At 35.2% G+C, this 72089-nt stretch overlaps 1 protein-coding gene across 1 annotated transcript; it reads left to right on the forward strand.

Annotated features, from left to right (window-relative positions):
• The first annotated feature begins 55539 nt into the window (after nt 1–55539).
• On the forward strand, nt 55540–56575 carry LOC129877168 (ethylene-response factor C3-like). The gene has a single exon (XM_055952656.1). It carries the CDS (start codon nt 55603–55605, stop codon nt 56224–56226), a length of 624 nt encoding a protein of 207 aa, XP_055808631.1. The 5' UTR covers nt 55540–55602; the 3' UTR covers nt 56227–56575.
• Nucleotides 56576–72089: the final 15514 nt, after the last annotated feature.

A 72089-nucleotide genomic window follows, 5' to 3' on the forward strand; every position in this document is an offset into this window, starting at 1 on the left:
CCAACCAATAGGTGACCTACACTCCTGCCATACAAAGCCTCATACGGGGCCATTTGGATACAAGAATGGTAGCTATTATTATAAGCAAACTCAATAAGTGGCAAATGATCATCCCAGCTACCTTTGAAGTCAATAATACAGGCCCATAACATATCTTCTAGCGTCTGAATTGTACGTTCAGCCTGTCTGTCAGTCTGAGGGTAAAATACTGTACTAAGATTTATTTGTGTTCCCAATCCCTTTCGGAATGATCTCCAGAAACTAGCTGTAAATTGAGCCCCTCTGTCTGAGATAATAGATATAGGAATCCCATGAAGTCTTACTATATCCTTGATGTATAACCTCGCATAATCTTTAGCTGAATATATGGTTCTAACTGGAAGAAAATGGGCCGATTTTGTCAGTCTATCTATAATAACCCATATGGAATCATACTTTCATGGAGTGCGAGGTAAGCCTGTAATAAAATCTATATTAATTGCTTCCCATTTACAAGTCAGGATTTCTATCTCCAGTAATAGTCCGCTAGGATTCTGATGCTCAATCTTAACCTATTCGCAATTTAGGCACTGGGCTACGAACTCTGCTATATCCTTCTTCATGCCATTCCACCAGTATAAATATCTAAGGTCACGATACATCTTTGTTGACCCTGGATGAAAAGAATATCGGGCACAGTGTGCCTCTCCTATAACCTGTTGTTGTAGCCCGACAATCTCAGGTACACATAATCTTCCCTTATATCTTAGCACTCCGTCAGGTGTAAGCTTGAATGGGGTCTTTTCCTTCTGAAGGGTTGCTTCCCTACACTGTGCCAGAATAGGATCTTCATACTGACGTTGCTTTACCTCTTCCATGATAGAGGATTTAGAAACTCCTCGAATAAAAACTTCACCATTACTAGAATCCGCCAATCGAACTCCAAGGTTAGTTAACTGGCAAATCTCACGGACTATCTTTTCCCTTTTTGGTTGTACATCTTCTAAGCTACCCATGGATTTACGGCTAAGTGCATCTTCCACAATATTTGCTTTTCCCGGGTGGTATAGGATATCAACATCATAATCTTTCAGCAACTCTAGCTACCTTCTCTGACGCAAATTCAACTCTTTTTGTTTAAAGATGTATTGGAGACTTTTGTGATCCATATAGATATAAACATGTACACCATATAAATAATGCCTCCATATTTTCAAAGCATGAATTACTGCTGCTAACTCCAAATCATGAGTTGGATAGTTTCTTTCGTGCTTTCTTAGCTGCCGTGAGGCATATGCTATGACTCTACCATGTTGCATAAATACACAACCTAGCCCAACACCAGAAGCATCATAATAGATAACCTAGCCATCCGGTCCTTCAAGAAGCATTAGAACTAGGGCCGTGGTCAACTTGTCTTTCAGCAATTGAAAGTTTCTTTCACACGCATCGGTCCACTAGAACTTAGCTTCCTTTTGAGTTAGTTTGGTTAAAGGCGCTAAAATCAAAGCAAACTTTTCAACAAATTTCCTGTAATATTCGGCTAGCCCCAGAAAACTACGTACCTTCGGAGGTGTCGGAGGTCTAGGCCAAGTCTTTACGGCCTCAATTTTCTGTGCATCTACTTGGATACCATCAGCTCCAATAATATGCCTCAAGAATGCTACTAAAGTCAACCAGAATTCACATTTAGAGAACTTAGCATACAACTTCTGGTGCTGAAGCACCCTAAGTACCATTCTCAAATGATTAGCATGTTCCCTTTTTGATCGTGAATAGACCAGAATATCATCAATAAATACAATCACGAACAGGTCTAGGAATGGCTTGAACACTCAGTTTATTAGATCCATAAATACTGCTGGAGCATTAGTCTGTCCAAAAGACATCACCTTAAGCTCATAATGCCCGTATCGAAGTTAAACACTAATAAAACCTTTTTCTAATAAGTCTCGCAGTTGCTCCTTCAACTCTTTCAACTCCGTGGGTGCCATTCTATAAGGGGGAATAGAGATGGGCTGAGTATTTGGCAATACATCTATAGTGAACTCTATCTCCCGCTCAGGAGGAAGACCTGGAAGTTCATCTGGGAATACATCTGGAAATTCATTAACTACCGGAACTGATTGGATAGTCGGTACCTCTGCTTCCAAGTTATGGACATGAACCAGATGATAAATATAACCCTTTCTAACCATCTTCCTGGCCTTGAGGTATGAAATAAACTTACCCCTCGGCGATGCTGTATTGCCCCTCCATTCTAGGATTGGCTCTCCTAGGAACTGAAATCGAACTACTTTTTCTCCACAAACAATATTAGCATAACAATAGGCTAACCAATCCATGCCCATAGTAACATAATATTCTATCATATCTAACTCTATTAAATCGGCCTTGGTATGAAGACTATATATGATCACCAAATAATCTTTATATACTTGCTTGGCTATAACAGAATCTCCTACTGGTGTCGCTACCTCAAATGGTTCTATCAATTCAGGTTTTATTCCGATTCTATTAGCAACAAAGGGAGATATATATGATAAGGTGGAGCCTGGATCTATCAATGCATATACATCTAGAGAGAAGATCGATAGTATACCTATAACCACATTTGGTGACGCCTCTAGGTCCTGTCTATTAGCCAATGCATATATGCAATTTGAAGGACCGCTAGAACTGGAAGCTCCACCACGGACTCTTCCACGGCCTGCTGATGTATGAATACCCTGCCCCACAAGGCGCATTGCTATAGAAGAAGATGAACCAGCAACTGACCTAGTAGGCTGAGCTACACCACTTATAATACCCCTGAATGGATAATCCCTCATAATATGGCCTTGACGACCACAAGAAAAACAAGCATCAATAGCGAGATGGCACTCCCCAGAATGGGGCCTACCACATTGAGAACACTGAGGAAAAGGTGGCCTCGACTGAATCGAACCCCTGGGCATTTGTGAACCTGAAGCCCTAGAGCTTTGACCGATTCCTGAATACCTTATGCTATCAAATCTCTTACTTGTGTACTGAAGGGGTGCACTCCGGGCTGGCTGAGAAGGATAACTACTATACTGCTGAGGCTGTTCACCTCGAACCTCACTAAAATAACCCATTGATCTAGCTTTTTTGCGCTGGCCTCGATCATAATCTCTATCAGGCTGACGCCCTCTATGCCGATCCTCTACCCCTTGTGCATATGCCTTTATCCGAGCAATATCCATACCTGGCTAAGAAATAGTTACCATACAGTTATTAATCAAATAACGATCCAGCCCCATCACATAATGATGTACTCTATCAGTCATATTAGCTACAATAGTGGGTGCATGTCTTGCCAGCGAATCGAACTTAAGGCTATAATCTCTAACACTTTTGCCATTCTGCCTCAAATGTAAGAATCTATCTACTCTGGCTCGTCTCATCTCCGGAGGTAGAAAATGGATAAGGAAGGCCTCCTCAAACTCACCCCACACTGCTAGAGGAGCACCCTCACCCCTAGACAACTCCCGTGACTCATACCAATTAACAGCTACATCACGCAGTCGATAGGAAGCTAACTCAACAGACTCTTTCTCAGAGGCCTTAATTATCCACAACGTACGCTGCACCTGTCGGACAAACTCCTGCGAGTCATCCCCGGGCCTTGACCCATAAAACTTTGGGGGATTACAAGTCAAGAAATCACAAACCCTTAAGCTATCATGTCTATCAGCAAAATCAACTCCTAATCCATGCCTGTGAGCCTGCCCTTTCGCTATTCTAGTTAGTAACTGAACTGCATCTCTCATGGCCCTATTCTCTTCCCCTGGTTGGGGAGTTGGAGTTTCAGTATTAGTAGTTCATTTGAGGTAGTCACAGACCTTTCTTGACACCTATCTTTAGTGATTAAAGGCTTCATGGACAAATATAGAGTTTGAGTGAGTTAGTATTTTAGTTGATGTTTTTTTGAAAATTTTGTTTTTTGCCTATTATATTCAGATATTTCAAACAGATTCTCGCATATAAAGTCAAGATTCAAAGAAAACTTAACAAATATTTAGGAATACATAGAAATTGGATCAAATAACATTGTAGTCATTAGGTTACATGTAAGAATAGTACCTGTTATCACAACATCTGAAGTCTCAACCTTTGGTTTGCTCGAAAACATAGCATTGAGCCCTATCATCAGGATGGGCAGTCCTTTTACCCTGCTGCACCGCTCCTCTTCCAGTATTACCATTTTTTTGGCCTCCCTAATTACCTTCTCGCCCACCCTATAGACGTTGTCTATCATTATTTCCTCCTCCTGTTGGTACCACTACTTTAGTCTGGTGTTGAACCTGCTCAATTATTTGTCTGTGAGGTCATTCCCTTTTGAAATATCCTTGTTGCCCATAATTAATGCAACTGCGGTCTAATGAAGGCCTACCTATCGATGCATAAGAAGTCCCTTAACCACCTTAAGTCAAGGATTATTGAGAAACCCCTGAATAATCACCCATAGAAGCAGTCATAGCTGATTGAATCAGACAGAATGTATTTGCTAGCCAAAACCCCCAGAGTAGGAACTACTGTAATTACCCATATTCTTAGGACTCTTAGCCAATGCCTCGACTTGTGCACCCTATTGAACTTCCTCAATACTCTTAAAATGATCCGAGAACTCATTGAAACTTTTACCTGCAGAGTTCAAGGAAACAAACAATACCTGCAATTCAAAACTCAAACCTTTGACGAATAAGCGAATTCTCTCTTACTCAGTGTTCACCAGCTGCATAGTATAACAGGACAAGGCATGGACCTTAGATGTATAAGCAGCTACTATCATGATTCCCTATTTAAGAGCCATAGACTCATCATTTTCAAATTTCTCAAAGTACGAGGCATATAATTTTCCAAGAACAAAGCGTGGAATCGAGTCTAATTCAACGGAGGAAGAACTGATGGTACACTCCACAAAAGCTCTCCTCCGTTATTTTGCTTCACCCAGAAGCTAGAAAATCACGAACTCCACTCCATGTTGTTGCACAATGTCCAGCTTGTGCAGTTTGTACCCCCAGCCTATGTTGCTACCTCTGGCTTACACTACAACAAACATGTTTTATTGTGGTGACATACGTCTCTACAATAGGCCCAAAAGTCGTCAATAAAGGTCTATAGCAGCGATAATTGCTCCGTTGGTAGTAGTTTCATAACTAAAGGCTATTTATGACTACAAAAGAATGTCACCATAGTAAAAATTCATATGTGGCGACATAATTCGTCACAATTTATTAATAAATATGCCACAAAAAAATAATTTACAACACAAATATTCGCAAAGTCACCACTAAAATAAGACCTTTAGTAGCGACATACTTGTCAAAAAAACTTATAAACTAATTGTGGCAACTTTAATGTCTCTACTAAATATTGATATTGGTAGTGTCTCCTATTGCTACAAAAAAGTATAAACTATTAGAATCAGTTTTATCGCGAGTATATAATCAATAGTAATGACTTCTTCCGCCACAAAATCAACCAACTATGAGTGGCAACTTTATGTCGTTGCTACACATAATTAACTAGTAGCGACTTCTTCTGCCGCAAAATTCACTAACTATAAGTGGTAATTTTTTATAGTTGCAAAAGGTAGCATTCATGTCATTACTAAAGAACAATATTTAGTGTTTTAAATCAAAATCTCTAAAATTAATATATATATATATATATATATATATATATATATATATATATATATATATATATATATATATATATATAGCTATTAAAATATCTCATAGTATTTCATAAAATTAGAACAAAAGCATTTTTCGAGTCAAATATTATAAATACTTTCCGTACTAGAAATTCAACTACATAATAGCTTGTACTTCAGTTATCATTATATCTATATACATATGATAACAACAAAACAAAATTATTGTATGCATATATAAATGATCAAAAAGCAAAAACTTTCATTGCACGCCTCAAACTACTTCTTGATCGGGCCTTATTGCTTAAGAACCTTGTCCCTAAAAATAAAAAAACATACAATCACTTTCTAATTCTCATAATCCAATCAAATAACTCAAATGAAATTGGTACTTCAAAGTTATTTTCAGGGGATAAGAGAAGTGGAGATAAGACAATATTTTGAGTAATCTATTTTTTACTGAGATCTATCTTTTGGCATCAGGATATAAGTAAAATAAATTGTGTGATTTCTCATCTTTCATTGATAGCATAACTTCTAAAACATCTAGCTAATCATAAAAGTTAATATGTGTAGCCTTTACTTAATGATAGAATGAAGCGGTGGAGTTGTTGCAACAAAAGAAGTCATGATTTCAATTTATTTCTCGAAATTCCTAAGTGGGTACCTTACGCATTTCCTTGATTTACTTGAAACTTTTGAGCCAGACAGTAGTACCATGTCTGTTTGCTAGAATCTGTTGAAACTGATAAAGTCCCTTTAATATTAGAAATAATTTGAATATGCATATAGCTGGTCTTCTTTTTTATAGTATTGGGTAAACAGAACATCTTTTATAAAAAAGACAAGGGGATATTCTTATACAAAAATAGTAGTAGGCTTGGTTCATTAAGTTAATCATAAGATGTAAATCTTAAAGTTTATGTGCTTATTGCAACCCCATATATATGTCACTCAATTATGTAATTGTTGTATTCACAGTTTGGAGGTGCTCCAGGAAGGCTCTAATGCCCTACAAGATGCTTTGGTAAATGACCTACCAAATATGTAGAAATAAAACCCCACAACAGTCTCCTATTCTACCTCCAGTGTGTGTGACCATTGTGGCCCTGACTTATAGGGTTGTTCATCAGATATTTAAACTAGAGGTAGCTTCCACGAATATCACTAGGTCTATCTTATTTTTAGACACTATATATTTCATATCAATCCATATACTCACCTTTACGCCATCGTATGAAGTATCATCGCAATATTATAGATATCTGATAATATTAAAAATCAGAACCGAATTAATATATCTGAGTTTTTAAATTACATGTACCAGATACAAGAGGCTACTCCTTATATGTATAAATTAGAAGTGTCAAGTTCTTAAACTAGATATTGTCCTTGTTACAAATAGTGTGTTTGAAAGTCCTGTTGATTTGTACAAGGTATTTAGTCTCTTATTTTTCAAATTAGTTTAATTTGTTAAAGTATACAATTTCTTATTGGAGGAGAGTGTTCTTGCTAGGTTCTCTCTTATTTGGACTATCATGATCATAATACATATTTTGCTACTCCATCTTTGTTTTTGTAATTTGATCATTTTTTGTATTAAGGGATAATAATAGTATCTCTATTATGCTCGCTTGTAATTGTTTCTTCGTCAAGTAGAAGTTTACAAACTATTGTATGTTAAAAATGAAATATGAAAACAGTCCAATTTTCTCATAAATACAGGACAATAAATGAAATCAACTCAGCTATGGAAAAATTGAAAAAAAAACTAGCATGTAATAAGGCACTAGCCATCAAAGCAAATATGCCTGCATTTTCAAAAAAGATGATGAGAAAAATTGTTATAAATTAACTAACTTGACAATTAATAAAGGGAAGGAGAATAAGAGAATATAAAGAGAGTATAATTGATTTTCTTGTTTTTGTTTCTGTGTATTCATTCATGCCAAAAATATGGCAATTTATAGAATGAAAAGGAGTTAGAAAGATGAAGAAAAACTAGTGGCAGCATGCCCACTATGTAGAAAATGCCCATTATGTAGAAAATGCCCATTATATAGAAAATGACATCCATAACTTAACACTTCCCGTTGGATATCCACGTGTAATGAAAAATTCTAGTAAATGAATAAATATACATAGTTATCCTAAACATCTATAGATGTTGTGCCTCGTTAAAACCTTACTAAGAAATACCAGTAGGAAAAAGCCTAGTAAAGAAAAAAGAGTATACATATTTGGTAATACGCCTTGAGTGTTGCCTCATTAAAAACCTTACCAGGAAAATCCAATGGGACAAAACCTTGATTAAGAAAAAAAGAGTGCAACGCGTATTTTACTCCCCCTAATAAAAACTTCATTTGATATTTTGGAGACGATGAATTCCAACCTTATATCTTAGTTTCTCAAAAATTGATGTTGGTAATGCCTTTGTGAATAAATCTACAAGATTATCACTTGAACGAACTTGTTGTACATCAATATCTCCATTCTTCTGTAGATCATGTGTGAAGAATAATTTTGGTGAAATATGTTTCGTTCTGGCTCCTTTTATGAAGCCACCCTTCAATTGAGCTATACACGCGGCATTGTCTTCGAATATAATTGTGGATACTTTAACATCATTTTTCAGACCACATCTTTCTTTGATGAACTGTATCATCGATCTCAACCACACACATTCTCTACTTTCTTCATGAATTGCTATTATTTCAGCATGACTTGAAGAAGTAGCAATGATAGACTGCTTTGTAGATCACCATGATATAGCAGTTCCTCCATGTGTAAATAGATAGCCTGTCTGAGATCAAGCTTTATGTGGGTCTGATAAATAATCTGCATCTGCATAACCAATAAGGTTTGCGCAACCTTTGTTAGTATAAAACAAACCCATATCAATAGTACCCTTCAGGAATCGCAAAATATGTTTGATACCGTTCCAATGCCTTCGCGTTGGGGATGAACTATACCTTGCTAGCAAATTAACAGAGAATGTTATATCAGGCTTGGTTGCATTAGCAAGGTACATAAATGCACCAATAGCACTGAGATATGGTACTTCAGTACCAAGTATTTCTTCATCCTCTTCTGGAGGTCGAAATTAATCTTTTTCCACTTCAAGTGATCGAACAACCATTGGAGTACTTAATGGATGTGCTTTGTCCATGTAAAATCTTTTTAAGATTTTCTCAGTGTAGGAAGATTGGTAGACAAAAACTCCTTCTGGTAAATATTCAATTTGCAGACCTAGACAGTTTTGTCTTTCCAAGGTCTTTCATCTTAAATTCTTTCTTTAGATATTCAATCGCCTTTTGGACCTCTTTAGGGGTTCCAATGAGATTTATGTCATCAACATAAATGGTGAGTACAACAAACTCCGATTCCGTTTTCTTAATAAAAACACATGGACAAATAACATCATTTATATAGCCTTCATTTATTAAGTACTCACTAAGGCGATTATACCACATACGCCCTGATTGTTTCAGAACATATAATGATCTTTGCAATTTTATTGAGTACATTTCCCGAGACTTTTTACATGCTTTAGGCAATTTTAATCCTTATAGGATTTTTATGTAAATATCATTATCACGTGAACCATAAAGGTAAGTTGTAACAACATCCATTAGATGTATATCAAGATTTTTATGTACAGCTAAACTGATGAGATATCAAAAAGTAATTCCATCCATAACAGGTGAATATGTTTCTTCATAGTTGACTCCGAGTCTTTGAGAGAATCCTTGTGCAACAAGGCGTGCCTTGTATCTTACAATTTCATTTTTCTCATTTCGTTTTCGTACAAAAATCCATTTGTAACCAACTAGTTTTACACCTTCAGGGGTTTGGACTACTGGTCCAAAAACCTCACATTTAGCAAGTGAGTCTAATTCTGATTGAATTGCCTTTTGCCATTCTGGCCAATCACATCTACGTCGACATTCTTCGACGGATTTAGGCTCAAGACTTTCACTATCTTGCATGAGGTTAATTGCAACATTATATGCAAAAACATTATCCACCGTAATTTTTAATTGATCTAGATTTATCTCATCACCGGTAGAACTTATTGAAAGTTCTTCATTCACTTGAGTCTCGGACTCACTGATTTCTTCAGGAATATCAGGATTACTCAAATTTTGACCTCCTTTAAGAGGTTCTTGTTTAGTATCATCTTTATTATTTTTCACGCTTCTCTTTCTAGGATTTTTATCCTTTGAACCCAATGGTCTACCACGCTTCTGGCGTGTTTGGGATTCAGAAGCCATGATACTCATAGATAGTCCTTTTGGGACATCAATCCGGATAGGCACATTAACTGCAGGGATATGTGACTTAGTTATCCGTTTCAAATTAGTAAATGCATCTGGCATTTGATTTGCTATTTTCTATAAGTGGATGATCTTCTAGACCTCCTGCTCACATGTGCGGGTACGTGGATCAAAATATTATAGTGATGAAACTTTCCACGTAATTTCTTTTTCTTTTTTTTGTGTTTTTTTTCTCTCCCCCTAATGGCGGGAAAATTATTTCATCAAACTGACAATCTGCAAATCGAACAGTGAATAAGTCTCCAGTCAACGGTTCAAGGTATCGAATTATAGAGGGTGAGTCAAACCCAACATATATGCCCAACCTTCATTGAGGCCCCATCTTTGTACGTTGTGGTGGTGCTACAAGCACATATACTGCACAATCAAAAATTCATAGATGAGCTATATTTGGCTCATGACCAAATACTAATTGTGATGGAGAATATTTATTATAATGTGTCGGTCTGAGACGTACAAGTGCTGCTGCATGTAAGATAGCATGACCCCAAACAGTAATTGGCAATTTTGTTTTCATTAGTAAAGGTCTTGCTATCAATTGTAAGCGCTTTATAAATGACTCTGCAAGGCCATTTTGAGTATGAACATGAGCAACAGGATGTTTAATTTTTATCCCAATTGATAAGCAATAATCATTAAAAGCTTGGGATATAAATTCTCCAGCATTATCAAGGCGAATGGTCTTAATTGGATAATCTGGGAATTGTGCTCTCAATCTTATTATTTGTGCTAACAACTTCGCAAATGCCAGGTTGCGAGATGATAATAAGCACACATGAGACCATCTAGATGATGCATCTATTAGGACCATAAAATATCTAAACAATCCACTAGGTGGATGAATAAGTCCACATATATCTTCATGTATACACTTTAAAAAACCAGGAGATTCGATGCCAACTTTCAGGGTCAATGGTCTGGCAATTAATTTGTCTTGATAACAAGTAGCACATGAAAATTCATCATTTATAAGAATCTTCTAGTTCTTTAATGGATGTCCAGTTGAATTTTCAAGAATTTGTCTCATCATTATTGATCCAGGATGACCTATTCGATCATGCCATAGCACAAATTTATTTAGATCAGTAAACTTCTGGTTTACGATCATATGTGCTTCAATTGCACTGATTTTTGCATAATATAGGCCAGAAGACAAAGTTGGTAATTTTTCCAAAATATATTTCTGGCCTGAGACACTCTTGGTTATACCAATATATTCAATATTTATTTCATTTAGTGTCTCAACATGATACTCATTTCTGTGGATATCTTTAAAACTTAACAAGTTTCTTGGAGATTTAGAAGAAAATAGTGCACCTTCTATAACAATTTTTTTCCCTTAGGCAGAATTATAGTAGCTCTTCTAGAGCGTTCAATCATTTTTGAATTATCAGATATTGTAGTAACATTAGTATTTCTTCAAAGCAAATTGGAAAAATATTTCTCGTCTTTAAAAATAGAAGGAGTTGTTCCACTATCAATTACACAAATATCCTCTTGATTTATCATTGATCCAAACAAGATTTGAGACATTTCCATATTTTCTTTAATAAGAAATAAAATAAGTATTAACGCATGGTATATTACATAAATTTTATTTATTTACATTGACTAGAAAAATACAAACATCATATTTAATACAGATAAAAAAGAAAAATATTTACATATTATTAGTCTTGTCAATATTCATATTTTCTTCTGGAAATTAAAGAAATCAGCTATATCTAAATGCATAGACTCAATATTATTTTGAGAGATAAAATTTATCTCTGGATTATTTTCTGTCCTTTTCAAAGATGCCTGATATAGTTGAACCAAATATTTTGATGATCGACAAGTCCGCGATCAGTACCCCACACCTCCACATCTATGGCATACACTTTTTAAATTTTTCTTCGGTAAAGCTTCTGGCTTTTTACCATGCCTTTTATATTGCTGATTATTTTTTGGTGCCAGCCGAGTATCATGATTAAAATTTCTTCTTTGACCACGACCCCGACTAGGGCCATGACCTCTTTCTCGTTGGTTATAATTTGTCTGATTCACTACAGGGAGGGGCAAAGAACCAACGGGCCAACTATCATGATTTTTCATTAATAGTTCATTGTGGCATTTAGCAATCAGAAGGTGAGAAAGTAATTCAGAATATTTTTTAAATTCTTTTTTGCGATATTACTACTATAAAAGCATATTTGCGGGTGGAAATATGGAGTATATTTTTTCCAGTTTATCTTGCTCAGTGATCTCTTCTTCGCATAAATTTAATTGAGCTATAATTCTAAATAAAGCAGAATTATATTCAGTTATATTTTTAAAATCCATTAATCTCAGATTTAGCCAATCATGACGAGCTTGTGGAAGCATGACCAACTTCAGGTGGTCATATCTTTATTTTAAATTTTTCCACAATTTAAGGGGGTCTTTTAATGTGAGATATTATAATTCTAGCCCCTCGTCAATATGATGACGGAGAAATATCATGGCTTTAGCATGGTCTTGATTGAATGCCATATTATCACCTTTAATGGTGTCTGCCAGACCCATTGATTCTAAATGAATTTCGGCATCAAGTGCCCATGATGAGTAGTCTTTTTCGGAGATATCAAAAGCAGTAAATTCAAGTTTTAAAATATTTGCCATTTTATGAAAATAAATTTAAATAAAACTCTTACCACTTTTTGTTACCTTCTAAAAATAGCTAGAGCCTCGTGCTGATAATGTGTTATAAATTAACTAACTTGACAATTAATAAAGGGAAGGAGAATAAGAGAATATAAAGAGAGTATAATTGATTTTTTTCTTTTCTTTTCTGTGTATTCATTCATGCCAAAAATATGGCAATTTATAGAATGAAAAGGAGTTAGAAAGATGAGAAAAAACTAGTGGCAACATGCCTACTCTGTAGAAAATGCCCATTATGTAAAAAATGACATCCATAACTTAACAAAAACAAATTTCTAGCAAGTGAAGTAATTTAATAACAAAAGACAGCTTTGAGACTTTTGTGCAACTAGGATAAAATTGTCTTACAATCTTTTAACAATTTGTAGAACTTTGTAGCATGCATATTTGGCTCTTCATTTCCCTCTGAAGAATTAGCATTATTCTCCACATTCATATATCCACAAGCATCGGAAATCATTTGAGTAATGTCATCCTCTTCAGTGCTATCAACTTCTACTTAATTATTACGTGCGACATTAGAATTTTCAACTCTAACTAAAACTTCTCCATGCAAGTTCCACACATTATAAGAATCCCAGAAGCCCTTCTTCAATAAGTCTCCTCTTACATCAATTCTTAGCTTGAACACAGTGTTCATACATTCTTTACAAGGACATCGAATCATAATGTTCACTTCGGGTTGACTTATCACTGTCCGAATTAGGTCCTAGCTGTGACATGACGATTAGAATCCTGAGGGACCCCAACCAAGCCTGTTAGCATAATTTTCATGATCATACATAAGGTAAATAGATCAAATAAAGCTAAATCAGAATACGGTAGCATAGTCTCAAAAAAAGGGCATAAGTCTCAAACTGAGCAAAAGTGACAACATAGACTTCATTAATATCTAACATGCCTCTAGTAACTCGATGGAGCGTAATACGAGCTCCTAGCTCACCCATAACAGCATAAGAGTAATTAAATAGTCCAATAACAACATAAAAGTAAAATATCACATCCTCGAAACATGAGGACTCACCACCAAAGTACAACTATAATAGGCTTTACCCACAAACAGGAGGATGAGCGTGATCGTCACACCCTATATTATGATACAATGCAGAAAAAAAGTATGTGCTAATACATAAAATGCACTAAGTATGTGAAAAAATGCATGAACAATAATCACGACATACAATCAATATGAATCATAAGATGCAAGACCAATATCTTGAAAACATGAGTGAAGTCATGAAAATATTAAACTCATTGATAAGTGTATCAAAATACCATCATCATCATAGGAACTATACATTGTGAGAGATAACCGTAACCAACATTAAGACCATGCGAGCAATTAATTACATGGAATTCGATGATCCCCACATCGAGAAGGAGGGAGGCTACTTGTCAAGGTAGACTCCATCCAATATTATCATCATCATATGCTATATGTGGATCCACTAGCTAGACCATATTGGCAAACGTACGGTGGCAACATAATTTAATAGACTAGAGGTTGCTACTAAGGCTTAGGTCGATCTCCCACCTCATGTCCTCTCGGTGCTAAGTCAACATCCCACAGAATATATATATCACCATAATCATACTTGTCATAAATCATAAAAATTTTATAATCATACATCATACACTTGTTTATAGGAATAGCTCATTATCATGTGATTCATGTAATGTGGGTGTAGGCCTTCCTGCATTACGAATCCTTTTCATGAAAACTTCATTAGGGTCTTAAGTCACCATTATGGATATTAAGTCATCCATATCATTAACTTGATTGAAACATCTTAGGACATCATTAAAATCCTTTCATGAATCATTCACAAACCTCGAAGGTCATTCATAAAGCTTTCATTGAAACCACTTGAATTCATGGTGATAGAACCGCCCAAAGAGTAAAAAATAAATCACTGTAAAAAAATTATCAATACATATTTTTCCAATAAAGATATCAATTCTATAATCAGTGAAAAACACAAATATAAGAAGATATAGAGATGTAAACAACGAAGAGACTCCCAATTTCAAGATAGATTTTCCAATGTACAATCAAACTATAGAATTTCCATCAAACAAGGTAGAAACACCACCACACAGAAGATAATGCTCAAAATAAGAAAAAAAAAGAATCCTAAGAAGAAAATTATCAAACACACCAAACCTAGCCTTAAAGTATAATACATGTTACAGACTTTCAGATAGAATTCAAAATACAACTTTCACCTTATCAAGAGAAAGAGATAAGTCAGAGAAGACTTTCAAGATCGAGAATGAAAAAATACAAAAAATATCTTTAGAAATTTCAGCTTTTAGCTTACCTAGCAAGATCGAGAATACAAAATGCAAAAAAACCTTTAGAACTTTCAATTTTTAGCTTACCTTGCACTAATTTTCAAAACTTCAAATAGGCAAACTGGTTCAATCCTTTAGAACTTCAAACTTCTTACCCTCGCACTGATTTTTAAACTAGGAACTCTCTTCCTTCCCCTTCGACTTTAGAGAACCCCATTGACTTTACAGAACCCCATCCCTATAAAATTTCAAGTGGGTTATGAAAATTACATGTGAAATCTAAGCACATACCTGATGAAAAACATACTTTAGAGAACCCTATTAGTGAAAAATTGAAGAATATTCAGCAAAAAAAACTCTATTCCTATATATCTCACCAACAAACACTACTTTTTCCTATAGATAGAACAAAGAAGAACCCATATACAACTTAACAAAGAGAATCGTCTTTTATTTATGTTTCTCTTCCTCCCTTTTCCTAGATCTATAGAGTACTCATTTTGATTCTTCAGCTTTGTGATAGGAGGAACGTATAACTAAGCAAAGAGAATTGCCTTTTGTTTCTCAGAGATTTTGTTTTATTTTTTTAGATCTTTTATTTTATATTTCTTTTAAATTTAAATTAGTTGGATTAATATTAGAGTCAATTAGGTCGCTACAAAATTATATTTAGAGGCGACATTTCATAAATTGCTACTAAATATTTGGAGCTAATTTTTTTATTTTAGCTGGACTTTATAAGTTGAGAATTAGTGACATCTATTAGCGGCGACACAAAATAACTCATCACTAAAATTAAACATTTTGGAGCGACTATATATGTCGCTACTGAATATAGAGCTTTTATAGCAACAAATAGGATCGCTACTAAATATAGCCACAATAAGTCTTATTTCTTGTAGTGTTAGCATCCTCTTTGACCTCTACATCAATCTCTTCTTCTACCTGTTCCTGGGGTGGGGGAAGGGTTGCTTACATTGGTACACTCTCAACATAAACTTCGCCCTTTCCAGGTGTTTCCCTCCTTTTTCCCCTTCCCTACTCTTGACCGCGGACTTTGCCTCTACCTTTGCCACACGCAGCTATCTCTGTTTCTGGCTCCACTGCTAGAGCTATTGTCCTTGCACCATTTCTTATTTTATCAACCATCTGTAGAAAGAAGAGTGAAAGAGGTTAGATATCAATTTGGATCGCTAGATACCAATTGGAATCAAGTTATAGCATGAAGAAAGAAGAAAGAGAGTTTATCTAAAGTCATGTAGCAACCTAAAGAAATGTACATGCATTTCTGTACCCTTCTGCAAGACTATACTAGATTCATTTTGGTACAATGAGATCAACGAACTAGGTCTCTAATAACAAGTTTTCACGATCCTAATACACCATGAGTGGCACCCACACTAACCCTCTGATGAAAGAATCAATAAGTAGCCCACCTTCACCCATGAACACATTCTTAAAAAGTCAAAACATACAATTTACAAAAATAAACAGTTTAAAATAATAAAACTAGAGTTTCCATAAACTCAATAGTTATCAAAAAATCAATGCAGAAAATAATCCCCCCTCCTGCCCTTAGAACCTGAAAGTCATAGTGTCAAAAATCTAGCAAAATCTAGAATATGGGGATGAAACCCCAAAATAATCAACATAAGCTAAAAATTATAAGATTGTTTGAGTCCAGAAAGAAAGTACGAAGAATCAAAAGGAATCCTTAGTAGCCTGAAAGAACTGGTTCACCCTTAAATTCAGTACTATCAAGTATCTCTCAACTGAGGTCTCTTAACAGTCACTTGAATATTTCATGTACTCAACAAAGAAAAAGCAAGTGAGTATCAGTACACAACTACAGTGTACTGGTAGGATCTTGAGGCCAGTCTAAAGTATGAATATAAATAGTTGTCCACGAAATAGTAATACAGGCCAACACATTACACATAAATACTATAGTCACAATATAGCTAGAGTTCAAATAATAACATCCTTATCATCTAATGAATGAAACATGTCTGATATGATCACACAAAGCACATACTCAGTCCTCTCATTAAATCCACACACAAATTATTAGTATACTGGTGCAGTATTTGAGCCAACCATCTGTGAATCATATCAGAAGTGGTATCCGAGCAAATGATGAGATATTTTGTACCGATGTGGTACCTGAGCCAACCATTTTGATATTTATATCAGGTGTGGTTCTCGAGCTAATCATTAATCACAAATAGCATGCATAATTACAATCACAATGAACAACGTACTTGAAGCCACAAGTAAATAAAACAAGTTCATTGTATGAGATTATCAAAATGATGTCATTTCACATTAACCTTTTAGTTTCCCTCACATGCATTGCACAAGTAATAATACAAAGCAGTAGACATGCATATATACATAATTTAGAAATATACAAGCCATCACCTATCTCGAATCAAGCCTTGAAATCTCTATAAAACCTGAGTTTTTCCCTTGTTACAAACTCTGACTTGTTCTTGATCTAAAACAATAATATAATACAATAATCAATCAATAGAGGCCTAACAATACTCGAATTATAATCAAATCCTAACCCCAGGGCAATTCATGATCATTCCACCAAACTAGAACTTTCCACCATCAATTTCAGTTAAAACACTTCCCTAAGATTACTCTCTTGGACTCTAAAGCTTAAGAATCAAATTTACATATTGGAGAAGTGATTAACTTACCTTAATCGATGAATAGACGAATAACTAGTGAAAATGTCCAAAGTTTCCCTAGCATTTCCCCAAAATGAGAAGGCCAAATTATGACTAGCTTTGAGAGTTTTATGTACTAAATTCTGACTACTCTACTATAGTGGCCTGACCCGTTATAACGCCTTAATCTCCTGCTATAGCGCCTAATGGCACTGCTATAACGCCCGCACATATATCTTGATATAGTGATGTTCACCCTCTATAGCGGGTTGCACGGTACTGCAGGTTGGAAATTCTCCCAAAAGTCCCTATTTTAGAAAACAACTCTAATTCTTGATGTTCCAAACCATCTCTTTCACGTCAAGTTAATTTTCTGGAGTTTTACTCACTCGAATTAAATTCTGTAAAACCGTATGGACTACTTAATGCCTTGAATATTAGGAAAACTAATTAATACTTTGAAATCATCCCCAACCAATTCACGGATTCTCCTAGATCTTATCTGACTCAGATTCCATTCAAGTCTAGCCTAACATCGAATTTTTAAGTCACTACCCAAAAAGATTTTTGGCCTAATTCCTTCACCCTTGGCTACCCATAACAACCAGAATGGATCGTTACATTTAACCAGGACACAACTATTATTAGTGTGTATACGCAATATTTTGTATTGTATTATATGATTATACCTAATTATTGGCTTAGTTGTTATAATAAATAATGAATGTTAAATAGCTTATATGATATGTACTTATGACTATTATGAACAACAACAACAACATACAAAGTGAAATTCCACAAGTGGGGTCTTGAGAGGGTAGGATGTACGCAGACCTTACCACTATCTCATGAAGATAGAGAGGCTATTTCAGAAAGACCCTCGACTTGAAAGTCACAGTGCCAAGTACGAGAGAAAAAACATAATATAAATAGTATAGGAAAAAAATATAAAATAAAATAAAATGCAATGAAAAATTTACTAGACAAGAACAATAACTATAGCAAAGTACTACAATAATCAAAGGCAATAGAAACACAACTATAAAGGCACGCCTAAACCTATGATCACCCTAAACCGACACACAATAAGACATTATTTTATCCCTACAAATGCCCGAACCATCTCAGTCTCTACAAATAGCCAAACCATCTCAGTCTCGCTTCTTTCATCTTTTTGACCACGGATAACACTCCCACCTTCTCCCGAATAACCTTATTCTTGATCTTATCACTCCTAGTGTGTCCACACATCCACCTCAGCATCCTCATCTCCACAACATGCATCTTTTTCACATGAGAGTCCTTTACTGGCCAGTTCTCCACTCTATATAACAATGCTGGTCTAACAACTATTCTGTAGAACTTACCTTTAAGTTTAGGCGGTACTTTCTTATCACGCAAGACTCCAGAGGCTAGCCTCCATTTCAACTATATTTCCCTAATGCGGTGCGTAACATCATCATCGATGTGTCCACTACTCTGGATGATGGATTCAAGATATTTAAGCTTTCTATCTTGGGGATAGGTTGGGTGGCAAGCCTCAATTCCCTGCCTTCTTCATCCATCGCAACACTAAATTTACATTCCAAGTATTTTATTTTGGTCCTGCTCAATCTAAACCCTTTGGAATCGAACGTTTGTCTCCAAACCTCCAACCTATTATTAACTCTGTCTCGAGTCTCATCAATAAAAATTAAATTATCCACAAATAGCATACACCATGGAACCTTCTTCTGAATAGACTGTGTCAACTCATCCATCACTAAGGCAAAAAGAAAAGGGCTCCCACCATCCTAATCCGAGTCTTAGCTTCAGCATACATGTCTTTTATCTCCCTAATATACACCATCGAGACACCTTTAGCCTCCAGACTCCTTCAGAGAATATCCCTCAGAACTTTATCATAAGTATTTTCAAGGACAATGAACACCATATGTAGATTCTTTTTTTCTCTAAATTTCTCCACCAGTCTCCGCATAAGATGGATTGCTTCAGTAGTCAACCGCCCCGACATGAATTCAAACTAGTTCCTTGAGATTGACACTCCTCTCCTCACCTTTATCTCTACTACTCTCTCTCAAATCTTCATAGTGCGGCTTAGTAGTTTATACCCCTGTAATTATTACAGTTTTGGATATCACCCTTGTTCTTGTACAATGGAACCATAGTACTCCACCTCTATTCATCAGGTATCTTAGTAGTCTTTAAAATAACTTAAATAGCTTAGTCAACCACTTCAAACCTTTCTTGTCAGTGCTCTTACAAAAGTCCACTGAAATCTCATCAGGCCCTGTCGCTCTCCCCTTTCTCATCTTGCTAACAGAGCGTCTAACCTCATCAACCTTAAAACATCTGCAGTAACCAAAGTATCGAAGTCTATGAGAGTACGCCAAATTATCTAGTACAATTATCTATCTTCTTTTTTATTTTGGAGTCTATGGAAGTAAGTTTGTCACCTTTGTTCGATAGAGGTCTCATCCACTAACACTTCACCTTCTTCGTCCTTGATGTACTTTACTAGATCCAAATTGCGTGCTTTTCTCTCTTTCTCTTTAGTGAACCTATACAATCTCTTATCCCCACCTTTTCCCCCTAACTCGACATACACGCATTCTAAAACTATCATCTTAGCACTAGTGACCGCCGACTTCGCTTCCGTCTTTGCCTTCTTATAGATATCTTTAAGCCTATTTTTCTTCTCCTCATCCACACACTCCAACCACTCCATATAGGCAACCTTCTTGGATTTCACTTTGCCTTGTATTTCTCCATTCCATTACGACTATCCTAGACGACCACGAAAGATTCCTCTCGATACCCCAAGAACCTCGACAGTTACTTTTCAAAGGCAACCAGTTGTCATGTCCCACATGTTGTTCACATACCCGCTACTTCTCCAGGCGCCTAAACCATTCAACTTCTCCCTAATTTCTTGAGAAAAGGCGGGAGTTAGCCCCCTTCCATCTAATTATCGATCGATAATAAAAGGTCTTGTTTCTCCTATCCCTCTTAATCTCCAAGTCCATCACAAAAAGTATATGTTGGGTGGTAATATTTTTACTCGAAATAACCTTGCCATCCTTAGAAAAGCCTCTATCACCCTTCCGAAAGAGTAATACTCAATCTGAGTCCTAGCTACCATGCTACTAAAGGTAACCAATTGATTATTTCTCTTCAAAAAACACAAATGAGCAATAACCAACTCAAAATCTTTGGCAAACTCCAAGAGAGAAATCTCGCCGCCATTCCTTTCCCCAAAACCAAAGCATCTATGGACATCATCAAAATCATTAGAAGTTGTACCGATATTACCATTGAAATATCCATTAATGATAATCATTTCGGTACTAGGTATACCCGTAACACCCCCTAAAAACGTTGTAGATGATGTTCCAATTTTTGATGAAAATGATACAACTTCTGTATTTTGGGCATAACTTTTCATAGGATGGTCCATATTAGGTGATTCAAATTTTTAAGTAACCCCAACATCATTGCCTACAACTTTTGTAAGACCATATTTTAAGTTTTGGATATTAAGTAGGTCAAATAAATTAATTATTGCAAGACATAGTGTTATGATGAAATGCAGTATTTGTAGAAGAAAAATCATATCTAACTGTAGGATAATTCAAATCAGTTGATTCTTGAACGACATGAAAGTAGACTTCTAGAGAAACAATTTATATGAAGATAGCAAATCCTAATAAGGAAGTATCATGTTCAAATGCAGCTCCGACAAAGGGTATTTCATTAAAAGAAGGTTCATCTCACCAACCATGGAAAGATCTAGATCCATTTGACATCACCAATGACATCACAATCTTCCATTAAATTTTCAAATTTTTCTGTATAATTATTTTAATTATTGTTAGGTTCCTCCTTTACACCTATAAATACCCACCTTATTTTATCATTTTGTTCATTAAGTTTTCTCAAATAAGTCTTCTCTCTATACACTCCTTTCGTCATTCTCAAAATATAGTTTTAGTTTTTAGTAGTATATAAATACTATTCCGGTGATTCATATACTCCGGGTAGTACACAAAATGCTCCGGCAAGGAGAAAAGGCTAGGATTCAAGAGTATTCATTAAGTCCTTCGATTCTAAGTAATGCTTCATATTCTAGGTATGTAAGCCTTCAATAAGAGTATTCATTTTACTCTCATGCCTAAAGTATTTTGATTACATGATAAATTATGTTTATTTTTTTTAAGCTTTACTCTAAGTTATGTGGGTGTTTATCCGGTGATTTTTCCACCCATATAGTTCAAAACTCTTTCAACTAAATCTCTTAATTTCAAGTAAGATTTTCTTATGCGTAATTCTTATTTCAATTAATAGCATGAATCATAGTTAAACTAATGATTATTGATCTATTTTGATACAAAATAATTTCATATGTGTGAATTAATGGTTTGTAAGTATTTTCTCTATTTAGCGCTTTAAAGGTTCTTGAAATTCATGTTAGATTATTTAAAACATGATTTTTAATTGATGGATTTCAAAGTATTTATGTATACTTTCATTTACATTCATGTTTGAAAGTTGAAGTGATTTGAACCCATCTAGTTTTACTATGTTTTCAATGAAGTTTGACTTGAAAGTTTTGACTCCAAATGAATGTTTATGAAAGCAACATCTATGATCAAAAGAGAATTTTATGAAATGAAAGAATGATGAAATAATATAAATGATGGATTCTTTATGCAATAAGGATAATTCTTGCATATTTGAATTACCAAAAGTTTTAATGAGCTACTCTACCGAATATGGTGTTTTGAATTCTCAAGCTACATGCTATGACTATTTTGAAGTATTAAACTATTCTGTGGGATTTACTTAGCACCGAATGGGTCATTGAGGTAGAATTCGGTAAAAAAAATCCAAATAGCAACCCTTTGCTCATTAACTATGTGCCAACATAGGAGCCCTTGTAGGCTTAGGCTAATGGATCCACAAATAGCCCTTAAATTAAAGTTAAAGAAATGAACAAAGTTGACAGAATTCTACCCAGCAAGTAGTCTCCCCGACCAACATAAGGGGTTATGTTGGATTCCATATAAGAGCTCGCATGGTCTTAAATGCCGGTTATGGTCATTTTTCCATAAAATGAATGTTTTAAAGGATATCTATCTGGTTGATTATGCATGCATTGCATTATGTTTCATATTACATAAATGTTTTAATGTTTCCTCAATGTTTATGCATGCTTACATAAGTACTAACGCATACTCTTTTACCTACATGATATCACCATGTAGGGACCGGTGCCCCTCCTCGTTCTCCTCCACATGGCTAGTTGAGATTTCATTTGAAGACTATTTTTGGTGAGTTCCCATGTTTCGGGAATAATACTCCTTTATCTTTCTAGTTTATGATATGTTAAGATCTTTAGACACTTACTATGACATTTCTTTCTATTATGATTGAGGGTGGGCTAGGGACTTGTCTTAGCCCCATTAAATCTAAAAGTTAGAGGTATTGTTGGACATATGTAAGTTGAAGATTTACTATTATGATTTGTGCTTGTTTATTTATTATCATTACCTATGAAAGGCTAAAAGAATGCTAAGAGGCTTGTTTGAGGTACTTTCGGGTTCCTCATTCACCATGTCACATCTAGGCCCTAGACTTGGGTCGTGAAAAACTTGGTACTAGAGCCTGAGGTTTTGAATGGTCCTTAGAGTCCAACATACCGCGTTAAATATGATCTTGTTCATGGTTGTAAAGCACGCCATAACTATGAATAGGAGACTATGGGACGTTTAGGAAAGTTTTCACTTCTTTCAAATTCATGTCGTGCCTTAGAGTGTCCTAAGCTTTCCTTTAACTAACGACCCATTTCATGTTCTCTAGATAATGACTCGTGGAAGAGCACCTCCAAGAGCAAGGGTTGACAATGAGGAACAAGCTCTTCCGGTTCCCAATGCCCCACACCAGGAGGAAGGAGTAACCCATGCCGAGTTTTGCAATATCATTACATTATTGACTCAAGTTGTAGCCAGTCAAGGGTATCAAGGTGTTCATCCTCCCCAAATGCAAAATCCGTCCTTTAGGATTCGGGATTTCCAAAGGATGAATCCACCCGAGTTCAATGGTTCTAAACTAGATGAGTACCATATGGAGTTCATTGATGAGGTGTATCGGATTGTGTCTATCATTAGTGTGACACCAAATGAGAAGTCTGAGCTAGTGGCCTATCAACTCAAATATATGACTCGAGTGTGGTATGAACAATGGGTTATTGAGAGAGATGAAGAAATGAGGCCGATAGGATGGGAAGAGTTAAAAGGTGCCTTCCTAGAACGCTTCTTCCCATTGAAGCTAAGGGAGGCCAAAATCCAAGAGTTCATCAACCTCCATCAAGGGAGTATGCGCGTGAGGGAGTATGCTCTCAAATTCACTAAGTTGTCAAAGTATGATCCCTTTATGGTCTCCGACCCAAGAGCTAGGATGAGCAAGTTTATTTTCAGTGTATCAAGCTTGGTGTCCAAGGAGTAAAAAAATGGCCATGTTGGTCAAAGAGATGGACATCTCTTGATTAATGACTTATGCAGAACAAATTGAAGAACAGAAGATGAGAGAGAGATCAAGGGGATTCAAAAAAGCTAGAATGGATGGTAGAGGGTTTAACCCTCAAAGGTCCGGTTTTGGTAACAATGGCACAGGCCAAGGTGGGCAACGGTTTATAGGACAAGGTTCCACCAATACTCCTCCTCCAATAAACCAATGATTCCAAGAGAGAATGTTGCTGCTCAAACTTTCTCCGCTTGCAATAAATATAGAAGGACTCACAAAGGAGAATGCTTAGCTGGCTCCAATGCATGTTATAAGTGTAGCAAGATGGGCCACCATGCTAGGGATTTTAGAGATGGTGGTTTTAGGCCTCAAGGCTAAATTGCTCATGGTAAATAAGCCCAAAGAGGTGTCCAACGCATCAACCTCTTTTACTCTTTGCATGGAAGACGAGAGGTTGAGGACGCACCCAATGTCATTACTGGTATATTAAAGGTCTTTACTTTTGATGTTATGCACTATTAGATCCGGGGGAAAATTTATCATTTGTTACTCCATTCCTTGCTAATAGGTTTGATGTGTCACCTAAATTATTATTAGAGCCCTATTTGGTGTCTACCCCTATTGGTGAGACGGTTATTTCTAGAAAGGTCTATAGGGGTTGTCCCATGTCTATCTTGCATTAAGTTATTCCTTTTGATCTTATTGAGCTTGACATGGTAGATTTCAATGTCATTCTTGGGATGTCTTGGTTACATGCATCTTATGCTTCTATATATTGTAGGACTTATTGAGTCAAGTTTCAATTTCCAAATGATTCTATTATTGAAAGGGAGGGTCATGATTCGGTGGTGAAAGGTAAGTTTATTTCTTATCTTAAGGCCCGAAAAATAATTTCTAAGGGTTGTATTTACCACATTGTGAGGGTTAGGGATGTCGACTCCAAAAATTCTCCTCTTGAGTTGGTTCTCATAGTCAATGAGTTCCTCAATGTCTTTCCTGATGACCTTCCCAATGTCCCTCCCAAAAAGAAAGTTGATTTTGGTATCGACCTCCTTCTCGATACCCAACCTATCTCTATTCCTCCTTACTGAATGGACTCGATAGAATTGAAAGAGTTGAAGGAACCATTAAAGGACTTGTTAGAAAAGGGGTTCATAAAACTAAGTATTTTGACATGGAGTGCTCCCATGTTATTTGTGAGAAAGAAGGATGGATCACTTCGAATGTGCATAGACTACCGACAATTAAATAAGATGACCATTAGGAACAAGTACCCACTCCCTAGAATAGATGACTTGTTTGATCAATTTCAAGGGGCAAGTCACTTCTCTAAGATCGACCTTCAGTTCGGCTATCACCAACTATGGGTGAGGGAGTGTGACATTCCCAAAATAGTTTTTTGAACAAGGTATAGTCACTTCAAGTTTGTGGTGATGAGTTTTGGGTTGATGAATGCACCGACGACGTTCATGAACTTGATGAATAGGGTGTTCAAACCTTACTTTGATACTTTTGTGTTGGTCTTCATTGATGATATTTTTGATTTACTCTCGGGGTGAGGAAGAACATAAAAATCACTTAAGAGTTGTGCTTCAAACATTGAGGATAGGCAATTATTTGCAAAATTTAGTAAGTGTGAATTTTGGTTGAAGGAGGTGGCATTTCTTGGTCACGTAGTGTCTGGTTATGGGATCAAGGTTGATCCTATGAAAATGGAGGGATTCAAGAATTAGCCTAGACCGTTGTCTCCTTCAGACATTAGGAGCTTCTTGGGTCTAGCCGGGTACTATAGAAGGTTCGTCGAAGCTTTTTCTTCCATCTCATCTTCTATGATGAAATTGACCAAAAAAACCAAATTCATATAGACGGATGAGTGTGAGAAGAGTTTCCAGACCTTGAAAGATCGACTTACCTCCGCTCCTATTTTGACTCTATTAGAAGAATTAGAAGGGTTTGTAGTTTATTGTGATGCTTCAAAGATTGGTTAAGGTTGTGTATTTATGCAAAACGGCAAGGTTATAATCTATGTTTCTATACAATTAAAGGTGCATGAATGTAACTACCCTATCCATTACTTTGAATTGGCGGCCCTTGTTTTTGCTCTGAAGATTTGGAGGCACTACCTTTATGAGGTGTATGTGGATATGTATATCGATCATAAAAGTCTTCAATATGTGTTCACCCAAAAGGACCTTAATCTAAGTCAAAGAAGGTGGCTACAACTCCTTAAGTACTATGACATGAGTGTGCACTATCATTCAGTTAAAGCTAATGTAGTTGTCGATGCATTTAGTAGAGTGTCTATGGGGAGTGTGGCCTATGTGGATGAAGGGAAGAGGGGGTTGGTGAAAGATGTTCACCGGTTGGTTAGATTAGGGGTGAAGTTGTGTGGTACAGATGATGGTGGTATGGTTGTTCAAAATAGTTCTGAATCCTCTTTGGTGGTGGATGTTAAATCAAAGCAAGATCTTGACCCGACGTTTATTGAATTAAAGAAGTTGGTGAAGGAAAGGAAGATAGAGGTCTTTTTCCAAGGGGGAGATGGGGTGCTATACTACCAAGATCGGCTATGTGTTCCGGATGATGATGGTGTAAGGAGTTTGATCTTGATGGAGGCTCATAATTCTATATACTCCATTCATCTCGGTTCAATGAAAATGTACCAAGACTTAAAAGAGTTCTATTGGTGGGGTGGCATGAAGAAGGACATAGCAAGGTTCGGGTTTGAATGTTCGAATTGCCAACAAGTGAAGGTCGAAACTCAAAGGCCGGGTGGCCTATCCCAAGACATTGAAATCCCTACTTAAAAGTGGAAAGATGTGAATATGAATTTTGTAGTGGGTTTGCCTTATACCCGAAAGCGTCATGATTTGATTTGGGTAATTATTGATAGAAGACTAAATCAGCTCACTTACTACCAGTTAAGACTTCTTATAGTGCCGAAGACTATGCCAAGTTATATATTTGGGAGTTGGTAAGGTTTCATGGTGTGCCGTTATCCATTATTTTGGATCATGGTACCTAATTCACTTCTTACTTTTGGAGATCATTTCAAAAGGGCCTCGGTACTAAGGTAAAATTTAGCACTGCATTCCATCCTCAAACGGATGGGCAAGCCGAAAGGACGATTCAAATACTAGAGGATATGTTAAGGGCTTATGTGTTGGAGTTTAAAGGAAATTGGTATGATCATCTACCGCTCATCGAGTTTGCCTATAATAATAGTTACCACTCAAGTATTGAGATGGCACTATTTGAGGCGTTATATGGAAGATGATGTAGATCCCTGGTTGGTTGGTTTGAAGTAGGTAAGATGACCTTGTTGGGCCCTGATTTGGTACTTGATGCTTTAGAGAAGGTCAAGATCATTAGAAAAAGTTTGAAGATGGCTCAAAGTTGTCAAAAGTCCTATTCCGACACTAGAAGAAGGGATCTTGAGTTTAATGTGGATGATTAGGTATATCTGAAGGTTTCACCCATGAAGGGTGTGGTTCGGTTTGGTAAGAAAGGTATATTGAGCCCTAGGTATGTAGGGCCTTATAGAATCGTGAGACGTGTTGGCAAGGTTGCGTATGAGTTGGAGTTGCTATTGGAAATGGTCATGGTTCATCCGGTGTTCCATGTGTCTATGTTGAGAAAATGTGTGAGTGATCCTAGTTCCATTGTACCTTTGGGAGTAGTGAATATTGAATAAAACTTGACCTATAAAAAAGTTTCGGTTAAAATTTTGGACCGACAAGTTAAGAGATTGAGGAACAAAGAAGTTGCATCTGTTAAAGTCCTTTGGAGGAATCAACAAATCGAAAGTTCTACATGGGAAGCAGAAGCGGATATGATTAAGCGATACCCTCATCTTTTTTCCTCTATCCAAATCTAAGGTATTATGTTGTCCTTGCTCAATTACTTGAAATCCTTGCATTTCATCTTTTCTTGTCATACGCTTGCAAAAATTATGAAATATATTTCGAACGATATTTTAAATTGCACTATTGCATTAATGATGAGTTGTTAGTTTACACTCTACTCTACTCAAGCTAAGTCTTTCCTCATTCAAGAAAGAATGTTCCCAAGGGGGAAATAAAGTAACACCCCCTAAAAACGTTGTATATGATGTTCCAATTCTCGATGAAAATGATACAGCTTCTGTATTTTAGGCATAACTTTTTATAGGATGGTCCATATTAGGTTATTCAAATTTCTAAATAACCCCAACATTATTACCTACAACTTTTGTGAACCATATTTTAAGTTTTGGATGTTAAGTAGGTCAAATAAATTAATTATTGCAAGATATGGTGTTATGATGAAATGCAGTATTTGTAGAAGAAAAATCATATCTAACTGCACGATAATTCAAATTGGTTGATTCTTGAACAACATGAAAGTGAACTTCTAGAAAAACAATTTATATGAAGACATCAAATCCTAATGAGGAAGTTATTTTGTTCAAACGCAGCTTCAAAAAAGGATATTCCGTTAAAAGAAGGTTCATCTCACCAACCATGGAAAGATCTAGATCCATTTGACATCACCCATGACATCACAATCTTCCATTAAATTTTTAGATTTTTTTGTATAATTATTTTAATTATTGTTAGGTTCCTCCTTCCCACCTATAAATACCCACCTTATTTCATCATTTTGTTCATCAAGCTTTCTCAAATAACTTTTCTCTCTATACACTCATTTGTTCATTCTCAAAATATAGTTTTAGTTCTTAGTAGTATAGAAATACTATTCCGAAGATTCATATACTCCGAATAGTACACAAAACGCTCCGGCAAGGAGAAAAGACTAGGATTCAAGAGTATTCATTAAGTCCTTCGATTCTAAGTAACGCTTCGGATTCCAGGTATGTAAGCCTTCAATAAGAGTATTTCTTCCACTCTCATGTCTAAAGTATTTTGATTACATGATAAATTATGTTTATTTTCTTTAAGCTTTACTCTAAGTTATGTGGGTGTTTATCCGGTGATTCTTCCACCCATATAGTTCAAAACTCTTTCAACTAAATCTCTTGATTTCAAGTAAGATTTTCTTATGGGTAATTCTTATTTCAACTTAATAGCAAGAATCATGGTTAAACTAATGATTATTGATCTATTTTAATACAAAATAATTTCATATATATGAATTGATGGTTTGCAACTATTTTCTCTATTTAGCTCTTTAAAGGTTCTTTAAATTCATGTTGGGTTGTTTAAAACATAATTTTTAATTGATGGATTTCAAAGTATTTATGTATAATTTCATTTACATTCATGTTTGAAAGTTAAAGTGATTTGAACCCACCTAATTTTACTATGTTTTCAATGAAGTTTGACTTGAAAGCTTTGATTCCAAATGAATGTTTATGAAAGTAATATCTATCATCAAAAGGGAGTCTTATGAAATGAAAGAATGATGAAATGATATGAATGATGAATTATTTATGCAATAAGGACAATTCTTGCATATTTGAATTACCAAAGGTTTTAATGAGTTATTCTACATACTATAATGTTTTGAATTCTCAAGCTATATGCTATGATTATTTTAAAGTATTAAACAATTCTGTGGGATTGACTTAGCACCGAATGGGTCATTGAGGTGGGATTCGGTAAGGGAATTCTAGTAGCAACTCGTTGTCTCATTAACTATGTGACAACATAGGAGCCCTTATAGGCTTAGGCTAATGGATCCACAAATAGCTCTTAAAGTTAAAGCTAAATAAATGAATGAAGTTGACGGAGTTCTACCCGGCAAGTAGTCTCCCCGGCCAACATAGGGGGTTATGTTGGATTCCATATAATAGCTCGCATGGTCTTAAATGTCGGTTATGGTCATTTTCTCACAAAATGAATGTTTTAAAGGATATCTATATGATTTATTATGCATGCCTTGCATTATGTTTCATATTACATAAATGTTTTAATGTTTTCTCAATTTTCATGCATGCTTACACACTTAGTACATTCAAAGTACTAACGCATACTCTTTTGCCTACATGATATCACCATGTAGGTACCGGTGCTCCTTCTCGTTCTCCTCCACATGGCTAGTTGAGATTTCGTTTGAAGACTACTTTTGGTGAATTCCCATGTTTCGGGAATAATACTCCTTTATCTTTCTAGCTAATGATATGTTGAGATCTTTAGACACGTACTATGGCATTTCTTTCTATTATGATTGAGGGTGGGCTAGGGACTTGTCTTAGCCCCGTTAAATCTAAAAGTTAGAGGTATTATTGGACATATGTAAGTTGAAGATTTATTATTATGATTTGTGCTTGTTTATTTATTGTCATTACCTATGAAAGGCTAAAAGAATGCTAAGAGGCTTGTTTGAGGTACTTTTGGTTTCCTCATTCGCCATGTCACGTCTAGGCCCTAGGCTTGGGTCGTGATAATACCTCTCACTAGTTCATCCAAATCCTCCCAAAAGAGCCTTTTGACTTCTTCATCTAGAATCACATGGGGTGCATACGCACTAATAACGTTCAAAAAAAGTCTGCCTATAACTAGCTTAATAAACTTCATCCTATCATTGATCCTCTTTATCTCTACCACACACTTTCTAAGATCTGCGACGACTAGAATACCTACTCCATTCCTATCTTTTGAGCCTCTTGAGAACCATAATTTAAATCTGTCCATATTCCGAGCTTTGGAACCTACCCATCTAGTCTCTTGAACTCAGGCTATATTAATCTTTCTCCTCTTAAGACTCTTCATTGGCTCTATGGAATTTCATGTATGAGACCCTATGTTCCACGATCCTACTCTCAACTTACGAAAATCCGTCTCCCTCTAACCACTATTTCCCCTCGCCTTCACCCCCAATTGAGGATATGATCCTAGTCCATCATCAGTAACCAAAGCCACTAAAACGATATGAACTACAAAGTGAAAAATAACTGATAACAAATAAATTAAGAGAATACAAGCAACGAGATAATAATTGACAATATAGAATGTATAATAAAGAGACAACACACACTAGCTAATATGCAAATCAATAACCCTAGAAACTTAGTTAAGAAGGAAAGTGAATAACAATAACTAAAACACTATAGGTAGGAACTAGTAAAGAAGAATAGTAATCAAACTTCAAACAATTAGTTGAGGAGAGGAAAGATAAAACCTGGCCCGAAGATATTTAGTTGCCTGAAAATTTGCCGAAAAAATCTCGCCGAAAATCACTAGATCTAGGTCCGATCTAAACAGATTTGGAGATATTTCACTGGAAAGCAAAAAAAGAAAGAAAAAAGAAGAAGAAGAAAGGAAAAAAGAGAATTTCGCCAAAAAAGGATCATGTTGTTCGCCGAATAGCCGGTGAACTTTGCCGGAGTAGTGTAGCAACAAGTGTAGAGTGTGGCAAATCCCTTCGTAAAGCTTTCGGTAATGGAAATAGTTTTGAATAATAACTCATTTTTTGATTCAGTTCATTTTGATGAGTCCAAATTCAGTTCAAACCACACCCAATTTGCAACCTCTAAATATATCCATTGGTATCAGCATCTGCAGCTTTTATGCAGGCTTCCTTTTAATTTACTCAAACAACAGCCGCCATTTGCCTTCACAAACTACAACCTCTCGAAGTTCTTCTTTGTGTATATTCTCATCCTGGTCTAAATCAAACTTCTTTAGCCCTCTTTTGAATTCTTGATATTCATCTCAATTTTTCCATGACTTGCAACATTTCTTTTGTATGTACTCTTCAACGCTATTTTTAAGCAAATTAGATTAGGATAGAACCCAATTCGAGAAAATTAGTCGATAGATATTATGTAGCATGAATGTAGGCATAATTAACTAGGATTGAGTAACCATAAGTTGTATAAATGTATTATCTATTCCCTAGTAAATATTACGTCATTTTCAAATAATATATGTTACTCTCCATGTCTTAAATTATGTGGCATCAATAGAATTTTGAAATTCAATCAAATTTTTTATATGTTTAATTTTCTTAAACATTCTAAGTTATTAATTATTGTCATTTATGATACTTTTTTAACGTAATTTTTAAATATATATATACGAATATTTAAGTTGTTAATTATTGTGATTCATACTAATTTTTACATAATTTTCAAAAATATAAAATATAAAAAAAAATAAGAAAAAATAAAATAAAAAAGAGAGTACCAAATTATCCAAAAAAATACCCTCTACTGAAATCAAGTGTGTCGACGAATAGTTGTCTCTTCTAACCTAAGTGGGCCCACACATTTGTAGCAAATCTCCCTTAAGTTGTATGCTTATAGCCTTTTATTATAAGTATAGTATACATGACTGACTGAGCCAACAAGATTGGGCCTTAAAGTCAAGCTTTATAGAGAGATTTTAATTTGTTTTTTCTTAATCGGCATATATAAATTAAATAACAATATCATATTCTGTGTAAACATATAAATGAAGTCTAGAGAAGGTAGGATATATACATATTTTTATGAAGTAAGAATGTAAATATTAATGTAGTGTTTGAAATTCGAAGAAGACACCAAAATGCAATTTTTTTTTTTGTAGAAAACAACAATAGATTTCATAATTCAAAAGGTTTGATTGTTTGGGAGACTACAGAATATTCAATAATAAGATAATAAAAATAGTGAAAAGGAAAAGTAAAATGTAAATATAGGAATAATAATATAAGTTCATGTTAATCGTCAGGATATAAATAAAAAAAATAAAATAGTCATGTAGGAAACGATACTACAATTATCTAAAAACTATTTCATCTCTTAATTATTCAGCAATTCCTGCATTAAATAAAGTAAATATTTATTATATTTTCTATCGAAAGATTTCATTTCAAATTTAGAAGTATATGAAAATTTTCTAATAATATATATGTATAATACATTTTTTTTAAGAAATTGAGACCCCAAACGAAATAGACCCCCATGCCATTGTTTTAGTGGGCGTTTTAATCGATACAGCATATATGTATTACCTGATCATTTTCCATGGCTGTGACATTTTTTGGTTTATATCAGCCACAAAAATTATGATTGACAAAGGACCCATATGCATAAAAAGTCTTTTCTAATGTCCCATAAGATAACCATACTGACTTGACTTCCGCTTGAGTTATTTTAATGAATTTCCAATGTTATTACCTGCACATAAGACTCTATTAGGAATTGTTTGGTGGCTCAATAAGAAACAATTTATATATGTGGCATGTAGTTTATTGTGAGAAGTTAACTAGTTGGAGGGTAGAATTGTCATTTTACCAGAAATTAGTTAGTGTAACTAACAAGTTATTAAAATTGTTAGTGTAACTAATTTCAGTTAACTAGTATAACATAGTGTATATATATACACACTAATTGTAATTAGAAGCATTGAGCTGAACAATAAAAATATCTTCTCCCTCTCTCACTTTACTCTTTCGTTTCTCTGCTTCTTCTCTCTTCTCTTTACTGTTCATCTTCATCTTAATCTTCTCTCTTTCTTCAATCTGTACAGCTCACGTTTATCTTCATGGTATCAGAGCGGGTCGTCACAGTTATCACTGTGAGAAGCTGATCCTCGATGTGGAGTCAAAGAATCGCAATGAGATTCACTGATTCATAGGTTTTTTTTGGTTTTGTGTTTGACAGATCAACAGATCAGAGCTTTGTCTGTGTTAAAATTTCGCGATTGTGTTACTGTTTGAAGAAATGGCAGGTGACACGGCGGCAGCAACAAGTTCACCTCAAAATCTCAATCAAAATCACCAACAAGCTAGTGTGCCCGCCTCCTCGAGTAGCAATCTCACTCAAGGGCAAGGTATTGACTATAATCACCCGTTATTCCTTAGTCCTACAGATGTAAGTGGAGTTAGCATCATCTCTTTTCAACTGACTGGTGTTGAGAACTACACTCTGTGGAGTCGTTCAGTCAAGTTAGCCTTGTTAGGGAGGAACAAGTTGGGGTTGGTTGATGGAACATGCAGAAAGGACATGTACAGTGAAGAACTGTGGTGTCAATGGGAGAGGGTAAATGCAATTGTCTTGTCGTGGTTAATGAACTCAGTCTCAAAGAGTTTACTTAGTGGAATTGTGTTTGCCTCAAGTGCATTGCAAGTGTGGGATAATCTACAAGAGAGGTTTGATAGAGTAGATGGATCAAGGACTTACAGTTTACACAAAGAAATTGTTACTCTACAGCAGGGTACTAACTCTGTCTCAGTATACTATACGAAGCTGAAGGCATTGTGGGATGAATTTGAAGTGTTAGTGCCCTCGCCTTGTTGCAACTGTGAAAAATCTAAAGGATTTGTAGCTCACATGAATAGACAAAAGTTGTATCAATTTCTAATGGGATTAAATGATTCATACATTCAGGCTAGGAGTCAGATTCTCATGATAGATCCATTACCAACTGTAAACCAAGCATATGCCATGATAGTAGGAGATGAGAGCCAAAAATCTGTAGTTACAGGCATCAATAATTTGGGATTACATTCATCTGTTCTAGACTCAGCTGCTATGTACTCTAGAGGTGGCAGTAGTTCAGGTGTAAGTAACAGGTACAGGAAGAATACACCTCTACTTTGTGACTTTTGTAAGTGTAGAGGCCATACCAAAGAATTCTGCTACAAGGTTGTTGGATATCCACCAGATTTCAAGTCTAAGAGGAAGGCACAAAGTACATATGCTGATACAAATGTCTCTAATCATACTTAGAAATCAGGTCAAGCTAATTTCTCCTATGGTTTGAATACAAATGTAACTGATGAATCAGTGTGGGGTAGGAATATTACAAGACAGCACTTTCCAGACACAACATCAGCTGAAGCTTCTACTAAAACTCTGAGTCAGGCTGAGAAAGATGTCAAACAACTACTTCAAGGGTGCACATTCACAAAGGAACAATATGAACAGATACTCAAGATGATGAATCAACAGCCAAGAGCTACTACATCTGCTACTACATCTGACTGTAATAAGGCAAATAATGCAGGTAAAGCCTTGTTTGTAACTAAAAATAGTGATGTGTGGATTGTGGATACAGGTGCAACAAATCACATGGTATCTAAGTTAGATATGTTACAAAAAGAATCTGTCCTCAAGCTTGACACTCCCAAGGATGTATGCTTACCAAATGGTGGTACTATACAAGTTACTCACATTGGCTCTTGTAATCTATCAGCTAGAAGTGTGATTACTAATGTGTTCCATATACCTGAGTTCAAATATAACTTAATGTCTGTCAGCAAAATAACAAGGGAGTTAGGCTGCTCAGTCTCCTTCTTCCTTGATTTTTGTGTTTTCCAAGAGCTTTACACTGGGAAGGTGAAGGAAGTTGGTAAGGAAGAAGGAGGACTATACCTTCTGTGGAGACATTTAACTCAAGGTAGTGTCAATAATGTCAGGAATCTGCTAATATTATTGATACAATTCCTTCAAATGGTAAGGAGTCAGACATGGAGCTATGGCATCAAAGGCTTGGACATCCCTCTTCGACAGTACTCTCAAAGATGTTTGCTGACAATAAAACCACTATGTGTAAGGTGTCTAAGTGTTTAGTTTGCCCATTTGCAAAACAAACTAGACCTGTATTTCCTTCTAGCAGTATTAAAAGCAGTAGATGCTTTGACTTGATACATGTTGATCTCTGGGGACCCTATAATGTAGCTATGTTTGATGGCAATAAATACATTCTTACAATTATGGATGATTTTTCAAGAATGACCTGGTTATTTTTACTTACACTTAAGTCAGATGTTTCTGTATCTCTTTAAATGTTTTTGCAATATGCAAAAACACAATTTGATAGGGTTGTGAAGATTGTCAGATCTGATAATGGTACAGAATTTGTTAATTCTGTGTGCTGCAAATTGTTCAAAGAATGGGGCATTATTCATCAAAGGTCTTGCCCTTATACCCCTCGGCAGAATGGTGTTGCTGAGAGAAAACATAGACACCTGCTGGAAGTGACAAGAGCCCTGAGATTTCAAGCCAAAATACCTATCAGATTTTGGGGTCACTGTGTTCTAGCTGCAGCCTATCTCATCAACAGACTCCCTAGTAGTGTAATTGGGTTTCAAACTCCCTATGAAAGACTATATGGCATCAAACCAGGGCTATCTCACTTGAAGATTCTTGGATGTCTTTCATTTGCTAAAAACCTTGCTGAGCATGACAAACTCATGCCCAGGTCAAGGTTAGCAGCTCACATGGGCTACTCTGAAGTACACAAGGGATATATTTTTTTTGACTTACTTAACAAATCATTCTTTATCAGTAGAGATGTTATTTTCAGAGAGGATATCTTCCCATTTGCCAATAAAGCTGATGCTGATTCACAACAGCTATTTGTAGATAGTTTACAAGAAGCAGATATGACCATTCCAGGTTTATCTACTATAGCTCCCATATCTTCTAACAATATTGATCAGAATCCAAGCCTTGATATAGGATGTGAGCATACTACTGTGGAGCATTCTGAGGATCAAATACATGCTGCAGATGGTGCTGGCTCTGAGGAATCAAGCCTTGTAGAAGTAACCCTTACTGAGGATCCTAGTGCTCCTAGAAGATCTGTAAGATCTAAGCAACCTCCAACATGGCTGAAGGACTTTGTTTCCCTAAATATAACCAGTGATGTTCAATATCCTTTATCCAACTATGTGAACTATTCTCATCTATCTCCCACATATCAGCATTATATTGCTTCTACTTCTACTTTAACAGAACCTACCAGCTATGCAGATGCCATCAAGGATTCAAAAGATGGGTTGATGCTATGCAAGCAGAGATTCAAGCATTAGAAAACAACAATACCTGGGAGATCACTACCTTACCTGCAGGAAAAAGACCTATTGATTGTAGGTGGGTTTATAAATACAAGTCCACAAGTGAAGTAGAAAGATTCAAGGCCAGGTTAGTTGCCAAAGGTTACAGTCAGCAAGAAGGTATTGACTACAAAGAGACATTTTCTCCAGTTGTGAAGATGGTTACAGTAAGATCTATTCTAGCTCTTGCTGCCTCCAACCCGTGGCACATCCATCAAATGGATGTGTTCAATGCATTTCTTCATGGGGACCTTGATGCTGAAATCTATATGCACCTTCCTCAGGGTTTTGTCAGTCAAGGAGAGAAGGTGTGTAGAGTGACAAAGTCCCTATATGGACTTAAGCAAGCCCCAAGACAGTGGAATCATAAGCTCACTGAGGCCCTTATCTCCCTTAAATTTAAACAGAGCCAATATGACCACTCACTATTTATCAGCAAATCAGAAACAGGAATTATACTTATACTTGTGTATGTGGATGACATGCTGATCACTGGAAGCTTATTGAAGTTAATAGAAGAGACAAAGGAGGCTCTACAAAAGGCCTTCAAGATGAAAGACCTAGGGGAGCTTAAATATTTTCTGGGAATTGAGTTTACAAGATCCACAGAAGGGATACTAATGCATCAAAGGAAATATGCCCTTGAGCTTATAGCAGAAGTTGGAATGGGAGCAGCTAAACCAGCAGGAACACCTATAGATGTTAATGTCAAACTAACATCAAGAGAGTATGATCAACATGTGAAGAAAAGGCAAGAAGCAGCTGATGATCCTCTAATAGACCAGGTCAGTTATCAGAAACTCATAGGGAAACTATTATATCTCATTATGACAAGACCAGATATTGCTTTCAGCACTCAGACACTAAGTCAGTTTCTGAATCAACCAAAAAAATCCCACATGGAAGCTGCACTAAGAGTGGTAAGATACTTGAAGAAGCAACCTGGACAAGGAATACTACTGTCCAGCAACCCAGACCACAAGATTACTGCCTTTTGTGATGCTGATTGGGCCTCCTGTCCACTAACCAGGAAATCTGTAACAGGGTTCATGATTGTGATTGGAAAATCCTTGGTTTCATGGAAAGCCAAGAAGCAAACAACAGTATCAAAGAGTTCAGCTGAGGCTGAATATAGAAGCATGGCCTCCACTGTGTCAGAATTATGGATGCTTGGAATGTTGAAAGAAGTAGGAGTTGAAATTGAGCTGCCAGTACAAGTTTACAGTGACAGCAAGGCTGCAATACAAATTGCAGCAAATCTAGTCTATCACGAAAGAACAAAATACATAGAAATAGATTGTCACTTCATTAGAGAGAGGTTACAACAAGGTTTGATCAAGGTGGACTATCTATCTACTCAAGAACAACCTGCAGATATACTAACTAAAGGACTGTCCAGGATGCAGCATGAACATCTTCTATCCAAGCTAGGAGTTTTGAACATATTTGCACCTCCTAGCTTGAAGGGGAGTATTGTGAGAAGTTAACTAGTTGGAGGGTAGAATTGTCATTTTACCAGAAATTAGTTAGTGTAACTAACAAGTTGTTAAAATTATTAGTGTAACTAATTTCAGTTAACTAGTATAACATAGTGTATATATATATATACACACTAATTGTAATTAGAAGCATTGAGCTGAACAATAAAAATATCTTCTCCCTCTCTCACTTTACTCTTTCATTTCTCTGCTTCTTCTCTCTTCTCTTTATTGTTCATCTTCATCTTCATCTTCTTTCTTTCTTCAATCTGTACAACTGACGTTTATCTTCATAGTTAGAAAATAAATTATTTATGTATAAAATAAATACAATGTTTGATTGACAATTTAGAAATTTGCATAACTAATATATGTATATATTATGAGAGGATATATGTATAATTTTATGCAGAATATATAGAAGATAGAATAATTAATATATGTATAACTAATACATGAATAACTAATCATTGCATAACTAATATCCACATAAAATAATACATAAATTCTCACATAACTAATCCCTATATTACTAATACATGAATTACTCTAACCAGCTACCAATGACCCCTTAATATTTAAAACTTATTTTCTTATTGGATTTACGTCAAATTATACTAATTTATCATGAATAATTTATATATTAGATAAAAATAAGAATGCATTAACTATCATTTAGTGATACAAATATATGTTTGGGAGAAAAAAATATGAATATATGTGAAGATATGTATCATTTATTTATTAGACTTGTATAAACATTGGATACAAGTAAATTGTATAAACATCTTATGTTGGTATTTACTATTACTTTTCCTTATCAAAGATTTTTTTATAATTATTTGATATTCAATATTTATTGGTTCCATTAATTGAAATCGCGTAATTTGGTCGATGATCCCTTTTTGTCTTAATATATACTTCCTCCGTTTAAAAAAGAATGACCTAATTTGATTTGGCATGGAGTTAAAGAAAATAAATAAGTCTTTTCGATCTTGTGGTCCTAAATTAAAATTATGTCAAATGTACAAAAATGTCTTGTAATTTTTTGGCCCGAAACATGTCATGTGGAAATATGAAATTAAAGTCTTACCAAAAAAAGAAAGAGGTGGTTCTTTTTGAAACAAATTAAAAAGGAAAGAATGTCATTCTTTTTAAAACGGAAGGAGTAATAAATAGTCCTCTTTTTCTTTTATGTTTGTATTTTATGAACTTTTTAGATCATGATTTAATAATTTTTTGTTTGAGTAAATTGAAAATTGTATAAAAAATATTAAATCATGATCCAATTGAAAATCGTATAAGAAAATACTAAATCATGATCCAATGTTAGTATAATGATATCATATTAATCTCCAAAATTATATTAGTATTTATATAAAATAGAAACAAAAACTAAGTGATGGGCAGAAAAAAAAACATTTGCATAACTCGATCAAATCGTATCGCACAAGCCTCATTACAAGAAAATAACCTTTCTACCAATTATTAATTCTTTTAAAAAGAAAAGGGATTTTGAAGTCTATCAAGTTAATATGTGAGGTCCAAGTCACTAAAGATTGTGACATTTCAAGATAAAACAAATTCGGAAATTATAGTTTTGACCACGTGTTCCACCTCATCCCACGTTTATTGACTTTTGAGATTTTGACTCATTTCTCTAATTTGGATGTAACGTGACTTTTGTTGATTTTTTTTATTTAATTCTTAATTTTTATAAATAATTTATGACTTGTGGAATTGAGTGCATGATTTTCATATTAATAAAAAAAAATTATTTTATTAATAAAAATAATTTATTTTTTAAAAAAATAAAAATAAAAAAATAATAAAAGAAAAAAATTATATATATAATCTGATGGCATTAAGCCATCAGAGGTAAACGAGAAAATGAGAAAGCGAACACAGATATTGAAAAAAAAAATACGGAGGAAGAAAGAAAAGAAAGGAGAAAAGAAAAATAAAGGAGAAGAGAAAAATAGGAATTTTCATTCCAAAGCGTCAAGGTAATTATTCTCATCGTTTTCGTTAAATTTTTATTTGATTATGAACATATTTTAGAGTATATTGGTGGAGAAATAACGCTGAAATAAGAAAATATGACCCTAGGGTTCTTAATATAAAATCTTGATTTGGGAGTCGAATAACGATCCGTTTTAGCTGAAATTTGACATTTGAGTTTATTTTATCATGAATGAACATAATCGAAAAGAAAATTTCAGATTTGACTTTAATGACTCGAGACGACTTTTTACCCAATTTTTTGATCCGAAAATAAATAAAGCAATATGGATGTCATTGGATTCGTATTCTTATGAAGATTATGTAATTGAATAGATTTTGATCGTTCGGAAGCGTTACGAAAGACTCAAGTTTTAAAGTGATTATTCAATTTAATTGAGACAAGTGAATTTCTAAACCTCAATTTAAGCTTGTAGATGCTTGTATTTCCGTGTTATATGTACTGGAGAGTAATGAGAATTGGACTGGTTTATTGACTGTATGATTGACCTTAAAAATGAAGATGAGGGATATAAAATGGTGATCTAATGACATGTACTGGTGGAATTGATATGTTGTGATTATGGATTTATTTTGAACATGTGAAATGACTATGTTGATGTGAGATAGGAAAAATTATTGTTGATGTCATGTTATTATCGTGAATCATATGAACATGAATTGATTGCATTAGTTCTGACATACTATGTTGATGTCATGTTGTTGTGACTGTATTTTCTTTCTTACTTCGGTAATGTATTAGTGGCTTGTACACATGACAACCAATATTAGGGGAATTTAATTTTGTTTATGTGTTTTTGATTAAGTTAAATTTTGATTTATTTCATTTTCTTCCGCATCTACTTTCCATTGGGTATTAGGGTGACTTGTCTCGGTGGGTTGAGATGAGTGTCATCACACCCGGATTTGGGTCGTGACAAAAATGGTATCAGAGCCCCAGGTTCATAGGTCTCACGTGTATACAAGTAGAGTCTAAGTAGAGTCTTGAGGATTGGTACGGAGACGTCTGTACTTATCTTCGAGAGGCTATGAGGAATTTTAGGAAATTTTTCCTTTGTTCTTTCACTTTGTATCGTGCGTGGTTACTTATGTTGGTATTGAATTTTTGCTTGTCCTTTCTGACAGATGGCTAGGACCAGAACTACGGCTAGAGGTAGAGAAATGGAGGCACTCCCCGAGGTTGATGTTGGGACCCCAAGTAGGGGTAGAGATAGAGGCCGAGCTAGAGGTCGTGGTAGGGGTGGGGCGGCAGGCAGAGGACGTGCCCGAGGAGCGACACTAGCTAAAGTCATGCTAGAGAGACTTCTCTTGATCCATAGACTAATGCTAGAGAGGAACAAGTCCCTCCATAGCTTGCTACTGCACCATTGCTTCAGGCCACTTTGATGCGAGTATTGGATGTGCTCGAAGGATTTAATCAGAGTATGAGGGCGAATGGTACACCCGAGAGTTCTCAGACTAGAGCAGGGGCTCAGACCCCAATGTAGTATCAGATTTTAGTTATTCAGGGTCCGGTGAATCAGCTACCTATGGACCCTAGAGCGGATGAGGATGGAGTACAGGTAGGGGAAGCCCAGGGTGCACTTGTAGTCATGTTGACTAATGACGAGCAACGCCAATATGAGAGGTTCCAAAATATAGACCCACCACAGTTTCAAAGTGGGAAGACTGATGATGCACACAAGTTCTGACCATGTGCCGAGAGTTGTTGGAGGCAGTAGGGTTAGCTGAGACTCACGGAGTTCGTTACACTACACTTCAGTTACGTGGGCCAGCTAAAGAGTGGTGGAGAGTGTATCTGAGTTCCAGGCCAGTTGGGTCACCCCAGGTGACTTAAGATGAGTTTACAAGTGCCTTTTATGGCCGTTTCATCCCTTGAAGTGTGAAGGAAAAGAGCAGATTACGGTTCGAGAATTTGAGGTAGTAGGGTCTTATAGTTGCTGAGTATGAGACTCGTTTCTACTAGTTGTCCAGGCATGCCATGGCTGTCCTTCTTGATGAGACAGCGGATTCACAGATTTATACGAGGACTGAACTATACCATTCGTAAAATAGTTTTTTGACTCGCCCGTGAGGGCGCTTCCTTCCAGTCCATTATGGGTGCTTTCAAGGAGGCGGAGTTGATGGAGAGAGAGGAATTCGGGGACTCCAAGAGGGCCCATGTTTTTGGTCTATTTTTAGGTACCTCATCTAGAGGTAGAGGGTCCTATAGATGAGGTGGTTCTTTCCAACGTAGATTACCAGTTCATGCATCTATGCCGGCTTCTGAGGATGGTCAAATACCTCGTGGGTCCTACAATACAGGTTAGAGTTACCAGGGGTCACAGTAGAGGCCAGTGAGCCGGGGTGGTTATACAAGTTCTTCAGGTTCATCGCAGAGGTTTTCACACGGGAGAGCATGTTATACTTGTGGTGATTTGGATCATCTTTCATGGCAGTATACATCTCAGGGTCGAGGAGAAACCCAACCTAGTTTTTCAATTTCAGTTAGAGGACCAGCGCCGCCGCTCAGAGGTCAAGGTAGAGCCCAAACTAGTAGAGGTGGTCGCACTCTTGGTAGGGGTGCTGGTGGTGCTATAGTCCCTCAGGGAGGAGGTAGAGGTGTTAGGCAGGTCATAGGTGGTAGGGGAGCTCAGTGTTATGCTTTTCCAGGGAGACCCGAGGCTGAGGCTTTCGATGCAGTTATCACAGATATTGTCCCAGTCTGCCATCGACCTGCATCTGTATTATTTGATCCAGGGTCTATATTTTCCTATCTGTTTGCCTATTTTGCATCTGACTTTGATTTGACATGTGATCGTATATCCGTGTTTGTTCATGTTTCTACACCCATGGGTGAGCTCTTAGTAGTGGATTGAGTATATCGATCCTGTCTTGTTTTCTTGGCCAGGTATGATACTTGGGTAGATATGATTATTTTGGGGATGGTAAATTTTGATATGATATTGGGTATGGATTAAATTTCTCCCCATCGTGTTATTCTCGATTTTTATGCTAAAACTGTTACCTTAGCGATACCTGGTGCCCCGAAGATTGAGTGGAAGGGTACTAGTGGCTTCTATCCCAGTAAGGTTATCTCATATATTTGTGCTCAAAAGTTGATTGATAGAGGGTGTATGTCTTATTTGGCCTTTATTTGGGATATCAGTCTTGAGTCACCTCCTATAGAGACTGTTCCAGTGGTTAATGAGTTTTCTGATGTATTTTCTACTGATCTTCTTGGTGCTCCTCCGGATAGGGATATTGATTTTGTTATTGACTTACAGCCTGGCACTAAAGGCTCATACTCACATAAAGGCTCATTTTGGGAACTTCTTAACTCAACAACATCAATACATATAGAATCAAATAAATAGGGGACAACACTCATTTAAACTTAGACCATACCAAGAAACTCCATTTTCATGAACATCTAACCTCAAAGCAAGAATAGGGCACATGGGTGGACTCAACCCATATTTTGGATAGCCTTACATACCTTAGTGAAGACTTGAAGAGAACCTTGTGGTTGGGTCTTTAATGGAGAACTCAAACCTTGAAGCTCTTGGAACTCTTCTTGTTGGAAATGGAGAAGAAGAAGAAGAAGAAGAGAGAGAGAGAGAGAGAGATAGGTTTCTAGGGCTTTTAGAGAGAGATTGAGGAATTGAAAATGATCCCAAAATGTGCTAAAGCTGATACATATATAATTTGGAACAAATTCCCAAATTGCCCCTCCTTAAAAGTTCTGAAAAATAGGCGAAAATGCACCTAGCGCGATAGTGGCGCATCGCGCCATTGCAGCACCAGGCCGATTACACCTAAAACCTGCACACCTCATAGTGGCGCGCCGCGCCAAGGACCAAACAACTGAGGCACATTCTTGGCGCGATAGTGGCGCGTCGCGCCCTTACGACGCTAGGGCTAATATTTTCTGGGTTCTGGAAATTGGCTTGAAAAACCCTGCACATCTTATAGTGGCGTGCCGCGCCAGAGCCCAAACTACTGAGGCATGTTTCTGGCGCGATAGTGGTGCGTCGCGCCACTGCGGCGCCAAGCCCAGTTTTCCAGCAATTGCAACCTAGGCCTGAAAATCTCTACTGTGCTAGTTCATCTTAGGATCGCCATATCTTTCGACTCCAAACTCCAAAATTTACATTCTTGGTGGCGTTGGAAAGAGGAATCGACGACCTTTTATTTGATAGTTCGTGGGCCACCCAGATTGACGTCTCTCAAAAGATAGGGCCATTAGAAGTCGACCCCATAAATGAACTCATCCTAACTTAGCCACGATGAACCTTTTTTGGACTTAGCTCGGTCCTAGGGGTCCTCTATGACCCCACATCACCTCCAACGCTCTTTAATTTCTCAAGGACTCATCTTAACTCAAGTACATACTTCAAAATAAATATAATTGGCCCCACACATGTACAAGGAAGGCCCGAATCTTAGGGGAAAATTTTTTAGGGGTGTTACATTATCTCTCCCTTGGGATCATTCGTCCTCGAATGATGAGCAACCAAGAATGGACTCGGGGTACAAATCACAATCGAAATTTCAGTCATTCAACCAATCACATTCTCAAACAAATATCAATCAAAACTCAAAATGCACAAATGATTTCAAGTCAAGGAAATAGTCATTACCTTCAACATTCTTCTCGGTAGGCATGAATAGATATGGATATTTTGATTTCATGGCTTCCTCCACTTCCCATGTGGCCTCCTCAACAAATTTATTTCTCCACAGGACCTTGACTGAGGTGACCTCTTTGTTCCTCAATTTGCGAATTTGGCGATCAAGAATTTGGACCGGAACCTCTTCATAAGACAAACTATCCTTAATTCCAATGCTATCAATGGGGACCACCAACGAGGGATCACCCAATCACTTCTTCAACATCGAGACGTGGAATACCGAATAAATAGAGGCTAGCTCTGAGGGTAACTCTAACTCATAGGCAACACTCCTAATCCACCTCAAAATTTGGTAAGGACCAATATATCGAGGACTAAGTTTCCCCTTCCTTCCAAACCTCATGACACCCTTCATGGGCGACACTTTCAAATACACCCAATCATCCACCTCGAACTCTAAGTCTCTTCTCCTTATGTCGGTATAAGATTTTTGGCAGCTTTGGGCTGTCTTTAGCCTATCTTGAATAATTCTCACTTTCTCCATGGCTTGATGAACAAGGTTAGGCCCAATCAACTCAGCTTCACCAACTTCAAACCACCCAATGGGAGATCTACACCTCCACCCATACAAAGCTTCATAAGGAGCCATTTGAATGCTTGCATGATAGTTATTGTTGTATGCAAACTCTATAAGAGGTAAGTGATCATTCCAATTTCCCTTGAAGTCAAGCACACATGCCCTCAACATATCTTCCAATGTCTGGATGGTGCGCTCTGCTTGGCCATCTGTTTGGTGATGGAAGGTTGTACTCAAGTTCACCTTCGAACCTAATCCCTTCTGAATGGATTTCCAAAATTGGGAAGTGAATTAAGCTCCTCTGTCTGAGATGATAGACAAAGGGACCCCATGCAGTCTGACGATCTCTTGAATGTACAACTTTGCATAATTCTCTGCGGTGTCAGTAGTCTTAACCGCCAAAAAGTGAGCTGATTTCGTCATTCTATCTACAATTACCCAAATGGAATTGTGTTGATTTCGGGACTTTGGCAAGCCTGTGATAAAATACATGTTGATCATCTCCCACTTCCACTCCGGAATTTCTATGGTTTGGGCTAAACCACATGGCCTTTGATGCTCAACATTCACCTATTGGCAATTCAGGCACTTGGAAATGAATTCTGCAATGTCTCTCTTCATCCCACTCCACCAATAGATTTCCCTCAAGTCATGATACATTTTTGTGGAGCCGGGATGGATAGAGTACCTGGAACTATGCACTTCGGCCATAATCCTCTCTCGAACATCATCGACATCAGGTACACACAATCTACTTTGGTACCTCAATACACCATCTCCCCCTTTGGTGAAAACCATCACCCCTTGTTTGTGAACAACTTCCTTCAACCGGAGGAGGATGGGATCCTGATCTTGTTTCTCCTTTACCTCCGCTACAAGTGAGGATGTAGCCCCATCTCGAATGTTTACTCCACCTTCATTGTTCTTTTCGAGTCGAACTCCCAATCGGGCTAATCGATGTACCTCATTCGCCAATTCCCTCCTTCCCTTTTCCACATGGGCAGTGCTACCCATGGACAACCTGCTAAGAGCATCAACAACAACATTAGCTTTACCTGGATGGTAGAGGATGCTCATGTCGTAGTCCTTAAGTAGCTCAAGCCATCTCCTTTGCCTCAGGTTGAGTTCCTTCTGACTGAATACATATTGTAAGCTCTTGTGATCGGTGAATACGTCAACATGCACTCCATACAAGTAGTGGCGCCAGATTTTAAGTGCAAACACCACAGCTGCCAACTCAAGGTCATGAGTTGGATAATCTCGCTCATGAATCTTAAGCTGTCTCGAAGCATAGGCTATCACCTTCCCCCTCTGCATCAACACACAACCCAAGCCAATTCTGGATGCATCATAGTAGACCACAAAGCCCTCTATTCCATCGGGCAATGCTAAAATAGGAGTAGTGGTTAGCTTGGCCTTCAATTTCTGGAAACTCTCCTCACAAGCATCAGACCATTGGAACTTAGCCTTCTTTTGAGTCAGCCTAGTCAGTGGTGATGATATGGATAAGAATCCCTCTACAAACCTTCGATAATAGCCGGCCAGACCCAAGAAGCTTCTTATCTCCGTCGGGGATGTGGGTCTGGGCCAATCCTTTACAGCTTTAATCTTCTAAGCGTCAACCTGTATACTATCTCCAGATACAATGTGGCCTAGAAAGGCCACTGATGCAAGCCAAAATTCACATTTAGAGAACTTTGCATACAATACCTGGTCACTCAAAGTTTGTAAAACAACTCTAAGATGATAGGCGTGCTCCTCTTCATTCTTGGAGTAGACCAGAATATTATCTATGAATACAATCACAAACATGTCAAGATATGGTTTAAACACTCGGTTCATGAGATCCATAAAAGCTGCAGGGGCATTTGTCAACCCGAAGGACATGACCAAAAATTCAAAGTGGCCATAACGGGTCCGGAAAGCAGTCTTCGGAATATCACATTCTCTCACCTTCAATTGGTGGTAACCAGATCTTAAGTCTATTTTTGAGAAACACGTGGCATCCTAAAGTTGATCAAATAAATCATCTATTCTGGGGAGAGGGTATTTGTTCTTTACGGTGACCTTATTCAGCTGCCTGTAGTCAATACACATCCTAAGAGACCCATCCTTCTTTCGCACAAACAGGACCGGAGCACCCTATGGTGAGACACTTGTCCTAATAAACCCCTTATCTAACAAGTCTTTCAACTGCTCCTTCAACTCCTTCAACTCAGTCGGAGCTATTCTATAGGGAGGGATTGAGATAGGTTGGGTGTCCGGAAGAATATCGATCCCAAATTTAATCTCCCTATCAGGAGGGACTCCAGACAGATCTTCAGGAAAGACATCCGAAAACTTGTTGATAATCGGAACCGACTCAAGGGATGGAGGCTCAATGCTGTCATTTTTCACTCGGACAATGTGATAAATGCACCCTTTTGAGATTAGCTTCCTGGCCCTAAGGTAAGAAATAAACTTACCCTTAGGCATAACAGGACTACCCCTCCACTCTATGACAGCTTCATTCGGGAATTTGAATTTGACAACCTGAGTTCTACAATCAATGGAGGCATAACAGACATAAAGCCAGTCCATGCCAAGGATCACATTAAAATCAATCATGTCTAACTCAACCAAGTCAGCCAAGGTATCCCTGTGATGGATTGACACAGTGCAATCTCTATAGACTCTCTCAGCTAAGACAGAATCACAGACAGGAGTAGCTACACTGAAAGGCTCAAAGAGACATTCGGGAATTTTATTAAATTTACTAGTCACGTAAGGAGTCATAAAAGATAGTATGGCACCCGGATCCATCAAATCATAGCAATCAAGAGAAGAGACTTGAATCATACCCGTCACGATGTTTGGAGAGTTCTCTTGATCTTGGCGACTACCCATGGCATATAAACGACTTGTACCTCCGCTGGTGCCTGAAGTAGTGCCCCTCTGATTACCTCTAGCCGGCGGTGCGGTGGCAGAATGTTGGACTCTATTCCCCCCTGTTGGACACTCCCTCTGAAAATGGTCCATTTGGCCGTATTTATAGCAACCAACCCTTCCCGCTCTGCATTCTCCCAAACGGAGCCTACCACACTTGCCACATGGTGGCTTCCCCCTCGAACCTTGACTTACACTGGCCTAGGATTGAGAACCCTGGGGTCTGAAATTCTGACGACTCTGTCCCTGCCGATCATACCTATTCTACGGCATAGGTGCGCTGGCGGTAGATGAGGCATAATTGGGAGGCCTCTTCTGGAAGAAGGACCTATTGCCCTTGTTTTGCCTTTGTTCATTCTCATGGCCCGCTGATTTTGCCTTCTTACTCAGGTGCTCTTCTCTGTCTTTTCTTTTCTCCTCCTCTACCTGCTGAGCATACACCATTAATCTGGAAAGATCCATATCCGAGATCAACAATGCTGCCTTGCACTCCTTCTTCACGTGCCTTCCTAATTCGGAGATGAACTTCCTCATCTTTGACCAAACATATGGAATCATTTCTGGAGCATACCTGGACAGCTGGATGAACTTCAGGCCATACTCCTTAACTGTCATACCCTACTGCTTCATATTCATAAATTCCTCCACTTTCTCTTCCCTCAACTCTCGAGGAAAGAAGTGGTCAAGAAAGGCTCCCTAAAATTCATCCCACTTGGCAGGTTCAGCATCCTCACCTCTACCTTGCTCCCATTGGTTATACCAGATATTTGCCACATCTTTGAGTTGATAAGACACCAACTCAACCCCCTCAATTTCCGTAGCATGCATAGCTTTCAGAATTTTCCACATCTCATCAATAAAATTTTGGGGATCTTCATCAATCTTAGAACCCGTGAATGCTGGCGATTCATTCTCAGAAAGTCTCGAATTCTGGCGGCAGCAGACGTCTCTTGGGAACTAGGGCTAAGAGTCGGGGAACTCTGGTTACCATTTCGGGCAGCCATTAGTTGTGTGAGCATTGCAATCGCTCCTCTGAATTCTGCCTCTAACGTGGGTGCAGGCGGAGTAGCAGGCACTTAGGTTGCCTCCGCATACCTCGCAGGTCGGCCTCTAGCCCTTGCTGGGCGTACCTCTGACTGGGGCATCTCGGCGTTGTCAACATTTCTCGGGCTAGCAGTGCGTTTAGGAGGCATTATATATAACGTACAAACGCACGAATTAGAAAGTAGTTTTATAGAGTTTTAACTCTATCGCACGAAGTCAGAGTATGAAAGAAGTGAAATAATTCCTAATGTCCTATATCATCTTGCTTATAAATGTGGTGCACAACACACCCATAAGCATGACAACAAAATTGTACATGAAGGCTCAACATCCTCCGGAAATTAGGAGGACTCACCAACTAGCTGAGGGTGTATGTGGATCTTCAACGGAGCGCCGGTTGATGATCTCTAGTACATGTCTCTGCATCATGAAATGATGCAGGCCAAATGGCATCAGTACATGGAATGTACGAGTATGTAAAATGGCCGAATACAACGAACATCAAGGAAGAATTAATTAAATCGAAAGCTCAACTCAAGAGGAATAACAACTCAATTAAATGTCCTAAGTCTAAATAAGAATATGATTTAGACGGGACCAATCACATACAATTCAACTCAATCTGACTCAGAGTACTACCAAGACCTATTTGGGAGTTTCTCTTACCCGACAACCATCACTTATGAGCCAGTGAAAGTACAATAAACCGACGTTGTTGCCGCGTCCGTTCATACTTTGCCAGGGTATGAACGAATTAACCAATCATGGATCCAATCCAACCAGGTCCTATAATGTCAAGATAAATCTCTCGGGGAAGCATCCGACTTTAACGGTTCCATCCCCCCTACATTTGGCGACGCAGTTATTGGGTTCGAGTATGGACTATACTCTTGCCCAATTCGGTGCTCGATACTCCTCTCAAGACTCAATGCTCATAAAACTCCATCCAATCAACTCAATCAAATCACATCGATAAGTCTCATTACAACCTTGTCAACTCATCAACTCTATCACAATCAAATCTCTTCTAATCATACTATCCGATCAATCTCAATCATATCTTCAAAAGAAATTTAAATGCACATATATAGCAACATCTAGATATAATCAATCATTTTCTCTATCCATATGAGAAATCTTTAAGACTCATCACAATTTCAAGACTTTAAATTTACATTTTTATAATAAGCAACATTTTTAAGAAAATAGCATCCTTTATCAAAATCTACATAGTCAAGAAGATCAATAGAACATATTTAACAACTCATTTTCATCAACTCATACTCACATAAAGGCTCATTTTGGAAACTTCTTAACTCAACAACATCAATACATATAGAATCAAATACATAGGGGACAACACTCATTTAAACTTAGACCATACCAAAAAACTCCATTTTCATGAACATCTAACCTCAAAGCAAGAATAGGGCACATGGGTGGACTCAACCCATGTTTTGGATAGCCTTACATACCTTAGTGAAGACTTGAAGAGAACCTTGTGGTTGGGTCTTCAATGGAGAACTCAAACCTTGAAGCTCTTGGAACTCTTCTTGTTGGAAATGGAGAAGAAGAAGAAGAAGAAGAAGAAGAAGAAGAAGAAGAAGAGAGAGAGAGAGATAGGTTTCTAGGGCTTTTAGAGAGAGAGTGAGGGATTCAAAATGATCCCAAAATGTGCTAAGGCTGATACATATATAATTTGGAACAAATTCCCAAATTGCCCCTCCTTAAAAGTTCTGAAAAATAGGCGAAAATACACCTGGCGCGATAGTGGCGCATCGCGCCATTGCAGCGCCAGGCCGATTATGCCTAAAACCTGCACACCTCGTAGTGGCGCGCCGCGCCAAGGACCAAACAACTGAGGCACATTCTTGGCGCGATAGTGGCGCGTCGCGCCCTTACGGCGCCAGGGCTAATATTTTCTGGGTTCTGGAAATTGGCTTGAAAAACCCTGCACATCTTATAGTGGCGCACCGCGCTAGAGCCCAAACTACTGAGGCATGTTTTTGGCGCGATAGTGGCGCGTCGCGCCACTGCCGCGCCAAGCCCAGTTTTCCAGCAATTGCAACCCAGACCTGAAAATCTCTACTGTGCTAGTTCATCTTAGGATCGCCATATCTTTCGACTCCAAACTCCAAAATTTACATTCTTGGTGGCGTTGGAAAGAAGACTCGACGACCTTTAATTTGATAGGTCGTGGGTCACCCAGATTGACGTCTCTCAAAAGATAGGGCCATTAGAAGTTGACCCCATAAACGAACTCATCCTAACTTAGCCACGACGAACCTTTTTGGGACTTAGCTCGATCCTAGGGGTCCTCTATGACCCCACATCACCTCCAACGCTCTTTAATTTCTGAGGGACTCATCTTAACTCAAGCACATACTTCGAAATAAATACGATGGGCCCCACACGTGTATAAGGAAGGCCCGAATCTTAGGGAAAATTTTTTGAGAGGTGTTACAGTTGGGTTCTCTAGAAAATTTATTGCTTCAATCATGCTATTTTACTAATCATGTGAAAATGAAAGTTGAAATAAGCTCAGACCATCCCTAATCCACCTCTATTTTACTCTTTATATTCTATATTTAGAGTGTAAAATAGAGAATGGGCTCTCGAATTACTCTCTATTTCAACCTTTTTTCTCCATTTATAGAGAAGCATCCATCTCTCTATTTCACTTTTTGATTACTTCATGAATATTTAAATTATATAATATTTAAATTAATTTATTATAAATCATATAAAATCATTAAATAAATCTCTAATATTCTTAATTATTTTTTAATATAATATAACATTTTTTTAAAATACTATTTATAAATATTTAAAATTATTTTTATTATTCACTATGAAGAATGCACAAAATTTAAATGATAAAATGAAAATTTTAATTTTTAAAATACAATACATAACATAGTAATTTAAATACAAGATGACAAAACAATACATAGCATAATAATTTTAAAAATCACAACAATAATTTAGTAATCTGGTAGGTCATTTCCAGATTCACTAATATTCCACAAAAAACAATTAGTGTATGATCTAAATAATTGTTGTGGTTGTGATTGCGGCTATAGTTGTTAATTTAGAATAAAATATAATTTTATATATTAAATAAAGAATTTGAGAAGAATAATATTATATGAAAATTATATAGGGTGGTTTTTTAGAAAAAAGAAAAAATGATTTATATAATAAAATAATAAAATAAAAATAAAAATATAATATTAAAAATAAAGAATAACATTATTTTTTAGAAAGTAGAATAAATTATTACGTTGAAATTGATTGTATTCAAATAGCTTGCAGCTCGCTCGCTGTCTACTAAATGATCCTTCACTGTCCGCCTGGCCCAAGCCCTCTCCCATCGATAGTTGGAAGCAGAATTGAAATTGGGAGCAGAGCATGTAGTGCCAGCGCATAGTCAGAGTCTTCTCTGCGTGCCTAACATCCCATAATCTACAATTGAGAACCGTTTTTCTCTGATCCATCTTCTTGCTTCTAAGGTAGGACCATCCGCTATAGATTACCTTATATTTTAGAGATTAAAATAGAGAATAAGATGCCTTAAAAGTCTATAATTACATTAATATGTGCGCGCGCTTCGATAACCACGTATTAATGACATGACTATGAACAAACTTTTTTTGTAGCTATCACTATATATGTCTTTGTCAAATTTAACTTTCATTTACTTGCAAGTCTCACACTCTTGATGCGCTTCAACTTTTTCAATAGAAAGATGGAGACCATTTGAATTAGTTTTCCACCTCTTTTAAAATAAATATTATTTTTTCAATTTCAATTTGTTTGCATTATTTTAACTTGATATAGAATTTATAAAAATAACATTATTTTATGAATCTTGTGATATTAAATTAAAAATATGTCTAATGTATCAAAATATTTTTAATTTTATAATTTTAAATATGTCATATGAAAAGTTAAAATTAAAAAATTTGCTAAAAAACATTATTTTCAATAAATTAAAAACAAAAGTCTAACAAATAAATTAAAACGCATAAGGTGATAGTATTTTAGTCAAGTTTGTAGAAAGTCAAAAAATGCTTAATTTAGAAAGCTGGATATGTTTACTCAAGCTTTTGGGGGTTGGGGGGGGGGGAGTGTTTTCAAATAGTATAGGTTGTTTTTCTGAAGTTGAAGTATATAAATTTTGTCCAAAACTTTGGGAAGCTTGATCAAATACAAATTTCTATTCTACTATTGGCAAAAGTGCTTTTAGATTGATTAGTAAAATGCAAAACTCAATTTTCGAAGAAAAAGAACTTCTGATAACAAACATTTTTCTTTTCAAAATAAGTAAATTTTGAAAGTTTGATTAAACAGGCTATAGTCATTAGCATTTGCAAATAGTATTGGCTTAGGCATTAGGGGTCATTTGATTGTTGATTAACGTTATGTAGCGATTACTTAGGTAGGAATTTGTTATGCAGATATTAGGAATTAAGTATGCAAGTATTAGTTATGTAGAATTTAGTTATTTATGTGTAATATTAATAACTTATTCTATTTTTATCTTATATAAAATAATACATAAATTTATTCATAAATTATACATGTTTTTGTTATGCGAAACTCTATATTGCTAACAAACACATATTTGATATACTAAATTTTTACATAACAAAAAAGATATTATACAAGTTATATAAAATTTAAATATACGTAAATAAATTATCTCTTATCCGGAAACCAAACGGCGCCTTAGGCTTTGCAGATCATTCAGTACTGATAGCATGGGTGAAATATTGAAAAACTTGTTTCACGAGTATCTCAAATGAAATTATAGTTTCACTTTAAAATTTTAACTTTTTTCCCAAGTGAAATTTGTATTAAAACAGAATTATGTCAATCTATAATATATTTTTATCCAATTTCAACTTCAAATATTCGATTATTTTAAAAAAAAAAAAAAGAAAGATGAAGGAAATACTCTCCAACCGCTTGCTTGAGACATTTCATGAGACTTCTGTTTTTTTTTATTTCTCATCCAGTATTCGATATTTATATTGAAGTCCGATTAATTTTAAATTCATGCAGAAAAGTCTCATATTAATATTAAAACGCTCCTTAATAAAAATGACTTAGTATCTAAGAGGACTCGAATAAAAAATCTCTCATAAAAAAAAAATTACTTATTATTTCACTACAATTCTTGTCCGTTATTTCACGAGACTTCATCTTCAAGTGAACTAGCATTGAAATTTTGCCACTTGGGCATAGCAGATGTCAATCTAGACTATTTTATACCAAACATTGGCCCAGGTGTATTTGTTTTTTCTTGATTTTAACTTAAAAGATTATTTTTATGCATAATAGGGATTGGGAGACGTTCATTATCCATTAAATTAGCCATTTTTAAAAGACTTAAAAGAACCCATTTAGATTGACTTATAAGTTGCATATACATTATTTTTAGCTTTTTTTGAATATTTGACTAGCCAACTTAAAGTCATTTTGTGCTTAAAATAAAGCCTAATAAATAATTAAGTTTGTTTGGATGAACTTATTTTAAGCAGCTTATAAATTGAAAACAGTTCATAAGTCAAAAAAATAAGTTGGACTGCACCTACTTATTTTTTTTAACTTATAAGTAATTTTCAACTTATAAGTTACTTAAAATAAATCCATCCAAACAGGCTTTAAAGCTCTAGAATTGGATTAATAATTAATTCAAGAGAGAATGAGGTGAAAATCTTTTTTAAATAGTGTTAGATATATGTATCCATCTCTTTCAAATCCTTATCGAATGCACCCTTATATATAATTCTCACTTGTTACAAGAACATTAGCCTCTTAAAAGTCTTGATTGACACAACACAATAAACGACATATATGTGGAAAAATCTGTTTATGATATAGTCCAAAAAAGAGTGGTCTCATTTTTCTACTTTTTTCTAATTCATTCACTTCAAGGTTGATTCTAAACACTATATAATATCATTAATTTTCAACCAACACTCCAAGCCTTCATGGATATGGAAATTTCATCCCTTCAATTCCCAAATTTTGATTTCTTGCTAGACGAATTTCGAATATGGAAGTTTGATGATTCCGAGTTGAATGATCATGATCATCAAATACCAAGAAGTTCGTCATCCTCAGAGACTAATAATTTCTCAAAAGGATGTAATGAAGAAGAGGCGACATCATATTCCATCAAGAGAAAAGACGCAGATAAAAAAGAAGAAAAAGATGAAGGAAAACATTATATAGGAGTTAGAAAGAGGCCATGGGGGAAATATGCGGCGGAAATAAGGGATTCAACAAGAAAGGGAATTAGGGTATGGCTAGGGACATTTGATACTGCTGAAGAAGCTGCTTTAGCTTATGATCAAGCTGCATTTTCAATGCGTGGTCCTTCAGCACTTCTCAATTTTCCAATGGATAAAGTCCAACAATCACTAGAAAATATTAAAATTGTAAGCCATGATGGCTTGTCTCCGGCAGCTGCTTTAAAGGAAACACATAAAATGAGAATGAAAAATGGAAAGAGAGGGAGAAATAGTAAGAAGAAGAAGAAGAAGACAGTTCTGGTTTTTGAAGACTTGGGTGCTGACTTGTTAGAAGAACTTCTATTAAATTCAACAACATAATTTCATAAGTGAGGTTTGCCAAGAGAGATTATCTTCAATAAACTGGATATGATATAATGCTTCCAATTTAGTAAATTTGCTCCACTCCACACCATTTGTTTGTGGTGTAGAACATCATGAGTTATATATACACAGACTATGTGTGTTTGGTACGAAAGAAAAAAAAATCCAAAAAAAAAAAGATTTTCTAAAAAATATTTTTTAAAAAAATAAATGAATTCTTATTTATTTTCTAGTATTTTTTAAGTAAGTAAAAAAATATTATTTCAAAAATATTTATATGTTATCTAACAAAATATTATATAGAAGAGGAAAGGGATGGGAATGAGTATTCGCGAGTGGTGATGGTTGGATGCTCAAGGATTAGGGTTGGGTGGGATTGGGTAGATGGAAAGAAATACGATAAATTTGGAATGTTACTTATTCAACTTGTTTGCCTGCTTCAATTATTCTAGTCATTTTTCTCATTTTTTTAAGAAACTTATTTAATTTCTTAGAGAAATATTTTTCAAATATTTTGATCAATTAAACATAAAAAAATTAAAAATATTTTTGTTCGTACCAAAATATAAAATCCACAATAGCCTCCAAAAAGCTGGCTGTCTTCATCACCGAAAACAACATTATTGGAAACCATAGTTGGGAGAAGCTAATTAGATAGTGATAGTTTTACGGAGTGATGGACGATATGGAACTATTGTGGTATTGCAACAAAGACAATCCAATCACATAGTAGCACGAAGAATAGCTTACACAAATGGGATATAAAGTATTTATTCAAATTAGATCCAATTTAAATTATATATTTTGATTAAATTTACGATCCAAATTATTTACCTGATTGTACTTTTATTCTATTCACTAAGTCACTTTTTTTTCATCTTTAATACCATTAGAGTATTTATATATTCTGATGATATCTATATGTTTTATTGATATCAAACAGTAATTAAACAATTTTTTACTGAAACATTATCTATTATATATATACTTTATGGCCAAGGAGTGACTGAATAGTTTTTTTACTAAAGTACTATTTCTTCCTCTTTAATGCCATTAGATTATATTTAATAGTTAAAAATAAGGAGGGAGGTATGCAAATAAGACCGCTTGTAAATAGTTTCTCTTTTTGGATACAAGTGTTCTTTTCCCATGATTTCAACATAACAATGAGCCCATAATCAAATATAGGTTGATTACACAAAAAATTATACAAAAATAAAATTTACAAAATTATATAAATTACAATGATTAATAATTTAGAATATTTAATAAGTATTTAAACAAATTAGAGATAAATGTCAAAATTACACTTAAATTATCCCTTTTTTTGAATTCCATAGCTAAACTAGTGGAAGTGTGAGTTTCATACCTAAATTATCACTTATTAGTTTGAGAAACACATCTCAGTAGTGTGTATAATACACTCTTTATATTCTCTCTGTTTTTGAAAAAACATTGCCACATGTACATGGCATTCCATAAGGATAAAATATTCCATCTTGACAAAAATTAAATAAACTATTAATATTAGTTAGGAAAAAGGCATAAATTTTTTCCTGAACTTGTACCGAAAAGTCAATTACACGCTTAAACTATCGTGGCGGCCTATTACACACATAATCTTTTTCAAAGTGATATTAATACCACCCCAAAACTGACGTAGGAATAAAATTAAATATAGAAAAATAGGCGTGTTTGAGTCAAAAATAAAATCAAAATATATTTTAAATTTACCCCACCCCACCCCATGTATTTCTTCTTCTTCTTCATTCTATCCTCTTATTCTCCTTCACACTTCTTCTCCTTCATTTTTTTCTTATCATAATTCTACAATCTCTCACTCAATTTCATCACAACCTTAGAAATTTTTCTCTGATTTTGACGAATTTACATATTGCTTCAATAACTTCAATTGGATTAACAAAGAAGATTAGATTGGATAAAGTTATTGATCGTCTTTGCTAATTTATATATCAATAATGGAGGAAGAAGAGAATGATATTGTGGGTGGTTTTCTTGAAAACAAAAATGAAGTTATTAAGGTGAGGAAGATGAGACAAAATAAAGGCAAAAATGGAGTTTTTTAGATGAGGAAGAAGAGAGAAGATAGAGGTAAAAATAGTTGGGAAAGAAAGTGAAATAAATAAATTTAAAAAATTGGATAAAATTATTGATTGGCCTTGCTAATTTATGTATCAATAATGGAGGAAGAAAAGAATGATATTGTGGGTGGTTTTTTTGAAAATAAAAATGAAGTTATTAAGGTGAGGAAGATGAGAGAAAATAAAGGCAAAATGGAGTTCTTCATGTGAGGAAGAAGAGAGAAGAATGAGGCAAAATTGATTGGGAAAAAAGTTTTAAAAAAAGAAAAAAAAAATAACATGTGTAGGCTTGCACAGATGTGGCAGGCGCATACATACCACACTATATTGTGTGACTAATTTTGTACGTTGAAGGGGGTATTAATATAATTTTAAAAAAGATTAGGTGTGTAATAGGTCACTGTTTGCAACAAATTTTAAAGTGATGAAAAATAAATTGCAATCACGAATAAAATATGAAGAAACATAATTTTATTGATAAAATATGTGGGTACAAATTTGTTTGTTCCTTTGATTCTTCTCTCTGAATTTTCTCCTTAATTCGAGGGTCGTTAGTGGTTTATTTGTCGAACCAGGATGATTTGAATTTGATCTCTATCGTGATTCGAGGTCTGTTAATGGTGTATTTCTCGAACTAGCTAGGATGATTTGAACTTGATTTCCATGAAAGGATTTGTAGATCTTCTTGAAGTATTTGATTATCAAGAAGAGTTATATATATTTTGATCTCTTTATGAATATCGCATGAATTTGTAAAATTTTCGAGATGACTTTTCAAGGGAATATAATACCCTTTATATATGCATGAATAAGGATTTAAGGTAGAATAACCTCCATGTAACCCTAACTGAAATATGACTCGTCTTGTATAGTCGTACAAAATTTTGATGTCTACAAATGACCCCTACTTCATGGTTTGTCTGAGTATAGACTTGATGAAGCTCAAATACGAGCCTTGAAGTACTCATTTTTCCACCTTTGCGATTTTGTGGCTTCAAATTTGCATATTTGATTTGTGAGTGAAGAGATGAAAGGTAGATTTGGTCTCACTAGGCGTGTCAATTTATTTGCAATAAATTTTAAAGTGATAAAAAATAAATTGCAATCAAGAATAAAATATGAAGAAACATAATTTTATTGATAAAATATGTGGGTACAAATCTGTTTGTTCCCTTGATTCTTCTCTCTGAATTTTCTCCTTGATTCGAGGGCCGTTAGTGGTTTATTTCTCGAACCAGGATGATTTAAATTTGATCTCCATCGTGATTCGAGCGCCGTTAATGGCGTATTTTTCGAACTAGCTAGGATGATTTGAACTTGATTTCCATGAAATGATTTGTGGATCTTCTTGAAGTATTTAATTGTCAAGAAGAGTTCGACATATTTTGATCTCTTTATGAATATTGCATGAATTTGTGAAATTTTCGATATGACTTTTCAAGGAAATATAATACCATTTATATAGGCATGAATTAGGGTTTAAGGTAGAGTAGCATCTAAGTAACCCTAACTGAAATAGGACTCGTCTTGTATAGTCCTACAAAATTTTGATGTCTACAGTCGCCATGATAGTTTAAGTATGTAACTGACTTTAAGAAAAGTCTTGCTACAAGTAAAAAATACTTTCTTGAAATCAAATGTATATATCTAACACAAAACGAGAAAAAAATTAAAAGCAGAGGCTTAGGTAGATTTCTTTTAAAATAAAAATAAAAATATCTAAATTATTATTTGAAGAGGGGTGGGGGGAGGATGAAGTAATTTTTTTTTAAAAATAATTAATAAATAAAAATAAAATTGAAAATGGGGAGGGGGAGGTTATGATGAGAGAAAGTGGTGGAGTGAGATAAGAAAAATATTTTATAATTTTTTTTAGGCGTGACATAGTAATACTTTAATCTTTAATTTTAACTAATTCTAATATTTTGTTTTATTTTTGTTAAGGTGGAATGTATTATCCATGTGAAGTATAATGTGACAATTCTTTTTAAATGAAAGAGAGAGTGTAGTACACACACCATGATGAAAGTGGAATTAAAGAGAGCGGTGTGTTTCTCAAACCAATAAATGATAATTTAGGTATGAAACTCAAAAAAGAGGAATAATTGATGTGTATTTTTTATACTTATCTCAAAAAGTTATAGTCATAGAATTTTTTTTTAACTCGACAATTAGTAAAGATACATAAATTGTAGCAGTGATAAATTATTTTTTATAAATAACATAAACAAATCAAAGGTGTAACGTAGTTGTAATTAGGGGTCTACATCGATCGATTCGATTTTATATATTATTAAATTTGAATTATTAGTATTTGATTTGTGAACACGCTAAATCGTTACAATAAGATATTTATTTTTGATTTTTGGTTCTTAACAATACAATTTTTGATTTAACCGATAAAAAAATGCTCATACAATCATATATACATGATGTTCAAAAATAGAAATAGTAGCAAGAATAGAAGTGCAACACAAATTTCTACATTGATCACTTTGTTTAAGACAAAATTATTTGCAAATAATTGCGGAAACAATATTAATTATTTGTCTTTGTCGCAATCAAATTTAAAATTGAGAAGAGAAAAGGTAATACTAGCTTGTGTTAAGAAGAGAGATTATGTCATAATAGAGAGGCAGAGAGGCTAGTTAGGGCCCGTATGGATCGACTTATTTTAAATATTTTTAAGCTAAAATAGTTTTTAAGTACTTTTGAAGTGTTTGAGTAAATTAAAAAAAATGTTTATAAACACTAAGTTTTCAGCTAAAATGTTAAAAATAAGTCAAAAATGAAAAGTCAATCCAAACAGGCTCGTAGTGTGATCGTAGCCGAAAGTAATACTAAAATTTAGGAAATAGAGTTGGTAAAATATTAAAGTCACTGTTATATAATTAAGAGTACAATAGTAATTTTAATATAATTTAATTGTGTTATTAGTTTAACCATTAACCAAAATCATAAAATTGGGAAACTGAACGGTTAACCCAATAAAAAAAATCTACAAAATCATTAATTCAATAACTCAATGATATTTTGTTCTATTCAATTTATTAATTAAATCGGGTTTTGCACACCCCTAAATTATTAATATAAGAAAAGATATTGGAGTAAGGAGATGAATGAGTTTCAAGACAATGGGTTGTAGTTCAAATCATTGGTTCAGAAGAAAGAGGATGCAGGAAATGTAATGGAATTCTGTTTTTTAGGCGACAGAAACACAAGATAATTTAAGGCATGAAAATAGTTTAGGATTTAGAGGAAACCGTGTATGAAAAGCACAATAACCAATTGATCCGATATAAAAAGTATAATTCGATCAAAATTTGGATTCAAACATTAGGGAAAATTACCTCCATTCTAATCAATGGATAGCCTGGGAAAGCTGAGGAAGGAATTCGAGTATTGAAATTATTCAGCCTGTTATCATAGGTTCGTTTTTGAGTAGCTGTTCCAAATTAGAAATGGCCTTGAGCGAATCTCTTTGGTAATGAAACTGAAACCCTCTAGATGCTTGAAATACTGACGCGTGAAGACCGACATGGTTGTTTGATGAAGTTAAAGGGGTTCCCTCTTCACCTGGTTTCATGAGAGGCAATATGCAATTGCTAGTGTCAGACCAAGTGACATAATGATTGACAACAACTTCAAGATCAAAGTATTCGACTTTGGTTTCCTTACTCCGCTAGATTCCGTATTCGGACTTTAAAAGCTGATGTTTACATATTTGGTACTCTACTTGAGTTGATTGGCAATGACTACGATGATATAAAGAAGAAAATGGAAATCCACCACTGGATTCTGAGGCAGCTCCAAGGAGAAAAAAGATCAATAGTGGATAAATCAATTCTGCAAGATAATGATGAACTTGTTAATGGAATCACAGACTTAGCAGTCAAATGTTTGAGTGAGGATCCAAATGCACGCCCAGATATGAAGGAGCAAAAAACAATATTAATTAGTTACTTTGTTGAGCTTAGTGAGGCCTTATATATATGCTCAAAACATTACTCAATATGAATCATTAGTTCCTTAGCAGGTCATGTTTAGCGAATTGCATGTATTAAGGATTTAAGGTGTTATTGTGATATATACAAAATATTAGCTTTTGTCTAAAATGTTATAAAACAAACTAACTTAGCAAATTAATAAGAAAGAGAGACAGTAAGAAAAAAAAAGAGTTGAGAGAATCTGTGTGTGCATTAAATTGCACAACATCAAGGGCTATTTATAGCAACCGCAAAGGAAGAAAAGATAAGTAAATTAGTGGGTTAGGTGGAAAAGCAGAATGGACATGGACAACCACATATTGTTGTACAACACTACCCTTTGGATAAAAGGGCAGTCCGATGCACTAAAGCTCTCGCTATGCGCGAGGTCCAGGAAAGGGCCTAACCACAAGGGTCTATTGTACGCAGCCTTACCTTGTATTTCTATCAGAGGCTGTTTCCAAGGCTTGAACTTATGTGGGGGCATTAAGGTTGTAGAATATTGGGCTTTATTAGAAAATTGGGCTTGATGGGCTAATTGCTGGCCTGTCCTATCCAAGCACAAAGTTGGATCTAGAGGCCCAAATGAAAGTATGGGCTTCTTGATTCCTAAAGTGGGGCGGACTGCATGAGGCTAGTTTCACACAACACTACCCCTTGGATGTCCACTTGTAATGTGTCTCATTAAAATTTTTACAAGAAACAATATACATAGTTATCCTGAACACTCATAGATATTGTGTCTCGTTAAAACCTTATTAGGAAAAACACAGTGAGAAAAAACCTGGTGAAGGAAAAAGAGTACACACATCTGCTAATACACCTTAAGTGCTACCTCATTAAAAACCTTACCAAAAAAACCCAGTAGGAAAAAACATTGGTTAAGAAAAAAAGAGTACAACACGTATTTTACTCCCCTTGATGAAAACTTCATTTGATATTTTGGAGACGGTGCATTCCAATCTTATATCTTAGCTTCTCAAAAGTTGATGTTGGTAATGCCTTTGTGAATAAATCTACAAGATTATTATTCGAACGAACTTGTTGTACATCAATATCATCATTCTTCTAGAGATCATGTGTGAAGAATAATTTTGGTGAAATATGTTTCGTTCTGTCTCCTTTTATAAAGCCACATTTCAATTGAGCTATTCATGCAGCATTGTGTTCAAATATAACTGTAGGTACTTTGACATCATTTGATGAGTTGTATCATTGATCTCAACAACACACATTCTCTACTTGCTTCATGAATTGCTATTATTTCACCATGATTTGAAGAAGTAGCAACAATAGACTGCTTTGTAGATCGTCATGATATAGCGGTTTCTCCGTATTTAAATAGATAGTCTGTTTGAGATCGAGCTTTATGTCGGTCTGATAAATAACCTGCATCTGTATAACCAATAAGGTTTGCACAACCTTTGTTAGTATAAAACAAACTCATATCAATGGTACCCTTTAGGTATCGCAAAATATGCTTGATACCGTTCCAATGTCTTCGCGTTGGAGATGAATTATACCTTGCCAGCAAATTAACAGAAAATGTTATATCAGGTATGGTTGCGTTAGCAAGATACATAAGTGCACCAATAACACTAAGATATGGTACTTCAGTATCAAGAAGTTCTTCATTCTGTTCTGGAGGTCGAAATGGATCTTTACCCACTTCAAGTGATCGAACAACCATTGGAGTACTTAATGGATGTGCTTTGTCCTTGTAAAATCGTTTTAAATTTTTTTCAGTGTAGACAGATTGGTGGACAAAGACCCCGTCTGCTAAATGTTCAATTTGCAAACTCAGACAAAGTTTTGTCTTTCAAAAATCTTTCATCTCAAAATCTTTCTTTAGATATTCAATTGCCTATTGGACCTATTCAGGGGTTCAAATGATATTTTCATCATCAATATAAATGGCAGTATAACAAACTCTGATTCCGTTTTCTTAATAAAAACATATGGACAAATGACATCATTTATATAACCTTCATTTATCAAGTACTCACTAAGACAATTATACCACATACGCTTTGATTGTTTCAGACCATATAATGATCTTTGCAATTTGATTGAGTACATCTCCCGAGACTTAGTACATGTTTCAGGTAATTTTCATCCTTCTGAAATTTTCATGTAAATTTCATTATCAAGTGAACCATAAAGGTAAGTTGTAATTACATCCATTAGATGTATTTTAAGATTTTTATGTACAGCTAAACTAATGAGATATCGAAGAGTTATTCCATTTATAATAGGTGAATATGTTTCTTCATAGTTGACCCCGGGTCTTTGAGAGAATCCTTGTGCAACAAGGCGTGCCTTGTATCTTACAATTTCATTTCTCTCATTTCCTTTTCTCACAAAAATCCATTTATAACCAATTGGTTTTACACCTTCGGGGTTTGGACTACAGGTCCAAAAACCTCACGTTTAGCAAGTGGCCTAATTCTGATTGAATTGTCTTTTGCCATTCTGTCCAATCATATCTACGTCGACATTCTTCGATGGATTTACTCTCAAGACATTCACTATCTTGCATGAGGTTAAGTGCAACATTATATGAAAAAATATTATCCATCGTATTTTTCAATCAATCTTAATTTATCTCATCACCGGTAGAACTTATTGAAAGTTTTTCATTCACTTGAGTCTTGAGTTTACTGATTTCTTCAGGAATATCAGAATTAATCAAATCTTGACCTTCTTCAGGAGGTTCTTTTGTAGTATCATCTTTATTATTTCTCACGCTTCTCTTTTTAGGATTTTTATCCTTTGAACCCAATGGTCTACCATGCTTCAGGCTTGTTTTGGATTCAGAAACTATGATATTAGTAGATGATCCTTTTAGGATATCAATCCTAATAGGCACATTCACTACAGGGATATATGAATTAATTATTCGTTTCAAATCAAAAAATGCATCTGCATTTGATTTTCTATTTTCTATAAGTGGATGATCTTCTGGACCTCCTGCTCACATGTGCGGGTACGTGTATGAAAATGAGATAGTGATGAAATTTTTCACGCAATTTCTCTTTCTCTTTTGGATTTTGTTTTCTCTCCTCCTTAATTGCGGAAAAGTTATTTCATCAAATCAAAAATCTGCAAATAAAGCAGTAAATAAGTCTCTTGTCAAAGGTTCAAAGTAGCAAATTATAGAGGGTGAGTCAAACCCAACATATATGTCCAACCTTCGTTGAGGGCCCATCTTAGTACGTTGTGGTGGTGCTATAGGCACGTATACCGCATAACTAAAAATCCGTAGATGGGCTATATTTGGCTAATGACCAAATATTAATTGTGACGGAGAGTATTTATTATAATTTATCGATCTGAGACAGACCAGTGCTGTTGCATGTAAGATAGCATGACCCCTAATAATAATCGATATTTTTTTTTCCATAAGTAGAGGTCTTGCTATCAATTGTAGGCACTTAATAAATGACTCTGCAAGACCATTTTGACTATGAACATGAGCAACAAAATATTCAATTTTTATCTCAATTAATAAGCAATAATCATCAAAATCTTGGAATGTAAATTCTCCAACATTATCAAAGAGAATAGTTTAATTGGATAATTTGAGAATTGCACCGTTAATTTTATTATTTGTGCTAATAACTTCGCAAACTCCAGGTTGCGAGATGATCAAAAGCATACATGAGATAACCTTGATGATGCATCTATTAAGACCATAAAATATCTAAACAATCCACTAGGTGAATGAATAAGTACACATATATCACCATGTATACGCTCTAAAAAGCCAGGAGATTCAATACCAACCTTCAGGGTTGATGGTTTGAAAATTAATTTTCCCTGATAACAAGCAGCATATGAAAATTCATCATTCGTAAGAATCTTTAGGTTCTTAATGGATGTCTAGTTGAATTTTCAAGAATTCATCTCATCATTATTGATCCAGGATGACCTATTCGATTATGTCATAACTCAAATGTATTTAGATTAGTAAACTTCTGGTTTACGATCAAATGTGCTTCAATTATACTAATTTTTGCATAATATAGGCTAGACAACAAAATTGGTAATTTTTCCAAAATATATTTCTGTCTTGAGACACTCTTGGTTATACCAAGGTATTCAATATTCATTTCATTTAGTGTCTCAATATGATATCCATTTCTGCGGACATCTTTAAAACTTAACAAGTTTCTTGAGAATTTAGAAGAGAACGGTGCATCTTCTATAACAATCTTTGTCCCCTTAGGCAGAAATATAATAGCTCTTCCGGAGCCTTCAATCATTTTCGAATTACCAGAAATTGTAGTAACATTTGTTTTCTTCTAAGTAAGTAGGAAAAATATTTTTCATCTTTAAAAATGGCATGAGTTATTCCACTATCAATTACACAAATATCTTCGTGATTGATTATTGATCCAAACAAAATTTAAGGCATATACATATTTTTTTAAAAAAAGAAATGAAGTAAATATTATAATTAAAGAAAATTATTTAAATATTATCACGCTTATCAATATTCATATTTCCTTCTCAAAAATTGAAAGAATCAGCTACATTCAAATGCATAGGCTCAACATTGCCTTCAAAGATAAAGTTTGTCTCTAGATTATTTTTTGCTCTCTTCAAAGATGCCTGATATAGCTGAACCAGACGTTTTGATGACCGGCAGGTCCGTGATCAATGTCTCATACCTCTACATCTATAATATATACTTTTTAAATTTTTTGTTGATATAGTTTTTTGCTTTTTACTCTTCATTTTGTAGTGCTGATCATTTCTCAGTGTCAGACGAACATCATGATTATAATTTCTACTTTGACTACGACCACGACTGGGGTCATAACCTCTTTCTCGTTAGTTATAGTTTGTCTGATTCACTCCAGGGAGTGACAAAGAACCAATGGGCAGACTATCATAATTTTTCATTAAAAATTCATTATGTTGTTCAGCAATAAGGAGGCGAGAGAGTAATTTAGAATATTTTTTAAAATTCTTTTCGCGATATTGCTGCTGCAAGAGCATATTCGTGGATGGAAATTTGGCATGTGCTTTTCAAGTTTGTCTTGCTCAGTGATTTCTTCTCCGCATAAATTTTATTGTGCTACAATTCTAAATAAGATAAAATTATATTCAGTTATATTTTTAAAATTCATTAATCTCAAATTGAGCCAATCATGATGTGCCTGTGGAAGGAAGACCAACTTCAGGTGGTCATATCTTTCTTTTAGATTCTTCCATAGTTAAGGGGATCATTTAATGTGAGATACTATAATTTTAAGTCCTCGTCAAGATGGTGACGAAAAAATATCATGGTTTTGGCATGGCCTTGACTAGATGCCTTATTGTCATCTTTGATGGTGTCTACCAGACCCATCGATTCTAGGTATACTTCAGCATCTATTGCCTATGATGAGTAGTCTTTTCCAGATATATAAAGAGCAACAAATTTAAGTTTAGAGATATTAGACATTTTAAGAAAATAAAATTCTTAGATTTTTGTTACTTGCTTAAAATAGCTCAAAGTGATGGAGACTCGTGCTAATAACGTGTTATAAAGCAAACTAACTTAGCAAATTAATAAGAAAGAGAGAGTTGAGAGAATCTGTGTGTGCATTAAATTGCACAACATCAATGGCTATTTATAGCCACTGCAAAAAATAGTGAGTAATTAGTGGGTTGGGTGAAAAAGTAGAATGGGCATGGATAGCCACATATTGTTGTACAACATAAAGCAATAAAAAGCTAAAAAAAATGTATTGTAGAGAAAAGTAGAGAAAAGTAGAGAAAAACAAAACGATTCTTATTCTCTTGGACATGAAAATCCACTATTTATATTTTTGTATTTATATTGATATAAAATATATTTTTAGCAGTTGTATTTTTGTTGAAAATTGCATCAAAACTTAGCCAAATATATATTATTTATGTTTTTTTCATATAAAATTAACATTTTTCAATATAAACAAGTGTACTAAATTACTAATCAGTTCAATATAAATTTTAAAAGTTTTTTTCTATAATTTTTTCTTTTAAAATCTCTTAGTAGCGGTTTGGTTTGAGCAATAAGAAATTATTATTTCGGAATTAAATTCGGGGCTGTTATAAATAAAATGACAAATCAAATTAAGAAAAGGAGGAGAGAGCAAACGAGTAATCTTATTGTTTTCTTCTCTTTTCTATGTTTCATCTATGCTTACAATAATGACCATTTATAGGCCTAAAATAAGTAATAATTTGAAGTGGAAACAAAACATAATGAAAACATATTGTGGTGGTGGATAAGATATAGTAGAAATAAATTGTGGTGGACGAATCCCACTTAGATGTCCATGTAAAATAAAGGTTCTAATAAAAGAACAAGTATATATATTTAATCCTAATATGCACTATTTGCTGCCTCATTACTTTCATGATGAAGACCATAATTAAATGTTTAGTCTTTGCATTCCATCTTGTATACCATCTTCTCAAAAGTCAAAGTTGATAAAAATATGGTGAATAAATCTGTTTGATTATCAATTGGATAGATTTGTTGTACACCAATATGACCATTCTTCTGGCATCATGTATGAAGAATAACTTTGGTAATTGCAAGCATGAGGAAATTACTACAAGGATTTTCTGCAAGTTGCTTGTTTGAGCTATTTGAAACCTCTTTGCTTGAGTTACTTGCAAATTGTCTTCTTAATTAGAGTCCATCAATAGATAATGTGCCTCGTTAAAACTTTACTAGAAAAAAATCCTGTGGAAAAAAGTCTAATGAAGGAAAAAGAGTACACATATCTAGTAATACCCATTGGTAGCTGCCTCATTAAAAATCTTACTAGAAAAACTCAATGGGACAAAACCTCGGCTAAGGAAAAAGAGTGAAGCGCGCATTATACTTCTCCTAATTAAAATATCACTTAATTCTTGTATAGGATGCCCCTCAATATTGTACTTAGTTTTCCTAATGTTGATATTGAATGTATTTTTGTGACCAAATCATATTCATGAATATGTTGCATCCTTGAACATATCCTGATCTATCATTTTCTTGTCTCTTAGATGTGTTGAGTCTTTGAGTTCAGCCAAATATATTCTTGACAATCACTTAGTTTATGACCTCGTCAACGTAGACGAATTGCTTATTCGACTTGTTTGTAGTAATAGTCAAGTGACAGAGACTTCCATGATAATAATTTACTGTATTGTAGAATAACATGATTGACAGTATTTAATGAGATCGAAAGTGATCTTTATTTCTGTTAAGTGATCTTACAACTATCGGGTACTCAATAAAATTACTTTAAAACCTTTTAATCCTTCATGAATTTTCATATAATATTTACTGTCTAGCTAGATGTGATAATCATTTATTATGCGTATTCAAGTTCTTCATATATTGTCAGACTAAAAGAAGCCTTATTGCATCCACCACAGGAGAACACATCTTCATACAATAATATCAGGACTTTTGCAAAAAATCTTTATGCCCCAAGGTGCAAGCCATACTTTATATTTTACGATTTTCATTTTATTTTTATCATAATCATCCATTTGTACCCTACTGACATTATATCTTGGTATATGGATTATAAGTCTAGAACATTGCTTTTTCAAGTGAAATATAATATACTTGAATTTTGTACTTTCTTTGGCCAATCATTGATCTATCGATACTATTTGACAGATTTGAATTCAAGATCCTCGTCATCATTTATAATTTTGAGAGCTATATTATATTAAATATATCATCGATAATTATTTAATATCAATTCTGATATGACATAACTTGTCGATCTCTCTTAATTTTTCATCATTTCCAGGCACCTGAACCTTTGTCAAGGTTTTATGAAGTGTTATGTCATGCATGGTGCTCTTTCTAAAGCACTTGCCTCATTATTATGACCATCTTGATCATTTACTCATCTTCTTCTTCAAGAAGTTTTATCTTTAGAATCGATTTATCAATCACGCTTTAGGCGTGCCATAAATTATGTCCTTTAATGACCTTTTATTGGAGCATTTATAACTGAATTATAACATAGGATCAGTGAATGCATCTGACAATTGACTTATATTATCTTTTGAATGAGGATCATACAAATAATAATTCATATATATAACTTATTCTCCAGTTGCTTGTATCATCCCTCCCCCCGACGTTAGAAAATCTAACATTCGCCCAACCTTATTTGGGGATTCATCTTTGTGCATTACATAGTGGTGGAGTAATTGGATCTTATATCGCACATTTTAAATTTTTAGATGAGAATTATTTGGTTCCTAACCCTGAATCAATTATGATAGGGGAACCTTGTTGGCTTGATACGTACAAGTGTTGCTACATTTTAAATAACATATCTCATATCAAATTTTTGGGGGTTTTTGTTCACATAACCAATGATTTTGCTATAATTTGAGGCATATAATTCGTGCTTAAACCCACTTCAATATATACCAGCATCATCAATATAATTTATAATTTGAAATGTGTTCTTGATTTAACAAGGAGAGCAACAACCTTGCAAAAATCAAATTGCAAGTTGATAACAAAGCATATGTGACCATAACATAGATGCATCTATTAAAATCATATAATAATAAGGAAAAATTACCCATTTACACATGTTATATTACTATATTTACTAATATTCCCTACCATTTGTAAAAATATCAAAAAACTCATTTTTTCTCACTCTCTCACTCTCTCATAGATACATCACATTTAACTTATATCAAATATCCTAAATTCACGCCTAATCTATAGCTTCGTCCACGATAGTTTTTTTTCAATTGCAGTCCATCTATTACTTAATTTCAAATTTCTAAATAAGGTATATTCAAGTTTTTCCTTATCTGAAATCTCACTTCATTCTCACCTTCTTCGATTTCCTCTGTTTTCTTCTGTAACTTTTTATTTTTTTTCCTCATATTGTTTACTGATATAAATGGAATCTGCTCCATCTTTTACTGTTGGTCTCACACAGTTGAATAAAAATCAAGGAATTCTTATTTCATCGAGTTCTGATTCATCTTGAGAAGGTTACGACGAGGTTAGATCCAAAAATCATAACAATCCAGTAGTGATGGATATACTACGTGAGAAATTGAAGTCGAAATCTCCAGTTCAACATGCATCCAAAGAAGCAGAGAAGAAGATTGAAGGGGTTACAACACGCTCTAATCTCCCAAAGGTATGAGTTCATATAAGATGTGTTTTTTTTAAATGTCGTTTTTTCTGAAGATTCACTACTTCTGATACATCTAGTTTATGTATAAGATTCTTATGTATCAAACTTTAATGCTTTTGATACAACGTGTTTTTATATCGAATTCTCATGTATCAAGCTTTACTATTTCTGATATATCTAGTTTATGTATCAGATTCTTATGTATCAAGCTTTAACGCTTTTGATACATCATGTTTTTGTATCATATTCTCATGTATCAAGCTTTACTGCTTCTGATACATCTAGTTTATGTATCAGATTCTTATGTATCAAGCTTTAACGCTTTTGATACATCGTGTTTTTGCATCAGATTCTCATGTATCAAGCTTTACTGCTTCTGATACATCTAGTTTATGTATCAGATTCTTATGTATCAAGCTTTAACGCTTTTGATACATCGTGTTTTTGTATCAGATTCTCATGTATCAAGCTTTACTGCTTCTGATACATCTAGTTTATGTATCAGATTCTTATGTATCAAGCTTTAATGCTTCTGATACATCGTATTTTTGTATCGGATTCTTATGTATCAAGCTTTACTGCTTCTGATACATCTTGTTTATGTATCAGATTCT

Source organism: Solanum dulcamara, chromosome 12, assembly GCF_947179165.1.
Source record: "Solanum dulcamara chromosome 12, daSolDulc1.2, whole genome shotgun sequence".
In the NCBI taxonomy this organism is placed as follows: domain Eukaryota; kingdom Viridiplantae; phylum Streptophyta; class Magnoliopsida; order Solanales; family Solanaceae; genus Solanum; species Solanum dulcamara.

What these genes read in the sequence shown, in the direction of transcription:
- LOC129877168 (XM_055952656.1), top strand. Translation starts at nt 55,603, where the DNA reads ATGGATATGGAAATTTCATCCCTTCAATTCCCAAATTTTGATTTCTTG.